Source organism: Hibiscus syriacus, unplaced genomic scaffold, assembly GCF_006381635.1.
Source record: "Hibiscus syriacus cultivar Baekdansim isolate YM2019G1 unplaced genomic scaffold, ASM638163v2 tig00110332_pilon, whole genome shotgun sequence".
NCBI lineage: Eukaryota > Viridiplantae > Streptophyta > Magnoliopsida > Malvales > Malvaceae > Hibiscus > Hibiscus syriacus.
This window is the reverse complement of record NW_024062688.1, coordinates 1368002-1440090: the sequence shown is the minus strand read 5'-3', so window position 1 is coordinate 1440090 and position 72089 is coordinate 1368002. Positions and strand designations below refer to the sequence as shown.

At 36.3% G+C, this 72089-nt stretch overlaps 1 protein-coding gene and 3 pseudogenes across 2 annotated transcripts; 1 reads left to right on the top strand and 3 right to left on the bottom strand.

Annotated features, from left to right (window-relative positions):
• Positions 1-24208: 24208 nt before the first annotated feature.
• LOC120119366 (phosphoglucan, water dikinase, chloroplastic-like) lies at positions 24209-38078 on the top strand. 2 transcript variants are annotated; one of them, XM_039139173.1, is made up of 19 exons: positions 24209-24444; positions 24894-25500; positions 26302-26388; positions 26464-26595; positions 28413-28538; positions 28610-28788; positions 29319-29403; positions 30500-30649; positions 30739-30791; positions 33580-33788; positions 33903-34021; positions 34351-34421; positions 34573-34690; positions 35404-35490; positions 35597-35683; positions 36089-36165; positions 36287-36452; positions 36553-36664; positions 37021-38078. In XM_039139173.1, exons 1-19 carry the CDS (start codon positions 24224-24226, stop codon positions 37923-37925), a joined length of 3591 nt encoding a protein of 1196 aa, XP_038995104.1. In that variant the 5' UTR covers positions 24209-24223; the 3' UTR covers positions 37926-38078. The 2 variants fall into 2 exon arrangements, with proteins under 2 accessions (XP_038995104.1, XP_038995103.1); XM_039139172.1 differs by having other exon boundaries at positions 37018-38078.
• A 592-nt stretch (positions 38079-38670) lies between these two features.
• On the bottom strand, positions 38671-44122 carry LOC120119215 (annotated as a pseudogene).
• Positions 44123-48158: 4036 nt separating this feature from the next.
• On the bottom strand, positions 48159-49503 carry LOC120119365 (annotated as a pseudogene).
• A 3087-nt stretch (positions 49504-52590) lies between these two features.
• LOC120119213 lies at positions 52591-67823 on the bottom strand (annotated as a pseudogene).
• Positions 67824-72089: the final 4266 nt, after the last annotated feature.

The window sequence follows — 72089 nt, the reverse complement described above, 5'->3', positions numbered from 1 at the left end:
GAGAAGTTTGTAATTAATCAAATCCCAAGAAGCTACAACATAGCGGCTGATCAGTTGGCAAAGATGGCAATAGGGGTGTACTATGTTTAGGGAGAGGTTTTGTTTGTAGTATTTCTAGGGTTACTGTTGTCTTGTTCCTATAGCAGTCCAGGAGTGTGAAGTGAGCACATAGGATTTAGGTTCAGTTATGGGAATGTTTGCACCGCGTTTTATGTTTTTGTTTGTATTCTCTTGTGCCATTGCTCGAATGCACTCTTTTTCCTCCACTTAGGGGTAAGGAGGTTTTTTAACAATACTTTAAGCAAACAGTGTGTTGTCCATTAATAAAATTATTCTCTCTTTTCTTTAAAAAAATGACAATGTTATCTATAGAACCAATCTCATATTGAAATGAAATTGCCATACCATATCCGACTTACTTTCATCCATAATCGACATTGACGTAATTCGTTGAAAGAAACATGGAAGGAGTCCAAAAAGGATATCTATCCTCTTCCGCAGTGCACCACGTCCATGCATGAACGATTCCATCCATGGCCAAATTATCATCCAATTTAGCCTCGAAAACCACATGCAAGTTCCTTGATTGCCACGTTCAAACAAGTGTGACACCAGTTGAAGTAATCAAGGTGTTTCAGAATTTGAGCTTCTCTTACAGCCCTTACTCTGTTTGATGTTCGATTATCCTGGTAAGTTGCATTCCCATATTATTCCATCCTTATTTCGTATATGCACATACACATGGACTTCCCGAAAAATTACACCTGATGTTCAATGTACATCCCTGCAATTGACATTAAACATGGCAGAGTGAGTATCAAATAGACGCTGTATCGGATTTTGGAGATCGAGTCTTAGCCATGAGGAAAGAAGTTGTAAAGTAAATCTCGAAGGTGATCTTGGAGATCCTAAGTTTGGGACTGAGAGATTTGAGGATGATGCATTTGACATTGCAGTTAAATGAGTAATTGAGGGAATTGAGAAAGTTAAGAAAGATGGTAATGAAGGATCCCAGTTTTGGATTTGCATTACGGAACTGTTGGAAGTTGGAATCGTCTGGAATAAAGAGACCCTCCATTGGAGCAATCTTATTAAAGGGAAAAAAATAATGACATAATTATCTGTTTAACGTTTGCACAAATAATCACTTAGATCTCTATTCTTCTTTTTTGGATCATTTATCCCTCAATGTTTTAATTTTGGATAAACATACAATGTTCGATAAATTTATTAATTGACTAACGGTAGCATATGCTAATGATATTAAATTTTCATATGTGATTAATTGATGACGTGACATGTGCAACATTACCTAAGATGAGGATGTGGCATATGTCATGTCACCTGAAGTAACGACTTGACATGTTTTACGTAACCCAAAATGATAATGTAATATGTGTACACCTAAAATGATGGCGTAATATCTGTCACGTTAGTAATTGAACACATGTGAAAATGTTACATCACATGCGTTGAAAGTTATCACTAACAGTTTTCATCCTACAGAGACATTTTGACAAAAAATGGAACGTTGAAGGGTAAAATGATAAAAATAAGCAGGGACAAATGATCATTTGTGCAAACGTAAGGGGTAATTCTGTCGTTATGCCAAAAAAAATTAAAGCTGATAAATACACATTATACAACAAAAAAATAATATATTACTGTAGTATTACTTCTCTGAAACCTTTGCTTTAGCTGCTGGAATAGAGAATCTCAACATATGCTACCAAGGCCTATTATTACTTCTCACGGAAATTTATTCTCTCAAACAATGTAAGATTTACTATTTATAGAACACTACCAAGGCCTTACATTAGTTCCATAACTCATATTGAAGATAGTATCGATATGGTAGGTTTCCATGAAGGGAGGAGTATCAGACTCATGGTAGGTTGTGACAGTGCTTCTATATCTGCCTCCCTTCACTGAAGCTGCTGAAGCAATGGATTCCAGCTCCGTCATCTCTGCAAGTGTTAATTTTATGGACAAGTTCGGATGTTCTGGTTGAAGTTTTCTATCTTGGTGGTTCCAGGAATGGGACAACATCGTTCCCTTGGTGATGAAATTGAGAAGTATTTGTTATAGAGGACTCCTATATTGCTCCAACTCTTTATATGCTTTAAAGCATCTGTGTCCAAAACTTTTACGGATTTGGAATGGAGATATGATATGAACCTCAAACGATCCTTCAACGCATGAAAAAACTTGGAAAAATGAGCATATCAATATTCAACACTCACTCCTAAAGTTCGAGTAACAAAAGAGTATGCTAGCAAGAGGATACTATTGCTGAACAACTTAAACATCAAGGGAATACTAGATATCAGATATGAAAACTCAAACTTTCTTATGCCTGCACCGATGTGGATTTTCCCTGATTTACATATTTCAATTAAGAAAATATACCGAAAAACATGAAACTAGATATGCCTGAAAGTACAATATGCAATGGTGAAATGAAAAACATCTAGAAAGAACAAACCTTTCTGTAGTCACGCTCGTCAAAGTTTCCACCATTTTAGGCCCAGATGGAAAGAACCTCTCCCCAAAGGACTGTAAGCAACAATCCCAATCCCAAGTTCCCTGAAAAAATTCAAGAATCGCATCAAACAGAACCCCAAATCAATAATTTTTTTAACAAAATCATTAGGTCTTGTTGATAAATAACCAGCAAGTAGGAACTATATCAGCCTCGACAGCAAGTTTCTTAAGTTCTCTAATCTGGGCATTAAAAAAGCAATCTAAATGTGGAAAAGTCAAAACATGACATGCATTTCGGTGGAAATTATAAAATATGTATATATATTAAGGTCACCGAAAGCATTCCAATTTGCAGCTGGAATTGTTGATTTTTCAACAATGGTAGAATCATATTTTAGCCATTGTAATTTAGGGTATTTACAAATTAGTCCTTAAGTTTCAACTATAAATACCCTAGCTCATTTAGCTTCAAAACAATCCCAAAGCATTATAGCTTTCTTCCAATACTAGAGAGAATTTAGAGAGTTTCTTGAGAGTTGTTTCTCCTTTTTATCAGAGAGAATTATCATTGTTTTCTCCTTGGTAGATCAAGAGAAGTTATAATTCTATTTCTCATAGTGAAATTCTTCTACCGTTGTCTGTGGTTTTTACCCTATATTATTTAGGGGTTTCTACTAAATTTTGTGTCTCTTTTATCTTCAATTTTTATTTTCTCAAATTATTAGTTGCGATTTGCTCTATCCGATAGTCTTCCGCAACAATTGGTATCCGAGCCAGATTAGAGTATGTAATATCTTCTTATTGTCTTTGTGGTTGCCACCAAAAGGTGGATCCTCCAATATAAGAAAGTAAGAAGTTATTACCATTCTTTGAAGGTTCCAGAGAATTATTCACGATAATGAAATAATAGGAGCTATCCGTAAAAGAAGCTATGGCAACAAATTTTATTAAAAAATTCAATGGGAGAAATTTCTCATTGTGGAAATTGAAGATGAAGCAATCATGAGGAAAGACGATTGTCTACCAGCTATCAGTGAAAGGCCGATGGATTTCACAGATAACAAAAATGGATCGAAATGGACGGAATGCTATGGCAAACTTTCATCTAGCATTAGCAGATGAAGTATTGTCAGCATCGAGGAGAAGAAGACATCTAATAGATATGGGATCATCTCACCAAATTGTACGATGCCACATCGCTTCACAATAAAATTTCCTTAAGAGAAAATTGTACACTCTCCGTATGTCAGAATCTACTTCAGTGACGGAGCACTTAAATACACTGAACACTTATTTTCTCAGCTTACATCCTCAAACTATAAAATAGGAGAACAAGAACATGCTGAACTTCTACTTCAAAGTCTGTCGAATTCGTATGATCAACTCATCATCAACTTGACAAACCGTAATGTCAGTAGTCTAGTCTTCGATGACGTTGCAGCTGCTGTTCTACAAGAAGAAAATCGGCGCAAGAACAAGGAAGACAGACAAGTAAATCTGCAACAAACAGAAGCATTGACAACGATGACAACGATGAGAGGGAGATCAACAGAACGTAGCCAAAGCAGCAGTCAAAACATGGTAGATCGAAGTCGAGGAGCAAGAAGAATTTAAAGTGCTACAACTATGGAAGAAGGGTCACTTGAAGAAGGATTGTTGGAGTCTAAATAAAAACTCCAACCCACAAGGCAATACCGCAAACACTTCAGATGATGGAGATGCTCTATGTTGTAAAGTGTCAACCACCGTGGAAGGCAGAAAAGATTTGCAGATATATGGCTCATTGATTCGGGAGCAACATATCACATGATCTAAGAAGAGAATGGTTCCATCATTATGAACCTGTCTCAGGAGGATCTGTGTATAATTGCAATGATCATGCCTTAGAGATCATTGGTGTGTGAACCATCAATTGAAGATGTATGATGGAACAATTAAAGCTGTTCGAGATGTGCGGCACGTGAAAGGCCTGAAGAAAAATTATTATCCTACGGATTGTTGGATAATAATGCAAGCAAGATTGAAACACGGAAATGAATCATGAAGGTGTTCGTGGAGCGCTTGTGGTACTGAAAGGCGAAAATAGCAGCAAACTTGTACATACTGAAGGGAGAGACTTTGCTAGAAGCAGAAGCCTCTGTTGCCTCATGTAGTTCAGATTCTGCAATGATATGCATCAGAAACTTGGACACATATCAGAACAAGGAATAAAAGTTCTTGTGGAGCAAAAGCTACTTCCAGGCTTAACAAAGGTAACACTTCCTTGTGTGAGTATTGCATAACAAGTAACCACACCGGTTGAAATTCAACACGTCAAATTCTAGAGGCAAAAGTGTTCTAGAATTGGTTCACTCTGACGTATGGCAAGCACAGTTACATGCTAGTAGAGCAAAATACTTTGTCTCATTTATTGATAACTACTCCAGAGATGTTGGTGTACCCTATTAAGAAGAAGTCAGATGTGTTTTCCATTTTCAAAATCTTCAAAGTGCGGGTGGAACTTGATTCTGGAAAGAAGATCAAGTGTTTCAGAACAGTAATGGAGGAGAATACACAAGCGAAGAATTTGATGACTTTTGCAGGAAAGAATGCATTAAAGATAGTTCACAGTGGCGAACACTCCTCAACAAAATGGAGTGCAGAGCGGATGAACAAAACCTTGTTAGAAGAACAAGAGCAATGTTGAGGGATGCAGGCCTAGAAAAATCATTCTGTGCAGAAGTAGTCAATACCGCTTGTTATTTGGTGAATCGAGCTCCATCAACTGCAATAGAGCTGAAGACACCAATGGAGATGTGGACTGGTAAACCAGCTGATTATTCAAACCTCCATGTATTTGGAAGTATTGTGTACGTGATGTACAGCTCCCAAGAAATTTCGAAGTTGGATCCAAAATCCAGGAAATGCAAATTCTTGGGGGTATGCTGATTGAAGACACTCAGTTTTGCCCTTTGTTATTAATATTATTATTATGAAATATTACAAACCATAGTGTATAATTATATTATTAACTTTATTCACATTTTTGACAGGCCTCAAAATCAAATATAATGGCCCAACAGTAGCCCAAACAAGTTGGCCCGTTCCCAGAACCCTAGCAGCTTCCCCATCCAGCGCCGCATCACCAAGATTCCAGGGCTATCACGTCGCTCCAAGACCCCCATCACCGCACGTCTCGCCTCCAACGACCGGGACTCTCGGCCACGCAAAGAAATAAGCAACAACAACCAACATCAGTGTTTTACTCTAATTTAAACTCTAAAAATAGCCATTTTTGGGCTATAAATATTATGTAAAACACACAAGTTTAGGGATTACGGCGAATACACACAGAAAGTCACCATAACAAGCACAAAGAAAGTCAGAACACTTGTACAACATTTCGAAACAAGAAATAAAAGCGAGGTATATTGTTGTTTACCTTTTCGTTCGCTTGATCCTTTGCATGTCAAACTTATCGTCCATCGTGTTGTTTTGAGTTGATAGTAAAAAAACCTTTTGGCCGATGAAAAGATGTCTTCGTTCGAGATCGTTTGTATAGATCTACGAAAACCCGAGGCCTTTTTTTTGAAAAACCAACTTGATTTTCAAAACGAGGAGAAGAAAAGCATTCGGAAAAGTAAAAAAATCTTTTGATTTTGTCGCCGATGAACGGCGGCCGTCGCCGTTCAACGGCGGCGGCGAGGCGGCGTAGGGCGGTCGGTTTCTGGATTCTTGAAGAATCCGGCCGTGTTCTTATTTTCTGAAGAACACTCTCAAGTGTTCTTCAGAGAGGGGAGGGGAGCTTTTGATTGTGAGGAGAGAAATGAAACAAAAAAAAAATGTTTGAGTCATATATTAAACCCGTTCCAGCTTATGCCCGACCCGATGAACCTCGGACCCGCGTGTTTTTGCAAGAAGCGAGAGATTTGCGTTTTGGTTCTCCAGTTTCAAAAACATTTAATTTGGTCCTCTGAATCGATTATTGAACCCGAAATCCTTGTAAATTGACCCTTGAGTTTATTTCGTTTCCAATTTAGTCCCTACTATTATTATATACTATATTTTCATTATTATTATATTTTATTCCTTTATTTATATATATATATATTTTATGTAAATATTTTTATTTTATTATATATATATATATACACATAATCATCGTTATTTTTATTATTTTAAGTATTATTGATAGCGTATATAAACATATATATATATTTTTTCTTTTATTATTATCTGTATATTTATTTCTATTCATTTGTTTTATTTAATAATATATTTGATATTTATATATATTTTCGTGTTTTTTAACATCATTATCGTTTTCATTTTATTCTACTTTATATTTTTTTTATTTTATTTTCATTATTCCTTTTTATTTTATATGTACCTATTTGATTATAGTTATTTATTTATTTTAGTTTTTTAGTTTTTTTATTATTACTATTATATATATCTTTTTATTTTTCCCATTGTTTATATCTTTATTATTATTACCGTCATATATATTATTTTCCTCATCTTATTTGTTTTCCATTTTACCTTAGGTGTTTTATTTGCATTCCTTACCTAATATATGTCTGGATCTTTTAAGGGTACAATTTAAGCAATCTAAGGTAAGTAATTTGGATCGTCATTTTACATTTTAATTTACAACTTTCTTAATTAAAGACAACTGGAAATTACGTAGTACCGAAAGGGCGGTTCAAGGGTGCTAATCCTTCCTTGACCGTAACCGACTCCCGAGCCCGACATATTTCTGGTAAGACGCAGATCAGGTAAGAAATAGGGTATCCGATCAACCCATTTATTTTTAAATAAATAATCGGTGGCGACTCCAATCCATTTCCTAACTCGAAGCCCAATTCCGGGGCCCAACCGAAAGACGGTTACGACAGCTTGGCGACTCCGCTGAGGACATGATAAGTGAGTCAGGCTAAGGTAATTTCCAGTTGTCTTGTTAACGAAAATGGTAAGTTTAAATTTTAAGGTAATATTTCGATCCTTTTTACTTACTTTTGATTATATTTTCGGGTAAATAGTTGGACTAATCGTTTTCTCATGATTTCAGACTTCAAAGTTTTTTTTTCATCTAAGGCTCTATACCCGAGCTCCGAACCCGTTTTAAGTGGGGGTGAAAGCGACGCCTTCGTGTGAATTTATTCACCGTATGGGCCTAGCAAGTAGCCTTCGGGATTCATATACCTTATGCCAGTTGTCTTGTTAACGAAAATGGAAGTTTAATTTTAGGTAATATTTCGATCCTTTTTTACTTCTTTTGATTATATTTTCGGGTAAATAGTTTGGACTAATCGTTTTCTCATGATTTCAACTTCAAAGTTTTTTTCATCTAAGGCTCTATACCCGAGCTCCGAACCCGTTTTAAGTGGGGTGAAAGCGACGCCTTCGTGTGAATTTATTCACCGTATGGCCTAGCAGTAGCCTTCGGGATTCATATACCTTATGCCTTCGTGGAATTTATTCTCCGTATGGGCATAAGGGAATGTGTCCTCTCGAGTTTAACTTAGTCCACAAGCCTGTGATGGGTTTCGGACTAAGGGTCTGGTCGGTCCAAGGGGGCGCCAGCAAGGAGAACTCGGTACCGTTTTTTAGAACCCAAACCGGGAGGCTTTGAATAAATAGCCTACCCCAAACCACATTCCAAACCTAGGACATTTCTTTCCTAACCTTTTTATTTTTTTTATGTTTTTTCATTTACCATTTATTTTTCTTTATTTTATCTATTTCTATTTACTAACCTTTTTTTTGCCTTTGTGTTTGTTTTTAGCATTTGCATCATATCAAAGCCATTGATCCCTAAAAAGGTGTTTATTAAAATCAAATAATCTGATTTATGGACAAAGGTATCGTAATACAAGAGATTGAAAACGCTGAGGCACGACTATGGTCCGAGAAGACTCAAAGTGAAAGGGAGACAATCTTCAGGAACTATGTGTCCGAGTTGGTTCGCTCACCCCTATCAGCCTAAAACAAACATGTACAAGAGCTTCAGATATCTGGGATAGTTGAAGAATGATCGGAGACAGATTTCAGCCAACGGTACGTGACTTGCACTCTTGCTTCATGTTAAAACTGATGAGCCCTTAATCAGAGCCATGGTCCAATTCTGGAACCCGGGATATAGTTGCTTCACTTTTAACCAAGAGGACATGGTGCCTACCATCGAAGAATACTACATGCTGCTTGTGAAGCATCAAGCTTGAGCGAGCCTACATTAAACACATTAAACCACCCTTCAAGAATGCACTGGCCAAAGTTGCAGGAGTAGATGAAATGGGTAATCGATCGGACTCAGCGTAGAGGCATGAGAAGGAATTGAATGGATCCACATAAAGCAACTAATGAAAAACCACCCTGATGATGGAAGACTATAGACCTTTTTGCACTGGTTCTGTACGTTTTTATCTTTCCGAAGCTTTGGGGTGCATTGACGCTGCCGTGGTGGAACTATTTGAGCAACTTCTAACGTTAACCCAGCACCAGCCATCTTGGCCGAGACCTTTCGATCGCTCAACCATTACCGAAGAACTGGCGGAGGAAGATTTACCGGGTGTATTCAGCTCCTTCAGGTCTGGATTCACAGCTACTTCTGGAAGACTAACGTGGTTGCCTACCGCCGTTTCACACACACCTATTCACCCTCTAGGTGAATTCATCACCTTGAAATGGCATGAAGCGCTTCGAAAGAAAATGGATGAAGGTCTTTAACGCATCTTCAGGACCGGGATATTGTCTGAGAGCCCCTGGCTATTTCTCAGTGACGTTCTTTTCCGATGTGTGACTCCGACACTGTGACCTTACTTGGACTTTGGGGAGCATCGGGTATGCTCCGTTATTAGCACTTAGATAGTATGGAGCACGTCAGTTTGTCCCAGCAACATGCGGGTTGCTAGGTCAGAGTTTGAGTATCACGGCGACAGCTATAAGAATGATCAAGAAGCAGCCGATTCGTGGAGGAAAGTATTCCGGATGGATTTAGCTGCCGAAGCATGCTCACTCCGGATTATGTGGAGTGGCGAAGATTGAGAAAGAATGACCAACCCTGTGCCAACTGTGAGGACACCATACCTTTGAAGAACATCTCAGGCATGTCCCTTCTGAGCTTGATAGCCAAGACCGAGTTTGAAGCTGTGAATAACGAGCTGAAGCAAAGGATAAAGGAACTTGAAGCTGAACGTTATCAGTGGAAGCTTGATGCTGACTCTCAGAAGATCGGGCAAAAAATTGGAAAAAGAACAAAAAAGAGTCCGTTTTGAGCTCGAAGACTTGAGAAAAGGGTATCAAGATAAGGTCAAGGATAATTCCAAGTTGAAGGTAACCTCTGAATACTGGAAAGACGAAGCTCATAGCCTGAAAGGAAGTTTGAGAGGCCTGATGAGAAGCTTGGAAGGAACAGATGAAGACTGCCCAAAGACGCTTGGCAGTCAATATCAGAACCCGCTTGAGAGTTCGGTAGCTGACTTAGAAAAACAACATGAGAAAGATGGCAAGACAATAGCTGAGTTAGGAGCTATTGTAGATGGGTTCAAGAGGGAAGCAAACGACTTCAATATGCCTTTCGACGGAGGATTACAATGGCGTTTCCGTTGGGAGCAAGCACAGCGAAGGGTGAGGGCCCGAGACGCAACCATCCGAGATTTCCGATCAAGTGCAAAAAGCAGCCCGTCATCTTCACGGCCTAGCAAGGGAAGCTGTGTGGTTCGACAAGGCATCCTACCAGTGAAAGAAGGCAGAAGACTTGTCAACTACTGAAGCTGTTCGGGGTCTAGAGGACTTAGTCCGAATGTACCTTTAATCGTTTTTTTTTTGTCTCTTAAAAGATAAGACATTTTTGTCTGAACAAGGGTTATTTATAATGAACACTTTTTCTGGATCAATGCCTCCAATGCATACATCATGCATTGCATTTCTTGCATTTTATATTTCATGTCTGTTATTTTATATTCTTTTCATGTTTTTTACATTCGTATTAACTAACAAACATGTCTCAGACACCGAGCTTACCACCCGCAGCATCAGATACACATCACCCGCACAATACTCGAGCAAAAGAGACAAATGGAAGCCAGAATAGAGAAGATCGAAGAACATGGCAACTTCAAAAGGAACTAGAAGATAGAAGCGAAAGTTGCACCTGCGAAGATGCAAACTTCTACAATCGTCCCTGATGATCATCCGGTGATATCATGTCCCAGACTTTGATGAGAAGATAAAGCTAAAAAGATGGAAGAAAAGATAAAATATTAGAAGATCAAATAAAGATGGTCCAGGGAGACCATGATTATTATGGAGTGGACGCAATGGAGCTGAGCCTAGTTTAGACTTGGTGCTTCCACCAAGTTAAAGTTTCTGAGTTTGAGAAGTTCGACGGGAACAGTTGCCCTTCAGCCCATAGTCGAAAGATGACAGGATATGGCGGAATGACCAACTCCTGATCCATTGTTTCAGAGAGCCTGTCCGGTTCAGCTATTCGATGGTACAACCAGCGTAGCCGAAACTCATATCAAGACGTGGAAAGACTTAGCCAAGTCTTTCTTGGAGCATATAAGCATATCAACGATATGAGACCATACCGGGTCATGCTACAAGCCTAGAGAAGAAACACAATGAGAGTTTGACAGTAGCAAGAGATGGAGGGATTTATCTGTGCAAGTTCATCCACCCTTGGATGAAAAGGAAACAAGAAAGCTATTTGTACAGACCTGAAGGCACCTTACTTCGGGCATTTGGTAGCAATCACGTCGGGAAGTTCTCAGATTTAGTCATGGCCGGTGAAATGATCGAGTTGGCATTAACAAAGGAAAGATTGAGGAGGAGACTCCAGTAAAAAACCTCCCATGAAGAACAAAGAGCGGAGATCAACAATGTAAACACCTACAGTGTCGCAAAGGGGTTACGATCTCAAGCTCAAATTCCACAGCAGCTGTACCATCCGGTACTTTAGACAGACCAGAGAGAACCAAGAAAGAAAGGGAAAGGGAACAGTTTGACCCCATTCCCATGACGTATAAAGAATTATACCAACAGCTCTTCGACACTCATGCAGTGTCGCCTTATCCTATGAATCCAATAAATCCTCCTTACCCGAAATGGTATGAGAGAGCGCGCTCACTGTGAATACCATGGCGGTGCAGGGGCATTCGATTGAAAGTTGTCTCGCATTCAAGAGACTTGTGCAACAATGAGAAACAAGAATTGGATCACTTTCAATTCCGGAGCACCAAACGTCGCCCAGAATCCCTTGCCCAATCATCAAGACAGGAATTAATGCCATTACTACTGAAGGGGGAAGAGAATTAAATCAAGGGTTTCAGAAATTAAATCTCCTTTGGCTTGGGTATGGAGCCAAATGGTAAAGGCAGGATTTCTTGCACCATATTCAGATACGATAGAAAACGAAGATGGTAACCATTGTTGTTACCAAACAAAGAAGGGCATAAAGTGCAAGATTGCCCAGAGTTCAGATTGTTAGTCCAGCATGATGGATCGAAAGGAGCTGGAGTTTTACGAAGAAATCAAGATTCTTTGGAAGCAGACGTTTGTGCCACCGAGAATCATCAGATAGAAAATTTGGTAGGGGTAGTCCTTTATAATTACCCCTAAGGCAAGCATGACATGACAAACCAGCCAAGGTGGTAAACCGCGGCCTTTTCAATATAAGGACAATCGGCAAGTGCCATGGAAGTACGAATGTCAGGTGAGTACTTCCGGAGGAGGTAATAGTAAAGTGGGGCAAAGACCACTGGAGCCATTCAAAGAAGATGTGCTAGTCGTCAATGAACTAAAGGGGAAGAAGCTAAAGTTCCTCAGATCTTGAAGCACAGCGAGTACAACATTGTAGAACAGCTCCACAACTTACCTACACTACTTCAATGCTAGCACTATTTTTAACTCGGAAGCACACCGAAAGCGTTGTGAATGTCCTTAACCAAACGTTCGTGCACAAGACATACCAGCAAGATGGATCGGTGAATATTTAACTGAATCTTATCTCGTTTTCAGATGATGAGATCCATCCGGAGGAAGAGGCCGAACAAAGGCGTTACATATTACTACCTACTGTAAGGGCACGCTTTACCAAGTGTCTAATGGATAATGGCTCGGCCTTGAACGTGATGCCTTTGGTTACACTAAAGAGGCTACCAATAGATACCTCATATGAGACTTGTCAGATGTGGTCCGAGCCTTTGATGGGACCAAAGAGAGGTAATCGGAAAGATCGAGGTACCATTGACCATCGGACCAGCCACATATGATGTTGAGTTCCTTGTGATGGATATCAGCCGTCCTATAGCTGTCTTTTGGGAAGGCCGTGGATTCATCAAGCAGGTGCAGTACCTCCACGTTGCACCAGAAAGTTAAATTTGTCATTGACGGGGCCTTAGTAATCATCAACGCTGAGGAAGATATCGTGGCAAGCGTGACCACGGAGGCTCCATATATCGAAGTAAAGGAGCGTAGAATGTTTGTTCGCTCCTTGGAGTTTGTGAATGCCACATTCGTGGCGGAAGGAAAGAGAATCCAAGACCTCGACTCTCCAAATGCACAAGGATGGAGATCAAGCAAACCCTGGGCCAAGGCGCCAGAACGGGAAGGTTTTGGGAAATATTTGCAAGGGATGATCAATCCTGTCCTTCCAATCTCAAATTAGACCAATTTGGGTTTTCAGCCCAGTTATCATGAAAAGAGAAAGGAGATCCAAAAGAACCGGGAGAGAAGGTTGGCCAATTGACTGGAAACGACTCCAATGGAAGCCTATGACGTTCCCGCCGCTTTTCAGAACATTCAAGTCAGGTGGTTATGTGTTTGAGACCACCACATCCGAGTTAGAAACAGCTCTAGAAGATCTGAACGTTAATGTCGTGACCACAGAAGATGTTGACAACGGAGATAGATCCGGGATCCCTGCCACATGGGTTCGTGCCTAGCAGTTGGTCGTGGAAGAACTACCTGTGGTTTACAAGAATCTTCAGAGTAATATTCGAACTATCCCTATTTGCCTATACCCGGGGCAATAGGTGATCTGTTGTAAGGGTGAATAAATATTGTTTAAGTTTAATAAAAGATGCATTTTTCTTTTCCATGGCAAACAAACTTTTTTTATTTGAATTCATTCTCTATCTCCTTCATTCCAGTACTTCATTTCCAGTTACTCTCAAAATTAGTTCTTGACCGTTCCGTGTGGGATATTATCCTCTCACACATGCACATTTTCCTCCTTTCAGGTTCCCAGTAACGATAATGGGGCACTGATGATCCTGATCCGGAGTGGATTTTGAACCAACCATTGTCTTGGGGAATTTGATGAATGCGATAATGAAAAGGAGTAAACTTGCCTACCGAATTGTGAGAATGATAGAAAAAGAAGAAAAGCAATACTGCCACATGAGGAGGTGATCGAAATCTTAAATTTGGGCACTGAGGAGATCGAAAGGAGGTTAAAATCGGCACAACTTTTGACTGAAGCAAGAAAAACCTGATAGCCTTACTTCAGGAGTACGAAGATGTTTGCTTGGTCGTATCAAGATATGCCGGGACTAGACACAGATATGGTAGTTCACAAACTGCCAATCAAACCAGAATTCAAACCGTGCAGCAAAACTGAGAAGAATGCGACCAGAAATGCTCCTTAAGATCAAGGAAGAAGTCAAGAAGCAATTTGATGCCGGTTTTCTCCAAGTGGCCAAATACCCTGAGTGGGTGGCCAACATAGTGCCTGTGCCGAAAAAAGACGGGAAAGTACGCATGTGTGTCGATTACCGGGACCTTAATAAGGCCAGTCCCAAGGACAACTTTCCTCTGCCACATAGACACTCTGGTGGACAATACGGGGAACGCCTACTTTTCATTCATGGATGGATTTTCGGGGTACAATCAGATCAGATGCATCCGAAGACATGGAGAAGACCACTTTCGTCACAATGTGGGGAACTTTCTGTTAAAGTGATGCCTTTCGGATTAAAGAATGCTGGGGCAACTATCAGAGAGCTATGGTGACCCTGTTCCCGACATGATGCACAAAGAAATCGTGGTTTATGTCGACGACATGATTGTCAAGGCACAGACCGAGAGTGAACATGTCAAGAATCTGAGGAAGCTCTTCCAGATTGAGAAAGTTCCAACTAAGACTAAACCCTAGCAAGTGTACCTTCGGGTAACATCTGGAAAACTACTAGGCTTTATAGTCAGCAAGAGAGGCATACAGGTCGATCTGATAAGGTTAAGGCTATCCAGAATCTACCCCCCACGAACCCAAAAGAAGTCCGAGGTTTTCTGGGCAGACTAAACTACATAGCTCGGTTTCTCTCAGTTAACCGACAATGTGACCCCAGTTCGTCTCTCCGAAAAAATAGCCCTGGAGCATGGGATAAAAACTGTCAGATTGCATTTGAGAAGGTAAAGAGTACTTGTCTCACACTCCTGTCCTGATGTCCCTATCCCAGGAAAACCTCTGTTTTTGTATCTCTATATTCGAGACTCCATGGGTGTGTTCTGGGTCAACACGATGAGGGAAGAAGGAAAGAGCCATCTACTACTTAAGCAAGAAGTTCACCGATTGCGAGGTCCGATATCCTCCTATTGAGAAGGTTGTTGTGCCCTAATATGGCTACAAAAGACTTCGACAATACATGTTGTATCACACCACTTGGCTGTTCCAAGTTAGACCCACTAAAATAATATTGTACCTGCTCTATCCGGAAGGTTAGCCCGATGGCAGATGCTTTTGTCTGAATTTGACATCGAATACATGAGCCAAAAGCGATAAAAGGCAGCGCCATATCCGATTTTTGGCAAGCAGAACTGATGAGAGCTATGAGCCGCTGGACTTTGATTTCCCAGACGAGGACTTGATGGCCATATCTTTAGAGGAAGCAAGCATTCAACGGACGATTCCTGGAGAATGCACTCGATGGGGCATCAAATGCAATAGGACATGGCATCGGGCAATTCTAGTCTCCCCAGAAGGGAGTCACTACCCATTTACCAGCAGACTAACTTTGATTGTACCAATAACATGCAGAATATGAAGCCTGTGTCTTGGGAATTCGGGCTGCACTGGGGAAAAATATAAAGACTTTACGGGTGTATGGAGATCAGCCTTAGTAATCTATCAACTCCGAGGAGGTGGGAAACAAGGATATAAAGCTGTTAGAGTACCGAAAACTAGTGTTGGATCTACTCGAAGAGTTCGACGAAGTCACCTTCCACTACTGCCTAGAGAAGAAAATCAAATGGCGCTCTAGCTACCTGGCAGCCACATTCAAGGCTGGCGGGGAGTCTGAAATGATGCCAATTAACATGCAGTCATATGAGTACCCAGCTCATTGTTACCAAATTGAAGAAGTGAAAGACACTAAGCCTTGGTACTACGACATTCTGCAGTATATCAAGCATCGGAGTTATCCAGAAAAAACCACTGAAATGAGAAGAGACCCTTAGAAGGTTGGCAGCTGGATATGTCCTTGACAGAGAGGTTTTATACAAGAAAGCCATAACCAAGTTCTGTTAAGGTGCGTCGATGCTGAAGAGGCAAAATGATAGTGGAGAAGTATGATGGGGTTTGTGGAGCACATACAAATGGGCATATGATGTCAGACAAATAATGAGATGCGGATATTTTTGGTCCACACTGGAAAGTGATTGCATCAGCTATGCTAGGAGATGTCATAAATGTCATTTATGGAGACAAGATAAATGTTCCACCCCATCCGCTTCATGTAATGACGTCAATGGCCTTTCTCCGTGTGGGGCATGGACGTTATCGGGCAAATCCATCCGAAGGCTTCGAATGGTCACCGTTTCATTCTCGTAGCAATTGACTATTTCACGAAATGGTAGAGGCTGCGTCATACGCCAGTGTCACTCAATCCACTATTTGCAAGTTTCTGAAGAAAGAAATTATATGTCGGTATGGTCTACCCGAAAGGATATCACCGATAACGCAACAAACTTGAACAACAAGATGATGAGTGCTGCTTGCGAACAGTTCAACATAAAACATCAATTCCACTGCTTACAGACCAAAGATGAACGGAGCAATAGAAGCAGCAAACAAAAATATAAGAAAATGGAGAAAACAACTGAAACCTACAAAGACTGGCATGAGAAGTTGCCTTTTGCTTTGTTCGCTTATCGAACTCGGTACGAACATCGACTGGGGCAACTCCATTTTCATAGCCTGGAATAGAAGCAGTGCTACCCATTGAAGTCGAGATTCCGTCTCTCAGGGTCTTGTGAAGTCAAACTGGATGATGCAGAGTGGGCACAATCCAGATATGATCAGCTTAATCTGATAGATGAAAAAGACTGAAAGCCATTCATCATGGTCAAATCTATCAGAAACGAATGATCCGAGCACACGACAAAAAGGTGCGCCGAGAATATTCCGTGAAGGGGATCTAGTGCTAAAAAGAATTTGGCCAGTCCAGAAAGATTTCGAGGAAATGGACGCCAAATTGGAAGGACCTTATGTCGTGAAAAGGCTTCTCCGGAGGAGCCTTATCCTGGCTGAAATGGACGGACCTGAGCTGCCACATCCCATTAACTCGGACGCAGTCAGAAATACTTCGCTTAGGATGAAAACCCGAGAGGGCGTCCTAAGTTGAAAAAAAAAAAAAAAGAACGTTTAGGTGAAACCCGAAAGGGCGCCCTAATTGAAAAAAAAAGAAGAGAAAATAAGGTGGGTTCAAGATGAAAACCGCAAAGGGCGTCTTGCAACTAAGGATGGGTCCAAGTTGAAAACCGAAAGGGCGATTTGGATCAACGGTGGAAACATCCCGCACATGAATCTTCTACGAACTCAACAAATCGGAGAAATGTTGCACCTCCCAAACGTTGTCGCATTTTCAAAGATCCTTTGGCAAAGGCTGCATTCAAAGTCACCAAACGGCTTTTCAACTCAGAAGTGCCCACGTTATCGAGATCTAAGAATTCATTTACACATCATTGTGTATTCGTCTTCTAGAATGTTTGCCATGTATTATCTGTTCTTCTCCTCCCTTATGAATAAATACAATATTTCCTCTAATTCCTTCTGAGCATCTTAAATTAGATTTAAACCTAATGATTTATTTATTTTTATGAAAGATAATCGCATATTACTGTACAAAGATTCATTGGAAAGTACAGGTACTCAAAAGCCGATCAAGGCTCATGAACATACTTGAGATAGTTGAGGAGTATCTCCCAAATCAAGAAAAAACAGAATGTGCACACCAGATTTAAACATTTGAAGAATTCAAGATCAGAGATCGGAACTTCAAGCCTTCAAAGTCAAGAGTCAATAACGACAGGCCACCCGAGATCGAGATTTCCCTCTAGAGCTCAGAATAACATATGTTGCATATGCATTTTTGCATATCTTTGCAGGTTTTACTCAGAGCCAATTTCAACTTCACAGCGAAGGATATTGGACTCCAGACAACGTAAGTTCAACTTCATGACGAAGGGACCGCTGGTTGTCAATAAACAACTTCTCAATTTCAGAGCCAATCTCAACTTCACACGAAGGATATGGACTCCAGACAACGTAAGTTCAACTTCAGGACGAAGGGACGCTGGTTGTCAACAAACAATTTCTCAATTTCAGAGCCAATTTCAACTTCACAACGAAGGATATTGGACTCCAGACAACGCAAGTTCAACTTCACGACGAAGGGACCGCTGGTTGTCAATAAACAACTTCTCAATTTCAGAGCCAATTTCAACTTCACAACGAAGGATATTGGACTCCAGACAACGCAAGTTCAACTTCACGACGAAGGGACCGCTGGTTGTCACCAACATTTCTCCATTTCAGAGCCAATTTCAACTTCCCAACGAAGGATATGGACTCCAGACAACGTAAGTTCAACTTCACGACGAAGGACCGTTGGTTGTCAACAAGCAATTTCCCAGTTCCAGAACCAGTCCAACGTCACAGCGGAGGATATTGGACTCGGAACAATACTTGGATTTCAACTTCACGACAGGATTTCCAATTCTCAGGCTCAAATTCACGACGAAGAGCCATATACAATACCAACTTCACAATAGATTGATCCAACTTCGTGACGAATAGGTCTGTAGCACAACCATACCGGAGCTTCGAGTTCGATTTCAACTTCACGACGAAAGGATTTCGTACTCAGGAGCTCTAGTTAACTCGACTCCACAACGAGGGAGTCATTTTTCAATCCAGATTGACAAACCAGTCCTAATATCAGATTTCAATTCCACGATCGAAGACATTCGATATGACCGAAATTCTTTTAATCTTGCTCTATTTTCGTTACGATAATGAGCAAGAGGGGCAGCTGAACACACTCAGTTTGCCCTTTGTTATAATATTATTATGAAATATTACAAACCATAGTGTATAATTATATTATTAACTTTATTCACATTTTTGACAGGCCTCAAAATCAATAATGGCCCAACAGTACCCAACAAGTTGGCCCGTTCCCGAACCTAGCAGCTTCCCCATCCAGCGCCGCATCACCAAGATTCTAGGGCTATCACGTCGCCAAGACCCCATCACGCACGTCTCGCCTCCAACGACCGGGACTCTCGGCCACGCAAAGAAATAAGCAACAACAACCAAATCAGTTTTACTCTAATTTAAACTCTAAAAATAGCCATTTTGGGCTAAAATTATGTAAAACACACAAGTTAGGGATTACGGTGAATACACAGAAAGTCACCATAACAAGCACAAAGAAAGTCAGAACACTTGTACAACATTTCGAAACAAGAAATAAAAGCGAGGTATATTGTGTTTACCTTTTCGTTCGCTTGATCCTTGCATGTCAAACTTATCGTCCATCGTGTTGTTTTGAGTTGATAGTAAAAAACCTTTTGGCCGATGAGAAGATGTCTTCGTTCGAGATCGTTGTATAGATCTACGAAAACCCGAGGCCTTTTTTTGAAAAACCAACTTGATTTCAAACGAGGAGAAGAAAAGCATTCGGAAAAGTAAAAAAATCTTTTGATTTTGCCGCCGATGAACGGCGGCCGTCGCCGTTCAACGGCGGCGGCGAGGCGGCGTAGGGCGGTCGGTTTCTGGATTCTTGAAGAATCCGGCCGTGTTCTTATTTTCTGAAGAACACTTGAGAGTGTTCTTCAGAGAGGGGAGGAGAGCTTTGATTGTGAGGAGAGAAATGAAACAAAAAAAAGATGTTTGAGTCATATATAAACCCGTTCCAGCTTATGCCCGACCGATGAACCTCGGACCCGCGTGTTTTTGCAAGAAGCGAGAGATTTGCGTTTGGTTCTCCAGTTTCAAAAACATTTAATTTGGTCCTCTGAATCGATTATTGAACCCGAAATCCTTGTAATTGACCCTTGAGTTATTTCGTTTCCAATTTAGTCCCTACTATTATTATATATATTTTCATTATTATTATTTTATCCTTTATTATATATATATATATTTATGTAAATATTTTATTTTATATACATATATATATACACATAATCATCGTTATTTTATTATTTTAAGTATATGATAGCGTATATAAACATATATATTTTTTTCTTTTATTATTATCTGTATATTTATTTTATTCATTTGTTTTATTTAATATATATTTATATATATTTCGTGTTTTTTAACATCATTATCGTTTTCATTTTATTCTAATTTATATTTTTTTATTTATTTTCATTATTCCTTTTTATTTTTATGTACCTATTTGATTATAGTTATTATTTATTTTAGTTTTTTAGTTTTTATTATTACTATTATATATATCTTTTTATTTTTCCATTGTTATATTTATTATTATTACCGTCATATATTATTTTTCCTCATCTTATTTGTTTTTCATTTTACCTTAGGTGTTTTATTTGCATTCCTTACCTAATATATGTCTTGATCTTTTAAGGGTACAATTTAAGCAATCTAAGGTAAGTAATTTGGATCGTCATTTTACATTTTAATTTACAACTTTCTTAATTAAAGACAACTGGAAATTACGTAGTACTGAAAGGGCGGTTCAAGGGTGCTAATCCTTCCTTGACCGTAACCGACTCCCGAGCCCGACATATTTCTGGTAAGACGCAGATCAGGTAAGAAATAGGGTATCCGATCAACCCATTTATTTTTAAATAAATAATCGGTGGCGACTCCAATCCATTTCCTAACTCGAAGCCCAATTCCGGGGCCCAACCGAAAGACGGTTACGACACTGATGGAGTAAAGAGGTATCGCTTATGGGATCCCACTGCCCGCAAAGTGATCATTAGCAGGGAAGACGATGATAGCGCTGAAAAGTCAGAGACTACTCAGATACATGTGGAAAATGAGGTTGAACAAGGAGATTCTTCTGAAGCAGAACCAACACATGATGAACAAAACCAGAGAGTTCTGAAGCTCCAACAACTCGTCAATCAGATCGTGTGAGAAGACGTCCCAATTGGCACTCAGATTATGTTATAGAAGGAAATATTGCATATTGCCTTTTAACAGATGACGGTGAGCCATCAACATACCAGGAGGCAATAAACAGCTCAGATGCTTCACTGTGGATGATGGCGGTGCAAGAAGAAATCGAATCCCTTCCTAAAATAATACATGGGATATTGTGCACTACCACTAGGAAGAAGCCAATTGGTAACAAATGGGTCTTCAAATCAAACGAAATGGTGACGATCAAGTTGAGAGGTATCGTGCAAGACTAGTGGTAAAGGGATATGCTCAAAAAATAAGGTATTGATTTCAATGAAATCTTTTCTCCTGTGGTTCGACTAACAACAGTTCGAGTAGCTGGAATTGTTGATTTTTCAACAATGGTAGAATCATATTTTAACCATTGTAATTTAGGGTATTTACAAATTAGTCCTTAAGTTTCAACTATAAATACCCTATCATTTAGCTTCAAAACCATCCCAAAATATTCTAGCTTTCTTCCAATACTAGAGAGAATTTAGGGATTCTAGTTTTCTCCTTTTTATAGAGAGAATTATCATTGTTTTCTCTTTTATCGAGAGAATTATCATTCTTTTCTCTTCTTCTACCGTTGTCCGTGGTTTTTACCCTATATTATTTAGGGGTTTCCACGTAAATTTTGTGTCTCTTTTATCTTCAAATTTTATTTTCTCAATTATTGTTGCGATTTTGCTCTATCCGATACCGTCTTCCGCAACACTAATCCATAATATCAATCATAACAAAGGAGACGAAGAAAAGTTAAACAAAAACAAACCGTGACTTCAATAGGGACCCTAGTATCCACCCGATGCTGATAATAAAGATCAATACAATCAACACCAACACGTTTCAAGCTACCTTCACAAGCTGCCCTCACATAAGCAGGGTCACCCCGGATTTCCCTTTTCTCTTCAGTATAATCTATACCGAACTCAGTTGCCAGGTCGATCTTGTTTCTAACACCATCTTTGAGTGCCTTTCCGACAAGGATTTCATTGGTACGGGGACCATAAACATTGGAGTATCAAGAAAGGTAACCCCAGAGTTTAGTGCGTGGTGGATGAGAGATTCATGTCGGTTCTGGCTTTGGTGGACCGTAGAAAGCAGACATCCCCATGCATCCAAGGCCCATACCGACACTTGGAGGCCTTGAGAACCCAACTTGATCCTCCCAACTTGCATTTTTGCTTGAGCTGTGAAGCTGATACAGAGTTTGGTGGAGATGTGTGGGTGTTGGGAAGTCGTCGGATGGGCCTTCAAGATTAAAAATAACTATAATTAAATCCTTAGATTTATTTTGGCTTAATTAGAAAATAAGTGCTAACGTAACATCCATTCATCCATCCAACATTATAAATTATCATTTTAAGTATCTCGATTATGATTATTGTAAATAAAATTTTATTAAGTCACATATTACGCTCTGACAATTTAAAAAACATTTTTAAATAATAATAATAATAATAATAATATATTTAAAAAAATCTTATCTTCTCTTAAATTACAAAAAAAACTCAAGTCCCTAAAAATTTTAAGTTCTTAATCTTAACTCACCGATGTTGTCCTTACCGATCACGATTACTGCCGTCAACGTTGTACTTACCATCTTCCTAGTTCACCATCTAGGGTCATCCTACGTCGTTGTGATACCACCTACCATAGTCCCTGAATAAAGATTTAAAATTTCCCAGTGTGCATCGAAACCCTTGGTGGTTATTACGCCCAGAATTCATCCTTCAATGCTCTAATTCTATCAAAAGTCAATTACTTCTTACCATTGTGATTATGCCCTAATTATCCTCCAATTCTCTAATTCCATCAAAAGACATTGCTTCTACCATTGTTGGTTATTACGTCCAGAGCTTTCCAAGACTTATAAGTAACAAGGGATTATAATATAGTAAGTTAGGGATCTAAAAATTAGGATTTATAAGTCTAGAGATTTAGGGTTTTAGGCGATCGGGATAATGACGAGAGTAATGATCGACAGAAGAGATTTGTCAATACGTGGGTAGGCAGTGACGATTGGGATAGTTGGCGATGGCCGACTAATGAGGTTGATACTTTGATTAAGGATTTTAGGATATTTTTGAGGTTTTAGGGAAAATTTGAGAATATTTTGAAAAGTAATAATATTTTTAATTTTTTAAAAAATTAAAAATTTCAAAATTATATGAGTGTGATACATGTGACTTAATAGAATATTTTAGCAGTTGTTACGACTAAGACATCTAAAGTGGAAATGTTTGTAACGTTAGACACTTTGATGAATCGAAAAAAGTTTAAACACATATTTGAGAAGAGCGGTATATAATTTTTGTACTCTCTAATTGAGTCGTTTCTTTTTTTTAAAAAAAAAGCTTAATGTAGAAATAAGTGATCAAGTTATACAATAAATTAATTTTAAGTGCTTAATTTTATTTTTACTTAAGATAAGTATCTAATGTTTTTAATATGTAATTGTCTTCACCATAACGATTTAAAAATCAAAATTTTTAAAATCATAAAAAATTCCAAAACCTTTAGATTCTCAATTTTAAAATCATAGGTCATAGTGATCATTCGCATATCATCATTTACCCATTAACTAACCCTTATTTTTGCCATCACCCTAAATAATTAAATCCTAAACTCTAAGTTCTTAAAAAATTCAATGCATGAAATGGGGAGGTATTTTGCCTCACGCGACTACCATAAACGAAAAGGTTTTGCTGTGTTGATGAAAGTGCTTGTGCGAATGAATATTGTGGGATTACTTTACTGGGATTTGCAATAGGGCATGAACGACGGGGTTAATAAATTTAATTACTTTGCTGAGATTTGCAACATAAAATATGGTGGGGAAATTACTGTAATTTGGATTCGTAAGAACAATAGTTGTAGTGGAAAGGATATTAGTAACGAGTTCCGTTAAAGGGGTGAATGTTCATCAACAGTGGTGGTAATCATCGACGATAACAGTAATGTATTTTAAATTAGGGATTTAAAGATTTTTGTGAAACATAAGAAAATTTATAAATTTTATTTTTAAAATATTAAAATAAATTAAAAATTATATTATTGATAGTTGTTTTTTTATTATAGATTTTAACGATCGTTAGTGTATGCACTTAAAAGTGTAATAAAAGAAACGTGAATCCCGAAATCCAAATAAGTATGAAATATCTTTCTTCACTATTTTTAATTCGAGAAATACATTACAATAATCAATCTACTCATCTGGGTTGAGCATTCCACGTGGCGCTTACTTCAATTCATCTCCCCACAAATCCCAATCATGGATCAGTGAATTGTTGATAAAGAAAATCAGTAAGTCTAAGACATCTGCCTATGCAAACATCTCAAAGGAAGAAAACCAACGAAAACGATGAATTCTGTTCTCTACGTTCACTCTACTTCCAATTCCCAGCTCGGAAGCAGCTCAGATCCATCCCCAACACCGCTATTTTCATCCCCGCCGTTTATTTTCCGTTACCTTTTCCGCGGGGAATCAACCGCCACCGTAAACTCTCTCATCGTCTCGTTTTCGCCGTTTCCTCTACTTCCACTAGGTACCCTTTTCTCCTTTTTCCTTCATATTTCACAATTTCCATTGTCAAGGCTAAATAAATGTCTGGGGATGATTTTTTTTATGATAAAAAAAAATCTGATCAGGCGCTCGTTCATTTCTTCTTTTTCATCTGCTTTGATTTGAAATGCTCTGAAAATGAAATTAAATGCAGTGGCTATTTATGTTTTAGTATTTATGTGATGTCTCTGTGTGTGTGGAGTTTAAAAGCTCGATGAGCTTGTATGTATGCTTGTCCTGGCTTTATTTAATTATAAATAACATTTTCTGATGAGAAATGTCTGAAAGTAAAATGGCTATTTCATCTTTACTTTTATTAGGATTGCGAAAAGCTAATGGCATCGCGTTCTTTTCTTGATTGATTGTATGAAATGCTATCTAATTCCCTTAAGAAAGGAGATTACCAAAATGAGTTTTATTTTTCCGGATCAGAGAAGAAGAAACGAAGAAGAAGTTGAAAGTGAAATCAAAGTCTGGACGTGGCAAAGTAGGGATTAACGTTTGTTTAGATCACCAAGTTAAATTTGGAGAGCATGTAGTGATTTTGGGGTCCACAAAAGAATTGGGATACTGGAAGAAGCAGGTGCCTATGAACTGGTCTGAGGGTGGATGGATATGCGATTTGGAGTTGGAAGGGGGTCAGTCTGTTGAGTTCAAATTTGTGGTTGTTGGTAAGGACAAGAAGGTTGTGTGGGAAGATGGAAATAACCGTTTTCTAAAACTGCCTCAGGGAGGGAGTTTTGGGATGGTATGTCACTGGAATTCGACAGAGGAGACACTGGAACTATTGCCTTTAACTTCAGAAGATTATGGAGTCGAGATGGTGGATAATGATGGTCTTAGTGAATCTACTACTGATGCCTTGGAAGTCGAAACAAGTCCTTTTGTTGGACAATGGCAAGGGAGGGATGCTTCCTTCATGCGATCAAATGAACATCACAACAGAGAATTGGAGAGAAGATGGGATACAACTGGTCTAGAAGGGTTGGCTTTGAAATTGGTTGAAGGTGATAAAAATGCAAGGAATTGGTGGAGAAAGGTACTAATAGTTATTATATTGATTGCGAAATTCATATCTATAGAGAACTTTCTAGAAATGTCGTAATCAATATATATATATATATACACTTGAATTTGAAATTTACTTCACATATGGTATAATTTTATGATTTTTTTAGCATTATGGGTGTAGCTTGATAGTATTAATACATTCAGTTGAATAATAATTTCATCGATCCTTTATATTACTGAAACCCTTTTTCATGAGCTCTGGGTATGAAGTTCCATGCAATCTATCTACCTGTTCACATGCTTTCCGTTAATAGTACATGCAGTTGTATTCGTACATCAGTGGTTGATGATATCATGCCTCAAGCTAGGCCAGTGGAAGTTGTGCTGGTGTGATTATATTTTGGCAATACAGAACTGCAAAACCATGAATTATGATTTTCTTTAGATGAACAGATAACAAAATGATAGTTTTAAATGTATTTAAATACAATTTCAAATTGAAGAAGTAAGAAATCACTTATAGAATTCTTTCCTATTTCTATGCACAAGTTTTTTATATTATCCTTTTTACTTTGGGGCATTGGTGTGGTGGCAGTTGGATGCATGGGTGCTTGCACATAGGCAGTTGGAAAGATGATAATGAAATATGTGTCTTGTCTTCCATGGCCTGTCTTCTGAAAAAAGAAGCTTATTTATGCAGATCTTGTCCATGTACTATTTTAGATCATGACTTAGCTTGTAAACTTCTATCTTTGTAGGCGGTATTCATGGTTTTGATTTATATTTTCTTCTTTGGCCATTGATAGTTCTCTTTTTTCTTTTGTTAAAGCTTGAAGTGGTTCGTGAGCTATTAGTTGGAAGTTTGCAGAATGGGGAACGGTTGGAGGCTCTAATATGCTCTGCTATTTATCTGAAGGTCTTTTACATATATTTTGTTACAGCTTGTTTTGTTGTTCATCTTCCATGCTGCTCTTAAATCTTTTTTATGCAGTGGATAAACATGGGGCAGATTCCTTGTTTTGAAGATGGGGGTCATCACCGACCAAACAGACACGCTGAGATTTCCAGGCTTATATTTCGAGAATTAGAACGAATCTCTAGTAGGAAAGATTCTTCACCTCAGGTGCTCAATTGCTGCAGATGGCTGTATTGATTCATGCTTATCAAAATTTATTTTTTATTCAATTGCTTATGTGCAGAATGGGATTGCTTGATGGCATCTATCCTACTCTAGTTCTTCTCAACAGCATTAGTAAAAAAAGACGTAGCTTTTTCTAGAGCTTGGGGTCAATTACATGGATTCTGTTTCACCCAATTTAAACTATATTCCGAACGAGATTAGTGCAAGAGCACATTCTAGCATAGTTTATACATTTCTTTTCATGTCATAGAATTGATATCATGATTTCCCATTGCTTATATTTCCCTAATTCTCTTGCTTGATAAATTTATATTAACTTGTAGTTTATAGCTTATCCATCCTTTTTGCATGGTCTAAAGACTTTTGTTTGTAATCATATTCGAGAGTCTAGATAATAAAATTGGCATTTAGCATAGGATGGTAGAAATTGATGTGTTTTATTTGTACTTTATGCTTATTATATAGTGAATGATCATAAGACTTTAGCAAATGAGAGTTAAGTCCATTATGTGTGGTAGTTGAATGCATAGCTATGGCCAAGTCTATGTGTGCTAACATTTTGGGTGTATCAACTCTTCAATGAAGTAGGAAGTAAGGTTTCTATACCTGCAAAGCTATGTCATGATAATCAAGTTGCGCTTCATCTTGCTTCTAATCCAATCTTTCATGAAAAACGAAACACATAGAGGTTGATTGTCATTTCGTTCGCGAAAAGATCCAACAAAGTTTGATTATTACTGGCTATGTGAAAATTGGTGAATTTGTTAGAGTGGTTGCCTCTTTTTCTATTAGGACCATCGCCCTGTTTTGATCAATGCAGTTATGGTGCACTCTTTTTCCTCCATTTAATGTAGGGAGGTTTTTTAACGAGGCCCATGATTGCGTTCTGTTGTTATGTAACTGCTAAGTTCATAAAAATCATCCTTTCAAAAAAAAGTTTGATATGATTAATATCTTAGGAGTGTTACATTACCTATAACAGGAGCTTGATACTTGTATATATACCCATACTGTGGATAAATAAAATACACAACACTAGAAAGAATTCTGTTTCTGATATTCTACACATCCAAATTCCACAGATGATCCATACAAATGATTCCTTGTTCACTTTATTGGTAAACGATATGTTCTGTTCACAAAGAACTTAAGGTACATTAGATGCTGACACCTGTGTCAGTGGACAACTAGTAGCTTTAAAAACATTATGTCTAAGTTAATGTCATCTAACGAATAAAGAATGTATGCATTGCTTTTATAATTGTAGTCCTTCAAATTTTTTCTCATCACCAATAACGTGGTCTTAAATTTTATTGGACTAAAGAGCTGGTGTAATTGAAGCCTACATTATTTTGAAAGTTCAAATCATTGGCATCTTATGTTGATTCTCAATCAAAATGGGATTTTGGGAGGGGTGCGTGGATGTGTACCTTGTAGGGTTTTAAATTAATGATTGCTCTTAGTTTCTTAAATAAGTGAGTTTGCACATCTTTGTGAGAGTATCTATACATCTGTTCCACGATTAGCATAATTTTCAACTTAGTCCTCTCTTGATTTTTGTATGTTTCTTAAAGCTTTTTATCTTTAGGAAATTAGGAAATATAAGTATGCTAGATGCTGCAAGCACCAAATATTGAGGAAAAGGACAAACAAGACTAATCTCATGCACTTTAAAGGCCAATATTTGATTCTTCTATCTTATCAAAAAAAAAAATATTTGATTCTTCTATGATTTATGCATATTACTCTATAATGTTATCCTTAATTTTCTCGGTTACCTTTTTCTTCCCAAATTGTAGGAACTGCTTGTTATTCGCAAGATCCATCCTTGTTTGCCATCTTTTAAAGCAGAATTTACATCATCTGTCCCACTTACTCGGATTAGAGATATTGCTCATCGGAATGATATTCCTCATGATCTCAAGGTCAGGTTTCAGAAACACCTGGAATTTCTTCTTTTCAAATTATTTACTAATATTTAATTTACATATTCCAGCAAGAAATTAAGCATACAATACAGAACAAGCTTCATCGAAATGCTGGCCCGGAAGACTTAGTTGCGACAGAAGCAATGCTTGCAAGAATCACCAAGGATCCTGGACATTATAGTGAAGCATTTGTGGGACAATTCAAGATATTCCATCAGGAACTCAAAGATTTTTTCAATGCTGGAAGGTTCAATTTGAAAGATTAGTTTTTCTTGCTTTTACTTTTCCTTCGTGGGTTAGAGGTGAATGGAAAATTCTCATTGAAGATAGTATCAAGCAACATTACAGTAGCATAATGTTCTCTATGATACACACTAATACAATAAATTGAATTTTGCTCTCTTAGTATAGTTTTTAAAAATTCTAATGATCCACACGAACCAAGTTACCTCAATGGTTAAAGGAATGGTTATTTTTCCTTGAGGTCCTAGGTTCGAGCACCGGAGACTACAAGGTATTTGAGCGGTCATTGTCAAATGGTTGAGAGTCTTTAGAACATATATAAAAAGACTTTGATTACTTCTATAATTTCTGAATTTAGCTCCCACTCTATTATTTATTATGCAAATTTCCTACTTGTTTTCATAAGTTATACATAAATGTAGCCTGGCCTTTTGAACTTTTTGTATGATGTGTGCAAACTGATTTCACTTTCCACTTCGTAGAGTGGTCAAATTCTTTCTTTGATGCACCTATCTAAGATTTTTGTTATTGCAGCCTCACTGAACAACTTGAGTCAATAAGAGAATCATTAGATGAACGAGGCAATTTAGCTCTTGTAATGTTTCTGGAGTGCAAAAAGGTATATTTGTGATTGTTTGCTCATGTTTTTCTTTTATTGCTATGATTTTGTAGTTAAGAGTTTTTATGTAGTGGTAACTGGAATTTGACATAAAGTTCATCCGTGAATAAAAAACATGCATTCAGTTTCTGGCTTCCTTCATGCCAAGAAACACCTGCATTACAGTTGCCTGCTTCATCCATGTCAAGAAAACTGTTTTATCTTTAGTTTGGTTATTTCAGAGGCACATTATTGTGCCATATATGAGTAAATTATTTCTTGATTCATGAAAATCTTCATGCTTAAGTGAATAATGTGCAAGATTTTATGTTCTTGTAAGTTTTAGCATCATCAAAAAATGCTAAGGCATTTTGGTTATGCTCCTCTGATAAAGAGGTCTCGGTGGGTGGTAGAACGATCTATGATGGTAGCCTTAATGTCTATTCTGGAAGTTCGGTTTTCTTAGCTGTTGGTTTAAACATTCTAAATGCATGAGTTGGGAGAAAAATATATTATTGTGATGATGTCCAATCAAAGCTCATTAAAAGAATCTTCTTTCATATGATGGCATCCTTTGTTGCGGCCTTGTTGAAAATTTCTAGCAAAGTTTACAAGCAAGTATAATTAGGAAGAGATCTGGCATACTTTTTCTGTAAATATTGCAAAAACTTAAAGAAAACGTATTTCCAGTGTATCTTATAATTAATTATACTGGGAATTCCAGAAAAAGAAAATTTGATTCATATTCATGAAGATTCAGTAATGTTTTATTGTTCTTACCTTTTGCTTTAAACTGCCCTTTATCTGGACTTGAGGTTCTTTAAAGAAACCCTTGAAGGGGAAGGATGGAAACAAAGAAAACATGTGAGGAAATTATCACAAGAGACTTCCTTCTATGATTTTTCTCCAGAATAATTCTAAATAGAACATGACAGCAGATTCTGATCCATGCAGTCAGTTCCATTTAGCTGGAAAAAGCTTGCCATACAACTGAAAATTTTGAAGTTAGTAGAAAAGTTCATAGTATAAAAAAGCTTTCTTCTAATTATTTATTTTTATACAATGAATTTTTGTTCCATTCCCGTGATTTCTCTAATTGGCATTTATATATTTCCAGAGTTTGGATGCTGCAGAAGGATCAAGTAGCGTTTTAGATTTAATCAAGACAGTGTGGTCTTTGAGTTCTCTAAGAGGACTAATTGTGAAGGGTCTTGAAAGTGGTCTAAGGAATGATGCTCCTGATGCTGCAATAGCAATGCGTCAAAAGGTCAGTCCTTTTTTTTTTCATAAATTTTTTAACAAGCTTCTAATAAACAGAAATTTGGCTTGAGATTCTCTCTTCTGTGCAACTATCAGTGGCGACTATGTGAGATTGGCCTTGAGGACTATTCCTTTGTCCTCTTAAGCAGGTACATATCTAAACTTTGGGCTGCTTTTGATACTTATTGTGCTTGAACTTGGAAAGGCAGACAGCTCTTTAGGAATATCCAGATATTTATCGAATTAGTCATGTGATAATTAGTTTAAATGAACCATCATCGCTTACTGGAAAATTGTATTTACAAGGCCATAAATCAATCAAAATACGGATCTTATTCATGCAGAGAACAAAGTGGTCTGGAAAAATCAACATTAATTTCCAAGAAGATTTTTTGTATGGGCATTGTTTGATATGGCTTTAGGGTGTCATTCTGAGTCCTGTATCTTTTTTCTTCTTTCTTATCTGTTAATTTACAACATTATTTTCTATTCTCTCCGGTAGAACTAACCCTAGCCCTAATCCTACCATTCAGCCATCAACAGTAAAGCCTAAAACACTTAATTTGTTGTTCAAATGTACCTTCAAGAACCAAAACAGCGACTGGATAGCATTTAAATTATTCATTTCTTCATACAATTCTGAGCCATAGCTTTGCTTGCTAATTATAAACCCTAATTTTTTCTTTTAGCACCCTCTTTGTTTTACCCTCCAATTGCCAAAATCCCAACCAATCTATCATTCTACTTACCCAATTCTTGTCAATTTGAGGTAGTGCCTCTTGATGACCTTTGTCACTTATCTACATTATTTTCCTTGAAGAATTTGTAGTAGACATCCACATTTGATATCAAGAATTCATATTAGTTGGATGGAGGGATGTCATATTAATGTATTCTGACAATCTTAGGGGAAATAAACTGAAGCTAGAAGAAACTATTTCATGTTTTTTATAGGATTGGTTGGGGTAGTTAAACCTAGTTTCTAGCCTCAGACCTGAAAGCTATTCTGTTGCTTATTTTCTAGGACATAATAGATATTGTCTGCTTCATATTCATTCAATAAAATCTGTAATACCATGCATGCAAAAAGCTAGACATATGCTCAACCTCACAACCAAACCTGTAAACAGTGGCTTCTTTATAAAAGGTAATTAGGGTACAATATGTTATTCAAGATTAATGAGGAATGAGAATCGTTGTACTTTCTGGTTTCCCATGCATCTATTTAGACTTGTGAGCAGTATGTGTGAATATTCTAAGAAGAAAGGAAGGGACATTCAAAAAGAAAGAAAGAGAGATTTCAAATGAAAATAGAGGGGACATTCTCTTTTGTATTACTTCAAAAATAAAAGGCTTAAGAGTCACCTTTGCCCCTGTAGTAGACTCAATTTATCATTTTCGTCTCTATCGTATTTTTGCATCAATTTAGCTCTCAATGTTGTCTAATTGCATCATTCTATACCCTACCCTTAACTTAAAACCCTAAATCATAAACTTTTAGGGTTTATGGTTTATGGTTTAGAGGTTATGGGGTTATGGTTTAGGGTTCAAGATTTATAATTTAGGGTTTTAAGTTAGGGGTAGGTATAGAATGATGCAATTGAGCAACTCTGAGGGCTAAATTGATGCGAAAATACGATAGGGGAAAAATGATAAATTGGGTCTGCTACAGGCCTTTTGCCCAAAATAAAAGAATCGAACTGCTTTTATAGGCTAAGAGTTACAAATGTAGAATTTAACTAGATATCTTTTTTAACCTTTATCTCTTAAGAAAACTTATCTTATTTTTTAAACAGATAAACCTAATCCTAAATAAATTAGAACTCGGAATTTAGGATGAACAAATACTTCTTTTCTACCAGTTTAATTCATGACTGCTTTCCACCCTCCCCTCAAGCTGAGTGTATACGTTGTACAAACCCAGCTTGGACTTGAGTTCATCAAAGCTCGTTCTTGGAAGGCTTTGGTAAGAATATTCGCATGTTTCTGTTGAGTGGTCCTCCTATTCAAGCTGAATTGAAGGCCATTCAAACTGGTTTAGATTTGTTTGTGGAATTAGAATGGTGTGGGAAAGGTCAATTAGTCATAGAGACGGATTCAGAAGTTGTAGTCAAATGGATTAAGACTCCTGAAGCATGTCCTAATGTGTTCTTATAGCTGGTCGAGGAAATTGTTAGTGTTGTAATGGAATATAGGGTTATTATAAGATCAGTTAAAAGGGTTGTAAATTAGGAGGCTGACGGTTTGGCTAAATCGGGTATAGGGTAATTGTTTAGTAAGTTTTTGGTTGGGTTGTGTGTTTGTAGGGTGGGTTGCGATTAAGAAGTTGGGTGGTGTTTTGTAATATGTCTGTTGATGTATGAGGTGTAATTTATTTATGGAATAAAATTAATAGGCACTCTTTTCCTCCTTCCAATGTCCGCCGAGGTACTTATGTACAACGACGGGTATGAAGGGGGTTTTTAACGAGGCCTAGTTTCTTATCAAAAAAAAAAAAAAGTAGGAATATCGTTTAGTTTCACAGTTTCATTGTTGACTTTTTCTGAAATAAAGTGTCAGTCAATCTTCAAATGTTTTGGCTGATCACGATGTAGAGGATTTTTAGCAATGCTTATGGATGATTGATTATCACTTTGTATCTTGAAGTCATCCTTTAAATAAAAGAATCAGCCTGCTTTTATAGGCTAAGAATTAAAAAAAGTAGAATTCAACTAGATATATTTTTCTTAACCAGATATCCTAGGAAAACTCATCTTATCTTTTAACCAGATAAACCTAATCCTAAGTAAATTAGAACGCAGAATTTAGGATTAACAAAAGCTTCTTTTCTACTCGTTTAAATCATGACAGCTTTTCACAATATGTTTTAGCTTTAGTTTTATGCTCTTTTTCTTTCCATTTTTCTCTTTCATGCATTACTGACTGGCATTGAACTAGGTTACTCAACATGCTTGAAGCTAAGGGAGGAGCCAATTGGTTTGCAGATAATATAGAAGAAAAGAATATAAGCTCTTGGAATGATCCACTTGGTGTCTTAATTGTTGGTGTTAATCAGCTTAGTTTATCCCGTTGGAAACCAGAAGAATGTGCTGCTATTGAAAATGAGCTTACCGCCTGGCAAGAGAAAGGTCTCTTTGAGAAGGAAGGTAGCTCTCTTGTCCTTTTTTCTCTTGAATCTGGAAACGTTTTGCTAGGTTAGTAGAATAGCTCTACATACATTGGATTATTTATTTTCTTGGCGCCTTTTGTTTATTATAAAGGAAGCGAAGATGGAAAAAGAATCTGGGCATTAAGACTCAAAGCTACACTTGACAGAACAAGGAGGCTTACGGAGGAATATTCTGAAGTCCTCCTGCAATTATTCCCTCAAAAAGTTCAGGTAAAGAAATATTATTGTGAAAAGCAAAGTTTTGTACTATATGATGAAACTTTTATGTAGATACCTGAGATTGATATAAGCTTAGCAAAAATGTTTTCTATGGAACCAAATGTTTAAATTATTTTAGTGGTTAATGAACTGTTTATACCATAACCTTTAGTGGTTATATCTGATAAACTCTGGATGGATATGCAATTTTCAATGTATAGATCAATTTCTTCCCGAATGTTCCAACCTCCACTGGTGCAGCTTCATATTATCTGTAATTAATTTAAGGTTTATAGATGAAGTAACTGGAATCCTGATATATTTTTTTTCAAATCTTGAAGATGCTTGGGAAAGCTCTTGGAATTCCAGAGAACAGTGTAAGGACATACGCTGAAGCTGAGATTCGGGCCGGGTATGGTGACATTTATCTTTCTGATGGATCCATGAATGCTATAATCTTTATGTTTGTGATTTTTCTATTTAAATTGTATGAAAGAATTCATGTTACTCGTGCATAATTTACTGTTTTCTGTTTTCCTAACTGGAAAACTTCGTTTTTGTAGGGTGATCTTTCAGGTTTCAAAACTTTGTTCGCTTCTTTTGAAAGCTGTTAGAACAGCACTTGGTTTTGAAGGGTGGGATGTCCTTGTTCCAGGAGTGGTGTCTGGAACATTGGTTCAGGTACCTCAATCACTTTAATGTGACTTCATCTCAGCACAACAATATCATTTACAGTTTTTCTCTCTCATTCCGTTCCTTCTGAATCCATAAGCACACCATCATGTCAACAAGGCAGCACACTACATTAGGAAGAAAGTCCTAGTTATTCTTTTTGTTGAAAATTAGTTTGGGTAATGGTACATGCAGATCATTGTCCTAATTGCAACTATCCCTGTTATAGACGCACTAAAATGTTTTAACTTCTATCTGAAAATTCTTAGTTGGATTTAAAACTTTTCTATCTAATCTCGAAACTAGAGAAGTATTATGTGGTAATGACTAGACTTGGTATGATTATTTAGTTCATGGATTTAGAACTTAAAAGTATATAAATAATTCAAAATTCCATGATTTTGAAAATTCTTTTTTGATGAGTGTTACCCAAATGGAATATTTTACTTTATCCCACTAGATTTTGTCAAAAGTCTCCCCCAGAAAATTCAAAAGAACAACTGGCACAGCCTGCACGCGACCAAAAATATAAGGATCAAATGCATGTTACTAACATGTCTTGCACCAAACTCAAGTTGTAGGAATATGATGTTTTCATCATCTGATAATGTGATATGAAATGTAGTTTTTCCAATAAATAAATGTGAAATTGTGCCCTTTTAATTACTTGTATACCTCGCAAATTTCTGAGTTTGTATGATGTAAAATTAGTGTTGCTTCAGGTTGAGAACATTGTACCGGGATCACTGCCTTCATCTTTAGAAGGACCTGTTATCCTTGTGGTTAATAAAGCTGATGGAGATGAGGAGGTTTGTGATGGTTTTTAATTAGCTATTTGGTTTAAGTGTTGAATGTAATTTTCCATTTTCTCGTATCCTAGCAAAATGGTCATGTAATCTAATTTTTGTGCTGCAGGTGACAGCAGCTGGATCTAATATCGCAGGAGTTGTACTTTTGCAGGAGCTGCCTCACTTATCTCATCTTGGTGTTAGGGCCCGACAAGCAAGTTCTTTCCTCTTATGATATTAATTTTATGGGTAAAGTACACAAAAGATCATTAGACTATGTTGAAATGATCATTTTGGTCACTATGATATTTCAGAAATTACAAAATGGTCATTAAGCTTCTCAAACGGTTGCAAAATGGTCATTTAACTTTATCAAAATACTACAAAATGGTTATTAATTTATTGAACTGTTACAAAATGATCCTTAAACTTATCGAAATTTATCACTATTTTATAACATGAAGTGACCAATTTGTAACTTCCAAAATTCAGTGACCAAAAAGATCATTTTGGTATATTTAAGTGACCATTTGTGTACTACCCTAATTTTATTATAGATTTTGTAATAGGATTATTTATTAGTCGGTGACATACTGCTAAAAGTAAAGTTTTTGTACAGGAGAAGGTTGTTTTCGTTACATGTGAAGATGAAGAAAAAATTTCCTATATACAAAAGCTCCAAGGAAAATGTGTGAGGTTGTTTCCGAATTTTTTTTATCATCAATCAAATATTGAGAGTTAGCTCTGTATACTATTCAATCTGATACTTGAATGGTTTTTTTGGCTTTGTGATTTTTTTTTTTTGGAACTCCTGAAGACTGGATGCATCTTCAAGTGGCGTGAACATAAATCTGTGTCCATTAGATGACCATGATGCTGGTTTTGTTTCCAAAAATCTTTCAACTAATGGTTCATCTGCTGTTAAAGTGCGTGAACCTCATTATTCATCTGCATTGCCCGTTAAAGCCCCTTACTCCAATCAGGCAAGTTTTGCTCTCTTATCTTAAATTACAGGAAGCCAGCAATCTCACTGTTATTTGTTATGCTATTTGACAAACTGATTTATTTTTCTTTTTCATACAGGGTAATTCTTCTGCAGGAATTATACTGCTTGCTGATGCAAATGCACAAACTTCAGGGGCAAAGGCAGCAGCCTGTGGTCGCTTAGCTTCCTTGGCAGCAGTTTCTGATAAGGGTAACATTTTTGTTCTTGGCACCTAACTTTGGATTCTTTGATCATAAGAAGTATTATATATGAATAATGTTAAACAAAATACTTGATGGGAGAGCTTTTCCATCCTTGTGGTCCAACCCTGCTCAATAGGATTAGTGTCTGCTTAGACTGTTAAACGGATAGGCGAGGAACACTCATGGTTCATACGGAAAAACAAAATATTTTTCTTATGGCAAATAATTGAGGCTAATGAAGTCCTATACAAAATCAAAGATATATTTTGTTTAATATTCCACCTTTTTTTTTAATAAATTCTTTGGTTATTAGTTTTATGGAGCATAATCTTCTGTGTCATAAATTGTACATTTAAATGGCAGTCTACAGTGACCTAGGGGTGCCTGCTTCATTTCGTGTTCCTGCTGGAGTAGTTATACCATTTGGCTCCATGGAATGGGCTTTAGAACAAAATAAATCCATGGAAGCATTCTTGTCTCTTCGAGAAAAGATTGAAACAGCAGGTTTGGAAGGTGGTGAGCTCGACAAATTATGCCACCAACTCCAGCAGCTGGTCTCTTCCCTACAGCCCCCACAAGACATAATTGATAACATACTTCGAGAGTTTCCAGGCAATGCACGCCTAATTGTTCGGTCAAGTGCAAATGTTGAGGATTTGGCAGGGATGTCAGCTGCTGGACTTTATGAATCAATCCCAAATGTCAGTCCTTCAAATCCAACTGTTTTTGCCAGTGCTGTTAGCCAAGTATGGGCCTCACTCTATACTCGAAGAGCGGTACTAAGTCGCCGAGCTGCTAGTGTGTCCCAGAAAGATGCAACAATGGCAATCCTGGTTCAAGAAATGCTTTCGCCTGATTATTCATTTGTGCTTCATACGCTCAGCCCAACGGATTGTGACCATAACCATGTTGAGGCTGAGATTGCACCAGGGCTTGGTGAAACCCTTGCATCTGGAACTAGGGGCACACCCTGGCGTGTATCTTCCGGGAAGTTTGATGGGACCGTGAAAACACTGGCATTTGCAAATTTCAGCGAGGAGATGGTGGTATCAGGTGCAGGTCCTGCTGATGGGGAAGTAATCCATTTGACAGTAGACTACAGTAAAAAACCGTTGACTGTTGATCCGATATTCCGTCAACAGCTTAGCCAGCGTCTGTGCACAGTTGGATTTTTCCTGGAGCGGAAGTTTGGGTGCCCACAGGATGTGGAAGGATGTGTTCTTGGGAAAGATATTTATATAGTCCAGACGCGGCCCCAACCCCTGTAACCCATCAAGTATGCAATCTTTCATCCACAGGAAACTAAGCATTTCTTACAGTTTTTTCAAGTTTTGTATGCCCTACATATCCAGTATAGATGCAATTTAAGCTACCTATATTTGCATAACTGGTATAAATTGTGGGATTAACAGCTTTGGATTTGTGACTCCTGTTTAAAATAAAATTTGGGAGCGTTATATTTTGTAGAAATAAAACTAGAAGATCCCATTCTCATCTTTTGTATTGCGGATAAATGTTTTGTTCAAGGATAAGTGCATGTATGTCCCCTACTTGAAGACGTGTATAAATGTTTTGTTCGAGAATAAGTGCATGTATGTCCCCTACTTGAAGACGTGTATAAATGTTTTGTTCAATAATAATTGCATAGATTCGTTTTGTTGGAATTTGAATATAATCAAACCAGCCATATCATCTCGGACAGTCTTCACTAAAGCTTCCGGTGGATTACTGAAGTTGCCAAGAAATGGAAATGACATTTATCATTTTGAGACCCAACTGTCATCGCTAGGCATTGATCCAATCTTTGGGATAAATATTGGGCCCAAATATTTTTTTAAATACAAAAACATAACTCTCTGATGTCTTTTTGTTCATAATAAAGAATTAAAAAGAAAAGAAAAAAATCAATGGCAACACTCATTTCCTACTTGGGCTGCAGCTTAGGTGGTCCCAATGCTCGAATTTGGGTATATATATTTTATCTACGGTACTTTCTACATATACAGAGAGAGATTAAACCAAAAATCATTCAACCTATATATATATACATCAATCTCACTCTATATGCACAATAGAGGTTGAAAGTCATGGATAATCCAACAACGCAAACTTTACTTGCAAGCTAATCTTACCACCCTCATTCACTAGCTTGGCTGCAGTTACCAACCAATGTCCCGGTGCATCATGTGGACCGCGCACTACCTCCGATATGTCAACATATCGTAGCAGTTTATGGAGCGAATTGGTATGGGTGGACCATCAGATATACACCTGAATTAAGTGCAGTTGGAGCCTGCTTTTGTTGTCCGGTGACCGTCTGTTGAGTAAAAGAAAAAGCCGTGCTAAGATTTGTGAGGAAATTGGCCTTACGAGAATTTTCCGGTGCAGCTGCCCACTCAGTCTTCCTTATAGTGCAGTTGGGTATATGATTGTACATCAGACGGAGATGCAAAACTGTCTTCGGCCACTTTCCTTTGCAAAGGAGCTGTGCACCGGTTATTATAAAAACACCACTTGGAACTTCTTGCAACCAGTTAGGATCATGAGTGACAACAGATGTGCAAATATTCGAATATCTCTTCCACCTGACCGGCTCCAAAAATTGATCACTGGACTTATAGTTGTCTGAGCCTCGCCATCGGCATGTCCTGTCAGTCGTGGATGTCATCATATTGGAAGACTTGAGAGATGTGCACATGTAATGCTAATCGGTTGCATTTCTTTCCATCCAAGTACAAACGGAGGCCAACTACAGCTTTTAGATCACTTGAAACCTGCAATTGTATGAAATATTTGAACTTTTTTTATCGTAAAAACAGAGAACTAGACTGAAATATGGCTGTAAGGAATTTAAAACTTGACAGAACCTTGGAGTGATCAAGCAATTTAAACCTATATTTACACATTTAGCACATCTTCATAGCTACCCATACATGCCTACATATACATATCTACGTGAACTAGAAAGGTAAAACTCCATACAGATACGTATACAAACCAGACAAATTCACCAAGCTCCATGTTTAAAAGATCTTTCTTCATATTTTAACTTAGGGATACTGATGCGTTTTGTACCATATATGCAAGTCATACTTGCCAATGCCATACTCCTACCGGTTTCAACTGCTGGAGTAATATTAAACTTTTAGTATCGCTGACTGTAATTATATTCTGCATTGCTGACAGTAATGAGTTAGTGCATTTTCCCCCTTGACTTGAGGAATAATATATTTTGGATCCTACGAGGCTTATGTTTTAATGGAAATGGAAAGCAAAATAATGCTGGTGACAAGACCATGTGATGAGGAAAATAAATAAAACTGATAAGCAGGCTATTAGAAAATGCTTCAACTACCTGCGTACAGCTGACGTGTATCTTAGGGCCCAAGAAAGCGAACTGCAGGGAAGGGAAAGTAGATTTTTTCCTCTGATGCCTAAGAGGCAGCTCGCAGAACATAGGAGCCCATTGTCGTGGAACTTGAAACTCCAAGAAATAACATAAATCCTCTGGAGCAGGCTTGTCTTCACACAGATTCAGCAACTTAAAGAAAATTATTACCACATAAAGCTAGAAATATAAAAAAGTATATCAAAATTAAATTATCTGTAAAATGATAGTTAAAAGAGAAAATAACCTCAGTGACCAAAAATACCTTATAATATACGATTTTAACCAACTTTTTTTGGATTTGCCAAAATGACCAACAAAATCGCAATGCGATCGCTAATTCGCAACGCATCTCAGGTATCGCAAATCAGTTTCCAGATTCGCAACGCGAACTTCGACTATCACATTGCGATTTACATATTCGCATTGCGATAGTCCAAGTTCGCTGCGATAGTCTCCAAGTGCGTTGCGATAGTCTCCAAGTTCGTTGCGATAGTCTCCAAAATAAATGGAATTTAGAAAACTAAAATTGGTGTTTACAAAAGAACTCTTAAGTTTCAATGGCATGTTAATACTTTGTTTGCCGTCTCTTGTTTACTTTGTAATAACAAAGGGATTTTCCCATCTGAAAACATAACATCTCCAAAATCCTCCAAATACCCTCTAAGCTCTGACGGCGGAATTGTAGAGGAATAGTTCTGTCGAACACATAGCAAATCTTGACCTCCAATAGCCATGCCGACTATTATGTGTGTCCCATGTTTGTATGAACCTGCCTAATATAATTTGTAGATATGTACTGCACGAAACCAATAATGACCTTGAAGATGCCAAGCAACCAAAATTATTCAAGTTCTTCCAAGCATCTAAATTTTGCAAATTTGGATACAGTATTACATGACAGAAACCTTGATCGATAGGAAATTTACTCATTTGTATATTTATATGTGTAATATATATGGATTCTCCAACCACCTTAATTTACCATTGAAAAGTGATACGCTAACCAAAATTTTGGTGATAAACCTCTTAAGCATTCCTGTTTTAGTTTAAACTTCATATATGTTGTCATGATGAAGAAAGAACACTAATTATGATAAATCATGTAGGACAGCTAGGGGTGGTTGCATACTGTCTAATGGATAGGTTTCTGAGGACTCCTATCACAGATACAACCTTACAAGAGATGGGAAACTATTATTGAATGGAGCAAGTCAAGGATTTAAAAAGCTATTTTCGGGTTGTACTAGTACTATGAACATAACTCATCAACTGTTAATTAACATTAAGGTTGGAAGTTAATGGCTACTTTGATCTGAGGTTGGATAGAGTATAGTACACAGAATTCAAACTGAAAGGTTATGGTACATGATAGAATGAACCCATGTTAAATCTCATGATCAATCAAAAGAATTGTGCTACTGTGGGAGCAAATCAGCGAGGGAGTAACATTTTCTAGACCAAAAATATTTCACAAGAAAGCTGAAAAGAACTATAATATATCTCTTTCATCATCTCATATTTTAAATAGTTATTTATGCTATACTTTTTCAAGCATCCAGCCATATGGTCAACCTAATCAGTTCATAACCACGTTTAATTCTACAGAACTGGTAATATAATTCCTTTAATACAGACAGTTGGCAATATTCATTCTTCATATTTCTAAAAATCGTGCAAACAGCATCCACATAATCCATACGATTTCTTATTGATATATAATGATCAAAATGCCAAGAAATTGCAAAGACAGTTCATCGGAAAGATACCTAGACAATGCTGCCGGATCTCAGTGAGATGGAATGGATTTCTTAATGCTATCATGTAGGATAAGTGGAGATGCTGTAAGGTGTAAATGGTATAACGAAATAAAGTAACCATCAAAAGCAAGACTTTTGGTGTCTGCAGCATCATGAAGCCAGTCTCCACTCAAATCAAAAATAGTGTTAAGATAGCCTGAAGGAATTTTTCCTTGTATTGAAGACTTCTGATTAAGTAACTCAGACATCTGCATGAGAAGTAAGATTTGGGAGCAAAGATAAGGTACAACATTGATACAGTATCCAATAATTTTTTTAAAACCTCTATAAATTATCTTAGATAGTTTTCACATTAAATCTTGCCTTTAGTTCGTTTTCACTTTCTTCATCATTAAGATTCGGGTAGAAATCCCTTCGAGATATTTTGACAGTTGGAGTTTGAAGTATATTAGATATCTGACTAATATCAGCTTTTATTATGAACTAGTAGAGTTCCTAGATCATGGAGCATATGTCAGGAACTCATGAATATAGTTCTTTATTTCTGGAATCGAGGTTCACTTCAAGTTTAACTTTTCAATATCTATTCATTGATTATCATAAATTTCAAACTCTGAAGCTTTTCCACTGCAGCAGTCCATAAATGGTAAATAATCAAAGGACAACCATCTCCATGCTTATTTATAAGAATTTCAATCACTGAAATTTCTCTGTTTTATCTACCAGAATTCATTAATTTCAGCACATCAACACTCGTGAACTCCATTTACAGGAAGGTGAATTCACATAAACATTATCTCATCTCATTGCATTCAAATTCAAATGCACACATCATAATAAACGTCAAAGATAAAATTATTCTTCATTTATATAAACAGGATTAACTTGCTCCAACGAAAAATGCTCTTTAAAACGGAAAAGAAAAAAAAGTGGAAACATTTTATCTCAACTCTACTGAAATCCAAAATCAAGATTATGGCTAAAATTATGAACCAACACAAAAATAAGAATAAAACGTGTAAGAAAATTGTTCCTTATTATCAATCGTCACCACTAATAGAGAATTAACTAGAGATTAACTCTCGATTGAGCTCTAGACTTTCAAAAAGTTTAGTCAACCGAAAACATGCTCATATCCCCTAAGCTTGACGCTTATTTTAATAGCAGAATCTAGAGAAAAAAAGCACAGGGTAAAACCATTATAAGACATGAAAGGCAATCCTAGAATTCCACCCTTCAATATCACTATTTCTTTCCTATTGATGTCAAACATCCCAGAAAAAGAAGAGGAACTCCAAATGGTGAAAGTTTCATGAATTTAATTAGCCCCTTCCCACCTTCGTCACATACATGGTTGTAAAAGAATTGTCAAAGAAAAAATCTAATTATCCATACAAATACAACCCAAATTTTCTTTCCAGCTTGTGTATGCTTATATCTTAAATACAAATCCAATCATGCATGTAACTAGCTTTGTTTTCCAATAAACTTTTAAGTTTAAAAAAAGGTGCACTTAGTCAATAGAGTTGAAAATACAAGTCTATCCACTTGTGACAAAAAGGTAACTTTTTATCCCCACCACTTCCAAGGCTGATTCACCAGAAACTAATGCTTATAAAACACAAGGCATGGCTCTATTTTCAAAAATATATAACTTCAAATACATAGTCAAAATTTGTCTACTTATTCAATCCCGCTAATCTCGGCAACTATAGAGTTCGTACAGTTTAAGTTGGTCATTTCAGACTGTTACTATGACCGATCGAAGTTTGAGATAAAATATTAAGAATTACCCAATATAGCATCTCAATTATGATTTTAACACATGAAAACCCCGAAATATTCGATCATATAGAAGGGGGAAAGAAAGAGAAGAAAAGAGACCTTATTGAAATCAAGAACATCTGTTTTGAATCGGATACGATCGCCTTTATCAAGACGAATATCTTGAGGAACATCTTTGAGAGTAAAAGCACCTGGCAATACAATGTCTCTTTTATTGGTCATCAAGCACCACCAACCTCGTTCCTTTAGCATAATTCAACCTGAAATCCCGCTAATATCAAATCCTTTTCCCAAAGCTTCCATAGCTCTTACTTCAATTGGCTTCTCAGTTTCCTCCATAACCATCCTTTTTTTCTTCTTCTTTTTCTCCTCTATTCTCCAAGCTCAAAGCTTTAAACAGCAGCAATTACTTGGGAATTGGAGCTCTGGGTTTTTTTATTCAAAAAAAGAAAAGAGAGCATTTGTACAAAATTTGACAGTCAGCTTTAGCATTGTACGCCACTTAAGACTTCCATAAATAAAGACAAACACATGCTATGCTAGGCAGGAAGAAAAGAAGCCTCTTTTCTACTTTTTTTCATGATTTTTTTATGGAGTTGAAGATGGAACAATTGAAAATTGATATGAATATTATTATGATAATTTAAAAACTTCGAGAGAGGGGAAGAGATTGTACGAGTTTTCATATTTTTTTATTTCAAAACTATACTTAATGTTAGCTTTTAGTTTCATTTTCATCCCTCAAAGTTAAAAAAAATAATAGGATTGACATGATACTCTTTAAAAAAATTCAATTCAATGATGACATTATATTATTATAGAGACATATCAATATAATCGTTAAGTTTTTAATGATAAATGATTAAAATAAAATTAAAATATAATGTTAAATAGTTTTTGAAATAAAAATACTTAAATGGCGGAAACAAGAATAAATATGATAGTTAAGATACTAAATGTGTCGTTTACCCAATATATTTTATTTAATCCTTAATTTCTTTTAGGGATTATTAAACAAACTGTTGATATTTTTTTATATTTTTTTAATTTTGACTCATTATTATTTAAGATTTATTTTTTATAAGAATATAAAAAGTATATTTTAAATCAAATAATTTTTAAATATATATTTTATAAAAATCAATTATTTAAAATATTTAAAATTATTATAGTTAAAATTTAAAAAATTAACTTTTTAAAAGTTAATAATTAGCATTTAATGAGAGAATGAAAATTAAGTAATAAAAAAGATTAAATTAAAAATGGGTGGGGGTGAGTTCAAAAGGTGAGGCCACGTGTTGTTGCCACATACTTACCTAAACTTTCTAAAGTCAACATTTACATTACCTACCTTCTTACCTACCGCTTATATTTTATAAATAAAATATATAAATAATTTGTTGGTTATAAAAACAATCATTAAATTATAGAAAGTTATAACACAATTATAATTTTGAAAGAATTGAAATGACATTGCATTTTTAATAAAATAAATAAAAATATTTTTTATCATCAAATTATTAATTTTGTGTAATTTTAATTAATATTTTTAATATAATAATTTATTTTAATTCCAATTTCAAAATAAATAGTCTTCAATATTTTAACATTCTACTAATTTTTTTTTATTTCTTCTTCTTTCCAGTATCTTCCATTTCTTGTTTGTTTGCCAAGAAAATATGGGTTGCTATAAAAAAATATTTAATTTTTCTATTTTATTTTAGCTTCTAATTCCTCCAACTTCAGTCCAAAGGAGGACAAATCGGCAAACCCTTCTAAATTTTTATTTCGAAGTTGAATTTTTTGAAAAATATTCAACATCACCATTAATGAACTGCAAAAAAATAATTACCTGTAATTATCATGCATTATATAATATTTTATAAATTTTTTAAAGAAGAACGTAACATATGACATACATATAGAATAAATCATCAATACATAAACACACATGAATATAAAAATATAATTAGAAATTACATAAATCATCGTGTAAAGTGTAATAATAAATTAGAAAAACAACCTTGCCAAAAAAAAACTTGTAAATACATTCTATATCATGATCAAAGTACCTCACGAAATAAGTATACAACAACTAATTCGCAAGAACTGGGAATAAGACAATAAAACATACATGTGATGTGAAGCAGACAACATTTGGGAAAACCAATCATTATCATCGATCTACAAAGAAACTATAATTTCATGTCATTAATTTAAAAGAAATTGGCACCAAATAGTGAAGTGATGGTACTAAAGTTGCAAGCCAATAATAAAACAACTGAAAACAGAAAAAGGTGGTCATTGTGATGAAACAAAGTGTGTCAAAGGCATATCATTATGTTTGGAGGTTCTGCAGTGCGACAGATGAATTTAAAATAGTTTTAAATTTAAAATGTTATCTTATTTAATCTAAAAAAAAATTATTTAAATTTGTAATATTTTTTATTACAATCGAAAAGTTACACTACGGAGAGTTTAGGGCTCAAAATAAAAAATATTACGAAGAATGTTCAACTGAAAATGTTGTAGAAAAGATAATATTTTCAATTATAATTGATTTCTACCGTCTTTTAATCTTATATTAACGAGTTGTATTTTAAAATTACCATCATTCAAGTCACTATGAATTAAACCATCTTCTACCACACCAACAAGGCCAATGATTGTTTCAAAAGTTTCTATGGATTTTGCAACTTGTGGTGAACACTGCATTACAAAAAGAAAATAGAAAGAGAGAACAAACTAATTCCAATAGACGGTAAATGTAATTTAAAGGAAAATTTCAACTTCGAACGAGAAATTTAGAAGGGGCGGCAACTAACCTTTGAAGACTTGGAAACCAAATTAAAATTGAAAAATCAAATATTTTTTTTCATAGCAACTCGGATTTTCTTACCAATCCATTTTTTTCTGTTTACAACCAAAAGATAAGAGATGGAAGAAGATGGTGGAAGAGAAAAGAAATAACAAAAAATAATTAAATAAATTTTATTATTTTTCATAGTCAGAAAGATTATCTGCATATTATACTCTTTTTAATTTGTGTTCACATGCATGATATTTTATTACTTTTATAAGAAGATTGTAGTTTTAATTCATTTCACGACTTTAGTTTAATTCCTGACACCTGCTCGTTCATAAGGTCCGGTCCGCATTCACAACATTCTCCACCAGCATTGTATTTAGTTTATGAATCCTCACTTCAATTCCTGATGTATGTGACGATAATCATGTCCAGTGGCCAATGCATATTCGGCACATTCGAATAAGAGTATGTTTTGGATACTCCAAAGGTACTAAACTCATATCATATATATCACACTCAGATCTAAGCTCAACCTCTTTGTGTAAACTCTACTCTTTCACTGCCATTGCTCCAACCTGAAAAAGATGATGAACCAAAGATATACAACTCCAGTGGATTCTGACCTGCTTTACAAGCTCTGTACATGGAAGGCGCACCCTTGTACTGCAAGATAACAGGTTCACGTTGAATAGCCAGTCATATTACACCCAAGGACAAGGAATCCGATATTTCATTCTCATACCATTTTTCAGGAACAAATTTATGGCTTATGAGATAGTTTTTCTTCAGTGAACTAGCTCGGTGCAGTGAACAAGTGTAGTAGCAGCATTGATTTGCGATGTGCATGACAAACACCCAAATGAACATATCCTAGTAAATTCAGGCAAGAGACATTACTGAAATCATAAAAGTATAATGCAATGAATAGAATATATCATATAGCTCTCTACCACCTGTTCAATCCAATGAAAATTCGGTTTGATTGAAAACAATAAATTCTATTTGATATCTCTATTATCATATTCTGTCCTTGTAACAGAAACGTCACAACAACTAAACAATAGACAGCCGGTTCAAACTATCTGGTCCATCATCACAACGGTTCAGCCAATATTTGGTATTTATAATGAAAAATATTTTTAAAACATATATTTCGAATTCAATAATCAAGAAGAATAAGACAAAGAACCATGAACTAAAGCAATTCTTAGAACACAGCTTTTTGTTATTAAGGACACTCAAGACTTCTAATTTTCCTTTCAAGGATACTCTAAATCTTATACATAAAAATGTCTACTCTCAATTATCACCTAATACATCTTTTCCAGGAAACTTGCCAATTTAAGACACCAACATCGCAAGAAAGCTCTCAAATGCTAACACCCATCATGAAGTAAAGACTTCTCTATCAATGTTGGGGTGTTTGGTCAGGCGTTACTTAATATGTCACAAGAATCATCAGTGAAGGGATAGTCAATTCAAATTTCATGCAAAACACTTATAATGCCTTTCATGCATATCTAACTATAAAGTATATATAGCACTACAGCAGAAATAATTCTTCTCCACTTTTTCAATCTTATTATGCATTGATCATGTGGTTTTTTCTCCCCAGATGTAAAATCAAATGTTTGTGAACATAAAACAAAAACACCCACATTACCGTTATAGCTTATAAATGTTACTATCCAAAAGAAATAAAATAGTAATCATTGCCCTCAAATTAAAAATATTTCAAAAAGCTCATCTTTCTATTACCAAGTAATGCAGCAAATACAGTAAAGAAGTTACCAAGTTCATTCTACAGTTGAAGTGTAAATGCAATTGCTTGTGAGCAGCATCAATTGATACTTTGGCAACTAAAACACCACAGTACAGCTAAGCAAATTAGGGTCTTGAACTTTTACGTGAGGGTAAAAACTCTCAATGAGCAAAAACAGTGTCATTGCGTCTAGGAGGTCTATCAGGAATCGTTCCTGGTTAAACTTAGAAGCTTCATGCTTTGCAAGCTCAGGAGGGATAGGGCTGCCACTTTGAATAAGCATCTGCTTAAGATCGAAGAAGACATCAGTATCATGGAGAGTCAAAAATGTTGTGGCCACACCAGTCTTCCCTGCACGTCCTGTTCTTCCAATACGATGTGTGTACATTTCAATATTACTCGGCATATCATAGTTTTTGACATGAGCCACATCAGGAATATCAAACCCACGCCCTGCAACATCTGTAGCTACAAGAACATTGAACCTCTTGGCCCTAAAACCTTCAAGAATAATCTCTCTCTGCTCCTGCGACCTTCCACCATGCAAAGTTGTTACCTTATAACCAGCCTTATACAGATTCTTAGAAATAGTGTCAGCATTCTTTTTAGTATTGACAAACACAATTGTTGTCTTATCCCCAATATCGTAGAGCAACTTCTGCAATCTTGGAAATTTCTCTGATTCCTTCATCATTATCACATGTTGAGAAATTAAATCGGTAGCCTTTCCAGCAGTACCGATAGTGACGACAACAGGATTCCTTAATATTTCCCACCTAGCCGCTCCACAGCTGTTGGCACTGTAGCATTAAACATATAAGTAGTATAATCCTTTTTTCATCAAGACCTCATCTTCATTCTCCGGTTTCAATTACTAGATGGCATAGCATCCAATACACCCACTACTTGGGGCTCAAAACCCATATCTATCATTCTATCAGCCTCATCAAGAACAACATGATTACACTGGTTCAAGACAGCATACTGCCTCTCTAAACAATCCACAAACGACCAGGTGTGGCAATAACAACCTCACACCCTGTCTAATCCTAAATCCTTGTTCCTCTATAGATTGACCACCAACATTGAAACGACTTTAATACCCAAATAATGGGCAAACTTCATAGTTTCATCCTCAATTTGCTGAGCAAGGTCACGAGTTGGGGCCATGACAACAGCATACGGCCCCTCAGCTTCATTTCCTCACTCATAGGAGGTATCTAGATATATAAGAAAGCATGGGCAAAACAAAAGCAGCAGTCTTACTGACCCGTCTCAGCGATCCCAATCACATCCTTTGCCGCAACCCTAGAGCAATCGCAGCCATATGTATTGGGAACGTTTCTTATACCCAACTCTCTCCACAGCTTTCAACAATCGGAAGTCAAATTACTCTCATTCCACTCCTTGGGCGTGGAATCTTCGACCCTTTATAAGAAATAAAATCTTCCCTAAAAATCCTCCAGTCTCGTTCAGTCATTTCTTCAGCTTCTTTTCAGACCAAGCTTGTCGACTCTGATATCGAATGTATCATACGCATTAGCCGCAGCTTCTTTTAACTTCTGAGCCGCAGCTTCCTCGTTTCTCTTCAACACCATCTTTTTCATAATCTTCTCTCATCTCCTTCACATCTTGGCTGCGAGCTTCTTCTGTTCCTCCTATCCATTCCGGCCCTAAACCCACGCCCGAACAAAGTCTGTGCCTCATGAGGGTTCTGGTACAAGGAATTAATGTCTCTCGAAATATCTTCCGTTCTCCCATCGAAAGAATACCTAAATTTCTCGCTGGGTTTAATGACCCTCTTTTTAGGCTTTCGACCGAGGTACTGCTCCTTAATCGCATCCAATCCTTTTCCTTTCCCTCCCGGCTAACTTGTCCAACCGCCCCCGCTCTCGAGCCTTGGCTTCCTCCTCCCGCTCGCGCTCCTTCACGCTCACGGTTCCTCCGCTCGGACTCGCGATCTTCCAGGCGGCGCTTCTGCAGGGCACGCTGTTCTTCGAGGCGCTCGCGTTGGGCTTGGTTAAAACCACGGGTTTGGGGGATTGGTACTGTTCATGATCTTCTCCAAAGAAACGGAAGGATAAAAGGGGATTTCGCTTGGTTAATTGCAGGAGGGGAATATGATATTCAAACAACCCGAGTTTTTCTTTTTACTTATATTTCATCATCTTCTTCTGCAAGTATTTTCATCTATCTGTACAATTCAAAAGTCAGTTAAATTTAGGACAAATTTTGTACGCAGTCCTTAATAACTGAGGAATTCATTATTATAGGCTTCATATAACCTTTTGTTATATACAATAATGTTAAAAATGTCCCCCAAAAAAAGTATATACTCTCTTAAAAACATTTATCAAACTATTTTTAAGGTTAATTTTCATCAAATTTATATATGACTCATATCTGCTGCCAAAAAGCCATCGAATTAACCTTAAATTATTTTGATATAATAAACAAGGGTAAAATGATTTTAGATTTAATTGAATTTGTTCAAATGATTCAAAAATAATACAAACTCCACAAAAACAAATGCTTTCGAACTATAACATGAACATGGACAACTTAATGCTACTCAGCTAACTAGATCTTTAACCATCAAAATGATCCAAGTCATGTGTTAAGAATGACAGAAGGGCAGCCGCTTCCATACAGGAGAACCTTACCTTTTACAGGAGCCTGTTTTGCAATTTCACGTGGCACCGGAATGCATTCGATCAAACAATGACGACACTGTTGTGCCAATCCCATCACAGTTTCCAAGAAAACCATCTCCTTATTTTGCTTGGCCAACATCATAATTAAGCTCATCCCACATTATTGTCAATGTTTTGTGGCTGACTCATGCTGTCGAGGGAAAAAAGAGTTTGAATTGTTGATTAGGATACATCAATCAGTAAAGGCCAAGAGATATTATTGTTTTAATTCAATTTATACAAAAGAAATCAATGTGCCATGCTTCACATATCAAAGTTAATACTAACTAGGTTAGATGCCATGAAATGCACATGGAAAGACCCTATTATTAATATTAAAATTCCTTTAAAGCCACTAACTGTACTTAGAAAAATCACATTTTGTTATTAGTCTGATGTAGTTAACCATTTAAGCACTAAAGCAAAGAGACGACAACACCATAGATAGAGAGTACCTGCATTGGTAAGATGCATCAGTGACTAAGGGTGTTCAAACGGATAATTTGGTTAACCGACCAAATTGAATTACTCAAATTTTAACCGAAATTTTTTCACTTTAACTATAATTGAATCGGTTTTTTTTTAAAAAAATAATAATTGAACCAAACTAAGTTCGAATTGGTCGGTCAACCGAATAACTGAAATTTATAATAATATATATTAAATATTTTTTATTTATTCGATTAATTCGGTTAAAACCGAAATTTAAATACCCTAAAGCTAAATAATAAATATAATATATTAAATATTTAACAATTTTGGTTAATTCGGTTAATTAACTAATTTCGAACCGAATTAACCGAAACCAAAGTTTGAAAAAAAAACATTAACTGTTAATCAATCAAACCCAAATTAACTGACCAATTAACCCACCGCAATTTTGATTTGATCGGTTAATTTGATTTTAACCGAACAATGAACACCCCTATCTATATAGACTCATCAAATGATTATATTTTTACACAAATCAATAAGTTTTGCCTAAAATAAATAATTCGTATCACTTTGTTATTAGCATAAATAAACTTCCAATATTGTCATAAAAGTGTGGCCAGCTAAGCTAGAACAAAACTATATGACATTAATATTATAAATAGTTGTCTAATTCCAATATAGAGAAAAATGTTTAAATTTCAATTAAAATTGACAAATTTCTTCTAAAAATTTTACCCAAATTTATCAATTTAATTAAAACAGTTTGATATAACAGCTTAATTGCCCCTCTGAACAAAACAGTTCCATATAACAGTAATATTTATATTTTTAATGATATATGTATGTATATATATATATTTAAATATCTACTATGGTATACATATATAAATTATCTAATATGATTTTATTTAATTTTACAGAATATCTAAACTATTATTTGTATATTTTAGTGCATGTACATTTATATTGATCAATTGAACATTAACAATACTAACACAAATATCATAATAATTCACTAAATATAGTTTAAGTCATTAAACATTTAACAATATATAGATACCATATGAAATATTTTAGAAATAAGAACCATATTAAACATTTAGAAATATAAGTACCATATTGAACATCTTATTAAAGCGCAAATATTAGACATTTTGTCAAAGAACATATATTACATTTGAAATTTGAAAAGTATATATACCATATTTTGTTAAGGTGGGAGTATGATATTATAGCTGGATAAAATCACTAATTTAAAGAAAGGAAAATGTTAAGCAGGAAAAAGAATAATGAGAAGTATAGCAAAGCATCAATTCTAATAAAACTGGAGATGCTTGATGTAACGAAAGCAGCAGTAAGAACACTCTTTACAAAATGTTTTCCTTATACATTAAATTATAGACCCACTCCAAATCTAAGACCCCATCAAATTTTCCTCAAATCAATTATTATATCAGACAAGCAACATTAAAATTTGTGGACAAACTCCATTGTTTTACCTCTTTCAGAGCCCATTTGAAGGTCGGAATACGGTATAACCATTGATGCCACAAGCAAAATTGAATACTCCAGGTTGTAGTATGGGTAACTTTCACCATCTCCGTTCCTCATGCCAACTAACGACGGATCAGTAGATGCCATTTGCCACCGGTTTGGGACCAATCCATCAATTTGTTGTCCATTGGCATAAGGTAGGTGGCTAGCTTGTGGAATAAATTCCCTTGGTGTATCAAAATGGTTGCCTGAGGAACTACTGTAACTCGTCGGTACCTGTCATCATGGTAACTAAGTCCTCGGTCAAATCTGCATGAGCCACTTGAGGATCCCATCTCATCTGACATGCCCAAATCGGATGCAAAAGAAAAGTGCTGATTTAATAAATATGACCGTTGCCTAGAGCAGGGAAGCCAGCTCCTGCCCTACCAACATTGTGTTCCTCATCAAGCAACTCATTGATGATGTCAAGATGTGGAAACTCATCTGCCAACACACCTAGGGTTGGATGCCCAGATGTACAGGCTGGAAACTCCATCAGGAAGTGTTCCCGGGATCCATTATGCACAGAATTGTACAAGTCAAGATTTTCAATCTCACCAAGCAAAGGATTAGAGTGCATGCTTCTATTGCTACCCCCATGAAAACCCTCCATCCAGTGGGGAGCATTCCGAAAGGTTTCCCTATTTACCATGCCAAATGGAATGCCTGATTGGATAGAATTTGCCTCCATCCTCTCATAACTCTGGGGCATATACATTGGTGTAGAAACAAATGTAGGCGGTTGCGTGTATACTGGTAATGGGTTGACTGCTGAGCTAGGGGAGTTGGAACGAGTAAAACCAGCTGAACTAGAAGCAACATTATGGTTGCCCATTATGGCATTTCTGTAAGATTGAGGAACATAACTAGCAGCTGGAGATGGGTCAGGACCTAAATGGCCAACGGCACTAACTGTTCGAGCAAGTAAAGGAGCTGTTTGAACCATAGAAACAACAGGAGCAATTGGCCTAGAACCAGGAATTAGAGGAGCACTGGAGGGCCTAGACATCACAGGTACTAGTGGGGTAGTATGTTTTTCAATTGGTTTTGGAGCTGCAGCCTTCTGAGTCTCTGATTTCAATACACCTGTTATCTGGACTGATATAGTTGATGATGCAGGTTGATCACTCTGTTGCAAGCAGTTTGATAAAGCCTTCCTCCTATCCGGCATAGAATCTACACTACCAGCACTCCTGTAGTCTGACCTAAACTGAGCGGAGGATGGCAAAATTCTGGATGGGCTTCTCGGAGAGGATGGTACAGCAGCCGTGTTCTCTTCAGGTCTTTCTAAATCAACTAAGCATAGGGTGTCGGGCTTCTTTTGCGGCAAAACTTCCTATACAGTACATTGAGAAGATAAATGTCAATCATAAAATACGACTTTCGAAGTGGAAGAAAGAGTTAAGAACTTAATGAGATGGAACATAAATATGCACTACCTTCCTAACAGTATCCTGCTCGGACCACTTTGTCAGATCTGAAAAGGAAACAGCAGGCTCGGACTCGGATTCACCGGCCTTGCTACTTCCAGAAACATCATTTTGATGTCCAGCATCTAATGCAGGACAAGAAGGCCGATTATCAGATGCTGTAGTCCAGCTACTGCCATCACCTACTGTTTTATTTCGCTGGTTCCTTCCTCTACAAATTTGAAGAGTCAGATTAAATAAATACCGAGTCTTATCATCGATAGGAACTGAAAGAAGTCTAAGCAATACCTTACCTGCTCAGTGATTTTTTATTGTGGTTTGAAAATGAGTTCCCTTTATAGGGACCATTCATGACCACTGATGGTACTGAGTCTGTTGAACACGTCGATGAACTATCATCCATTAAAGATGGGCTCCTCCTATCAGCTACTCCATTCTGTACACACGACTGTCCACTAATTCTACGGGTACAGGCTTCTGCAGGAGGATGAATTTCTGATGTATCTGTATCCCAATTAACAGGACTGGCATCTCTGTCTTCTGAGTCAGGCTGAAGAACTTCTGTGGCAGCATCAACTGAATCAGAAACATCACCCAGAACATCAACCTTTTCAGGCACTTGCTGCTCCTCCCCCATCACGGAGGCTTCTTTTTCATCATTGGGGTGGTCCTCTTGGTGCTTCTCCTGTGCAGCCACAATAGCCTTCTCTTTCCCCTTATCTTTGCTTTTCCGGTTATTCCGTTTTTGCTTAGCCTGCAGTATATAAGCATGGGATATGCATCGTATTCAGAAAAAGAACTTTACAAATTTAGTCTCCACCATCTTTAACTTTTTCTTTTTTTTATATATAAAAAGGGAGGCCTTGTTAAAAACCCCTTCATAACTGTCAAGCTACAAGAGTGGCTCAACGGACATTGGAAGGAGGAAAAGAGTACCTCAAAATTTTATTGCATAGATACCAAGTACAAGAGAGTACAATACCACAAAACACAACCTGACTACCACCTCAACAATGACCAAACCCAACTCAGAAAACTATATCCTAAAAACAACCAAACGCAAGCATAACACAATTGACAAATATAACAAAAATTTCCCCAAAATACAACAAACTCAATGCAACAAATATATCCCAACCAATTAGCCTATCCCTAGCTTAGCAAATTCATCCGCTTCCCACCTAACTGCTCTCAACACATGCCTAACAATAACACCTTTATCAACCATAATCGAGGCGATATTAACTATGGACGAGAACAACAGGGTGGTGGTAGCAGGATTCTCGATCCAATCCACAGCCACAACAGGATTCTAAAATAAGCCTTCGATTTGCTGACATCCCCGACTCCAAGAAAAGCATCAGCCTTCTCTTAATTGTCATCAATTCTGCCAGAATTGGAGGGCCAGAACCAACTCTCTCTAAGAAAGATCCCAACACCACACCTTTCTCGTCTCTGAGCAGCCCACCAATGCCACCTTTCAGCCACATTCTCTCCATAGCACCATCCACGTTCACTTTAACAAAACAGGGTGGAGGTGGAGACCAACTCACAAATCTGAAGGGATCCTTTTAGAACTCGAAACACGATCAGCTAATGAAGGATCCCCCACTAGGCTATCAAAAGAAATCAGCACTTAGGAATTTTGAAGTAAACCATGCTGCCACTCTATACCTCATGAGAAAAGATAACAGGCAAAATCCAGCTTCCCTTTATTAAAAACGATCTCATTCCTCATCTTCCAAACTGACCACAAAACGGTTCCTGGGATGAACCCCAAATGATTGATCGAGACACAAGGTCAAACCAAACGAAAATCAACGCAGCAGGCACTCAGGAATAGCAAAAGAAACATTCCAAAGCCGCAAAAAATCACCCATAAACCCCCATGACACTTACACGAAACAAACAAATGAAAAACAATTTCCTGAACCAACCCGCAAAACGGAAAAGATGGATCTTCAATCCTTGCACTCCACGTTTAATAAATCCACTTTGACTACTACCTTCTTGTGAACCACCTGCCAGACAAAAGATTCGACCTAGGAGGAGCCACACCAGAACACATGTCTTAATCACAAAAAACTGTAATCCGAATTGTCAAGAAAGATTCTAAGGCAAGATTTAACTGAAAAACGACCATCTCCTTCTCCTGACCACACAAGGTTGTAATCAATCAAAGGCGAGGGATTAAAATTATACTATAAGTTCATTCCATTGCATCATCTCCAATCGGCAAGATTTCTTCTCATAGGAATGTCCCAAAAACAGCCTGAAGAGTTTGATTTCCTGAATCAACAATCTTCCCTCCTTGTTATTCGAAAGAGTGAACAACCTTGGAAAATGCTCTTCAATGGAACTCCATCAAGCCAAGCCTCATGCCAAAACAAAATTGAATCCCCATTGCCCACCTTCATTTGAAGATTACTCCACAAACAAACTCCAAAGATCATCCGAGCAGCAATTTTTAACAACCCTCTTCCATATCCAAGATGCTTTGTAAGAGGCCGAATTTCCCAACCCCATTGAATTCGGATCAATTTGTTATTGCAGCAAATAATCCTTTTCCACCAAGAGTTTTTCTCATTAGCAAATTTTAATTCCCATTTCCCAATAACGCTATGTTCATAAACTCTAAATTTGGAACCCCAAGCCCTCCCAAAGCCTTAGGCTTGCAAACGGTATACCAATTTAACCAATGAAGTATGCTTTTAACAACCGAATCCCCCAAAGAACTTTCGCCATAATTGAATTAAGCCTCTTCAATACACAACTGGCATTCTGGAAATTGACATAAAATATATCTGAAGGGAGAAAAAAACAGATTTTATCAACACAACTCTACCAGCAATAGACAATGAAGTTGCCTCCACCTAGCCAATTTCTTGTAAAACTTTGAATAATCAGGTCCCATAATGATGCCGAATTTTTTTTCGCCCAAGAGGTAACCCAAGTAATCTGTTGGGAAGAAACCCACTGTACACCTATTATAGCAGCCCACTCACTAAAGACCCCTTCATTCACATTGATTTTGTACAGCTTGCTTGGATAATTAATTTGCAAGCCAGACATCATCTCAAAGATCAGAAGCACCCTACTCACATTCTTCAACTCCCGATCGAAGCGTTACAAAAAATCAATAGATCGTCTGCAAATTGAAAGTGAGAGAGCTCAAAAGTACCCTGACTTCCAATCACAAAACCTCTAAACAAACATAAACTCACATCCTTTAAAACATCAAGCTCAATAATTCGCCGACCAAATTAAAAAGAAGAGAAGAAAGAGAACCTTGACCCCTCGCAATCCGAAACACATCCGAAGGAGAACCATCACTAAAACCTAAATTGAAGCCGAAGACAAGCACATTTTCATCCAAGATCTCCACCTCTGCCCAAACCCCATACAATCCATGATTTTCAGTAATATACCAATCAATTAGTCATACGCTCTCTTAAAGTCAACCTAGAACATTATTCTTTCAAGACCTTTCCTTCTCCAACAAACAAACAATCCCCTCGTTCGCAATAAACAAACAATCCATAATATGCCTCCCCAGAATAAAGGCAAATTGGGAAGGGCCAACAACCGCATCCAAACATCGCTGTACTCTCCTAGATAACACCTTCGACAAAATCTTATAAAACTCTCGACTAGGCTAATACATATATGGACACAACACATTCACAAAAAAATCAAATTGCTTCCAAAGTACACTAGGGAATGATTCAAGTAATCACCAGATAAAATAAATTTTGAATATGCAAAACAATACTTTATTTATTAAGGTTTGCTCAGGTGGTCCAAGGAGAGTATATTCAGGATATCTGCTAAGATTTTATCATGCCATAAACAACTAGGATTATACCTGTTTTTCTTTGACTTTTTCTTTTTCAGATTGTGCTCGTTTAGCCTTCTGCTCGCTTTCAGCCAGCCAAGCAGCTTCTTCACGAATGAGTTCTTCTTGCCTTTTCAAAGCAACAGCTTCTTGATAGGCAACTTCAATCTTGTTGCTGTATGTAAGCAAAAATTAGGGTATCTATGGGTACAAATAAGTATCACTATCATCCATTACTATCCTACAGTGATTGCTGAAAAGAAGTTCGAAACAATGAAAATTAAGAATCCAGCCTATCCATTAAGCTGGCAAAAAGATAGAAACGAGTACAAATCAATGACCACCAAAATTTGTGATCATAAACATCCATCAGAAAATAAGACGATGCCCTATTTCTAGAAAAATTACTTTAGAAAATTATTTTAGCTGGTAGGAATACACTTCTGCTCTATACCATCCTGGATATTGTTTTCATTAGATGATAGGAGAAACATGAAAATATTAGATGCATACAAAGAGTAGGTGTGCTTAATGAGTTGAGCAGCTAGCAAGTTGCTCGAACTTGAATCGGTCAATGCTTGACTCAGGTTGACTCGAGCTCGATCGAGACCTTAACAAGTTAAATCGAGCAAGGTCCAACTTGACTCAATAAGTTCTCGAGCAGTTCGTTAATTTTTTTTATAATTTTTTAGTAGTTACCTCAAAAAATTATTCTATTAAGAAAAAAAGATCAATTAATAATTACTAATTTACTAATAGATAACAAGAAATATGCTAAATTACTAATTAATAATTACTACTAACTTATTAATTTTCTAATAAACAACAAGATACTAAAATATTAATTATTAATTTATTATATTTTACATATAATTAAAAAAACAAGGTAAAAGTTCCAATGAACTTAACGAGGATGGAGCAACGAGCAACGAGGTCGAGCAATGAGTAACAAGTCGAGCAACGAGCAACCTTGGTTTTTAAGGGTGCAAGGCGCACCAAGGCACAAAAGGTCCCTGGAGCCTAGGAGCAAGGCGCAAGTGCACGACTTTCTATGCGAGGCGCATGTTCTACTATATGATATAGATCAAGTGTAAAAATATTTTGTACTCAAAATAGCATGATAAAAATATATAGTTCTTTAAAGATCAAAATATTCAATATCAATGCACTATCAAGTATCAACTGACAACACACAAACTAACATAAAAAACAAAGTTCAAATAGAAGAAATAAAAAGCAGCATTTCAAAATCTCCTAGTTCACATGGTTCTCCACACCCTCAATAATTAAATGGCTACTATGTTTTAGTTGTATTGCTTGGGTTGCATTGAAAACACATTTCTTAAATATATCAGGTATTGTTTTTAAGGTTGATTTCAAAAGAGCTTATGATTCGATGAATTGGAATTTTTTGTTGAAAATAATGGAATATATGGGTTTCGGACAAAGGTGGTGTTCTTGGATAAAATCCTGTATATCTTTGGCATCTATCTCTATTCTAGTGAATAGGTTCCTTCGGAGAAGTTTTCGATTGCTAGAGGTCTTCGTCAAGAATGTTCATTCTCCGCTGCTATTCAATTGGTGGAGAGGTGTTGAGTTTGTTTTGGCTAAGGCAGTGAATGTGGGCTTTTTAGGGGTTTCGAGATTGGCGACTCGGATAATTCCTTTATGATGTCACATTTACGGTTTGCTGACGACTTTATCATTTTCTGAATGCAGAGAGTGGGGAATTAAAGAATGTGTTAGGGTTCTCTCCTTGTTTGAGTTGATGTCTGGGATGCAATTAACCTGTCCAAAAGCAGAATTTTAGTATTAATGTGGATGCTACTATTTGAACGAGTGGGCTGGTTGTGTCAGTGGGTTCTCTTCCGTCAGATTATTTAGGGCTACCCCTTGGAGCGAGGAAGAGTTCAATGGCACTCTAGGAACCGGTTATTCAGAGGTTCTACAAGAAGTTGCGGTTGGAAAGCAACTTCCTTTCTCTTGCGGGGAGGGGGGTATGATTAAATCGGTTTTATGCTCACTGCCTATTTATTTTTTGTCTATTTTCAGGTTGCCAACTTGTGTTTTATTAAGGCTAAATTCGATTATGACATTTTTTATGGGGAGGTTCGAATGATAGAGAAAGATCCATTGGGCCAATGGTCGTCTGTTTGTAAGCCTAAGGATCTAGGCAGTTTAGGGATTATTGATCTTAATTTGTTTGTTGAATAGAGCACTCTTGGGCAAATGGTCGTGGAGATTGCAAGCGAATCTAATCGTGGTGGAAAAGGGTGATTTGTTGCAAGAACAGTGGATCCGAAGGCTATTCAGTCGAGAGATCGGATTTTTTAAAGCTTCTTGGATTTGGAAAGGGGTAGTTAAAAGTTGCTTGGCTAAGGATGATTTTGGGGATTGTCTTAGAAATCATTTTGTTTAAAGTGGGTAAAGGGGATGCTATACTCTTTTGGCATGTGTTTGGGTAGGGAGTGTGCCTTTAAAAGATCGATTTCAAGGATGTATGTTCTTTCGATTAACAAATAGGGAAGAATTTATGATTTCAGAAACAAAGTCAGTCAGGATGGTTTTGGGACATCCTGCGGACTGGGAGTTGGAGCTTTGGCTCGAATTAAATTCTATTCTCAGCAATTTTTGTTAATGCTTCTTGGAAGATACTTCTGTTTGGACAGGAAATGGAGAAGGCGCTTATTCTGTTAGATCTTGTTTAAAATTATAAATGAGAGAATATGGATCTAGCTTAGTCAAACCTTGTTTGGCTTGGGGTGGCGGCCCCTCCTCATGTGGAAGTCTGTCTAGCAGGTTTTTCGTATGAATGTAGGAGTTGAAGTTAATTGCTGAAACGTGGAGTCCCTGGGATTGTGGACAATCTATGCCCCTGTGCGGTTCGGCTCTGGAAACGTTTTCTCATTGCTCGTCTTGCTCAGTAGTTTGGAAATTATGGTCCATTTTTTTAAAGATGGGATGTTCCTTTTGCTGTTCCAGAAAGTCTGGTTGCTCTAGTTTCAGTTTGGATGTTGTTGGTGCCTCGCTAAAAATTTGGTTGTTTCTTACAGGGGCGATTTTATGGTCGATCTAGAAGTATAGAAATGAGATTATTTTTTAAGGAAGCTAAACAACACATGTTGTTTTTCTTAACATTGTACAGATGGTTTCTTGGTTCTCGGCTAAATTTCTAATGTCCCAATTCCTTTTAACTATCTTGGGTAATCCTGCTCTAGCTTATTCATGGGTGTGTTTTAATAAACCCCTCGCTAGCTCGTTGTCTTGGTGCCCTCCTCCTAAGGGTTTCTTCAAGATAATGTTGATGGGGTTGTGGATAATTTGGACTAAAGGGGAATAGGTAGTACTAAGGGATGAAATGATATGGTGTGGGACCTTTCAGAAAGTGTTGGTTCGGGCCCTCCAATTTTGGCAGAACTGTTGGCTATCAAAGCCGATTTATTATTCTTCATGAATTCGAATTGGAGCTCAAAGGGAATACTTATTTTGGAGAGTGATTGCAACAAAGCCTTAGATTGGATCAAGATTTCGGGTTCTTGTTCTGCTTTATTTATTTCACTAGTGAAGGAAATTGGGTCTTTGGTAGTAGATAGGAATGTTATTGTAAGACATGCAATAGAGTTGTGAATTGTGAGGCGGATGAATTAGCTAAGAAAGAATTGGATGAGCTTGTGTTTTTTTGTTTTTCTAGGAGGTTTATTTTGCTGTAAGGTGGTGTTGTTGTAATGGTCATTTTGTATTGTTTTTTCTTGGTTGGTAATAAAATTTTGAGACACTCTTTTCCGTCTTCCAATGTCCGTCGAGATACCTTAGTGTTTTGACGGTTATGAAGGGATTTTAACGAGGCCTCCCTTTCTTTAAAAAAAAGCAGATCATATTAATTCAAGAAGCAATTTTAGTATGTTCTCCCAATCTAAACTAATATTGTGAATGCATTTAGATCATCTAGAGGTGAAACTTGTATGTTAATCTTTCTATTTTAAATGGGTGATCACATGTTTGATATATATGCTTCTGATTTTATTAGTGTTCCATTCTTGTAAGATCTTTATTTACTTGCAGGCACATACAAAAGTCTAGGAGAATGTCTAGATCACCTCCTCCTCGGTAACGAATAAATAAAAGAATATGATTTGGAGAGTGCGGACAAAGTGGAAGAACAAGTAGAGGGTGTTGAGCAGGCTAGAGTTGCAAGAATATGCAAAGCGCGAAGCGCTGCGCCCAGAGCTAAAGCCCATAGGCGTGCACCTTGGACCGTCTCCTGTAAAACGCCTCGCCCCGACCCAGCGAGCAACGAGTCAAACAAGTTTTTTTAACGAGCATGAGTCGAGCAAAATTTTATCGAGTTTAATGAGTAACGAGTCAAGCAACAAATTTTTTAATGAGCATGAGTCATGCACGCTCCACCGCGATCGACTCACTCGATAAGCACACCTACAAATGAGTCATATTTACATGCATTCATTCGGTGGCTGATACTAGTTTCAAGGGTACTACCACTATTCCACGGTTAGCGCTTCCTTCTAACCCTCCCAGTCTGCTTAGTTCGTGGGAGGTATTGAGGCCTAATTCTGTGATTTGGCAGTTTATCCCAGGGTAGTTTTTGGTCTATTTGGAAGATTAGAAACGAGATCATCTTTGATAAGGTAAAGTTAGACATAATTCTTTGTTTTTTACTGTGCGTTTCAGATTAGCAAAGTGGTTCCTGGCTATTTCCCCTAATCACATTGCAAGTGGATTCTCTTATTGGAGATCCTACCCTGGCGGACAATCTTACTGCTCATAAGACTGGGATTAACACTGTGTTGAGCTGGATTCCTCCTCCAGTAGACTTTCAAGATGAATGTGGATGGGGCTGTTAGTAGTGTGCGGAGGTTGGCGGTATTGGGGGTATCTAAGGGACTGGAATCGGTTACGCTTGCGTCTTTTTCAGAGAAAGTCGGTCCAGTACTCCTATTCTAGCAGAATTAAAGGCAATTAAAAGAGGCATTGATTTCTTTCTTTCTTCAAGTTGGGCGTCGAAGGGAGGCTTATCATTGAAAGTGATTCGAAGACAGCAGTGGAATGGATTAATGATGGCATTTCTTCTCCTGTTTTTCTGGCTAATTTTGTTAAGGACATCGTGTTTCTGTTTCTGCTAGACAGGTTGTTGTTAGATGGATTCCTAGGTGCTGTAATTGTGAGGCAGATAAATTAGCTAAGGAGGGAATTGGTTGACTGTTGTTGCTGTTTTAGCTGCTGCGTTTTGTTTAGTGGGGATCTGGCCTAGAAGTCTTTAAGTTTTATGTGTTGTTTGTAGAAGTAGTGTTTATCTTATGTTACTGTTTTATTTTAATAAAATTTCTAAGGCTCTCTTCTCCTCCCTCTGCTGATTAAGGAGTTTACTTCTAAACTCCCTTAATCAAGTAGGGATTTGGTGAAGGCCTTTCATTCCTATCAAAAAAAAAAGAAAATTAAAAACCTATTATTAGTAAACAAAAATAAAAACATGGTACCTGAAAATATGAGAAGAACAATATTTCCACTGTCCTGCGGCCCAACTCCGTAAGATGCCTCTCATCACGCTCAATTGAATCCTTGTTGAAATCCTCCCCAGAATTTCCATCCTGCACAAAAATGAAAGACTTGCTGAGACAGGAAAAAAGTTTTGCTTTTGGTTGCTGTAAAATACCAGAATAAATATGTTATGTGAAAGGCTGGAATTATCTTTAACAGAGAGGTAAACGTGAATACCATTAGCTTCTAAGGAAACAAAAGTATCTCTTCTGGCACTAGAGAGAATTCATCTATTTGGACAAGTAAAAAGAATTCTGCTGCTTATGTTTCATCAATGGATAAAAATCAAACAGAACTTAACAAATTTCTCTATGCTTCCTTAAACAAGTCACGTTTTTACTTACTAAGACCTATCATCAACATTAGAAACATACCTTTGTTCGGTTTTGAGGGCCTTTATCATTTCGGAGGTAGTGGTTCCAAAGCTGCCCTTTCTAGTAGTAGTAGCACATCATCCACTAACAAAAACATATCTTTTCCACATGAACAATTGGTGCTGGCATTTCTTCAGCATCCAATAATTTTGACTTTGCTTTCTTGCCCTTACTCTGGCCCTCTAGTGCTTTCAACCCACTAAAGTGAATCCATCACCAAGTAGATGTCACTTCCTTCTCTAAAAAAAAGTGCTTCACAACTACTTTCAAAATCACATCTGTTTTCTCCCTGGACATCCGGCGCCTAGCATTTTGGTCAATCCCCCACCAGAAAGCACAGAAGCTGCAACAATGCAAAGAACTAGAGAAGAAAGAAAGGAAAAAGGATAATTTTGATGCATGATGTCAAGGAATAAGGAATTTGATGCAGTAAGAAAAATGATCGAAACTTAAGGAGAACATCACAATGGTAATAGGAACAAGAGAAACCAATTGATAAGAAATCCTCTAAAAGGAAAGATTAAAACATAACACATTTAGTGTTCTAGATGAATAACAAGTCATTAAAAGACGTGTATAAATTCATTACCTTGACCAGCTGGCTTTGTCCTCTATCAATTTTCCTAGCTTTTGTTGTCTCTCATCCAAAAAACGGCGACAAATTTGCTCTACATTTGTCAAATACACTCTAACAAGTTCTCTCCTATACTGACATCAAGGCAACGAAAAGGCCGATTTGCTTTCTCCCTACAAATCCAAACAATATATTAATTTGCTCAACATGGAAATAACTAAATCAAGTGTCCACAAATACTAGGGCAAAGCAACTTGATTTTAGTATACCAAGTCCATAATTAAAAACATGGTAACCACTAAATGCAAGCCTTCTTACAGTATATGACCTCATTAACAAGCCACCTTTATAATCAAATACAAAGGCAGAATGAACATTTATATATGCTGCTACTAACCATGTTTGCTCTAACTCTTTATTTTTCTTGAAGTACCCATATCTGACATATAGTGAACATGGGTAGAGATATGACCCTCTAAATACAAGTAGAACATGCCAGATATAAACCATGTCCAACGCTCACCCAAGTCCGGCAACATAGACTTATATTGAATGAAGCACCAGAGAAAGATGTTCTTATCAATAAATTTACCTGATGACTTGAACTTGAGCTTTTATGATAAGGGTGTCAGATTCTATAAATCCATCATAAACTTTTGAAAGCTCCAAACTTTTTCCATCCCCAGTCATGCTCTTTTCTTCCAGAACGATGTAAAGTATCTGCAATCCACAAATGTCACTAATAATTCATGATCTCTGTTACCAAAACTAAACTAAATTTGAGCCAGCCAACCTGAATATTTTGATTTCTTAGGATCTTATTCACGACACTATTGTAACTGTGCAAATGACTCCATCCTGTCTCAAATTGAGTGAGGAATAATATAAGTTTAATAGCATAAGAAAAGATTAATGAAAATAATCCAATGTAAATTTACCAATAATCTAACCTGGAAGAAGTTTTGTCATGATCAGCAACACAGAGAAACAATGAGAGATGGTTGCAAACATCACCTTGTGGATAATTAAGATGTACCTGTCAACCATGGAAATGCTGAAATCGAAACTAGTGAATTTTCCCAGCTGAAGAAGCATATGTTTCTTCAAGGCCAAGATTAGAAAGTTTAAAAGATTAATCTGTGTGTGTACAAGAACATATGAACCACAGGATTTCATAATAGAAGAATGGGAATTCCAGAATGACATTATGAATGTGACAAAGAAATAGAAAACAACAGCCAGTAATATTTTAACCCCATACCACTTGTAGCCACCACTTCAAACGCATTACTAAGTTCTCTTTTGTTAATCTGTGAAAATTTCTCTATCTTCCACTATACTTTCCATATAGTTCAGAAGGTTTTGATCCTATAAAGTAAGTGAGTTTTTAGTTTAAGAAGTTTAAATAATATAAAAATGGGAAGAATAACAATAACATAGACCAAAAGTTTCATACATAAAATGAAAATATATGGAAAGTACAAAGTGAGATTTCTTGATAAGTATTCCCTAACCCAACTTGATTTGTAATTCGATACACAGAAATAGTTCAGAGCAAGTATAATCTAATAGCAAGCTAACCTATTAAGCTATTTTTAAAAATAAATAAACTCATTGAATAATTGAAAGAAAGGAAAAATAACAAAACTACATGCCAAACAGTTCATACTTAAATTGGAATATATATAATCCTGGTTGACAAACATCTATAACAATTCCCCAGCTGAGATTTTGTGCTTTTAGCAAATAGTTCAGAAAACGCATCATCTACTAGATATCCGAATTAAAAAATCTTGTGTCCAAAAAAACAAATTCCTTGACAATGGTTCTATAGGTGAAAACAGTATGGCTCGAGAAACATCTTATCAATCTACTTTTCAAGAGGTGCATAATATGTCGTGAGAACCATGGTTATGTAGTTAGCCTTCTATAATGAACCGTTGATAAATGAATTAGAGCTTGAAAAGCGAAAATTCACATTATGATTATAAGGAATTCATGAACATTAGAGAAAAGCTAAATTGAATTCCAAAATTTACACAAAATTCACAATGGACTACCTGAAACTAAATTCAAGCCAAATTTTTAATCATGTCATTCCGTGTTTTTGTTCGCTGGATTTTTAATTTATAAAGCATTCAACCTAACACTTCAATAGACTTCATGACGATTGAGAATAAACAGACAGCATACAATACATGTGGAAAATAATAAGAGATTCAACTGAAAATGAAAGGGATCCAAAAGCTTACCACCACCACCACCCACCACCATCGTCATCATCAAAGTCCCAGTAAGGGGGTGAAGTTGAAGGTGTTCCATTTTCTAGCTGCTCGGAAGACCGCCACTCTGCCAACGCTTCCCCTGCTTGACATCGCTGCCCACTTGAAATCCCCTCCACAGACCTTCCCACTCCAGACTCCTCACTTTCAACCACAGCCATTGCCCCCTATAAAAATCCTTCCTACACTCCTTGAGTTCCACTTGCTACATAATTGGAAACCAATCAAACTATTAACTCTTAACCCTCACTTTGAAATGTAAATAATCAGAAACATCATTATCTATATTGGCATATACCCATTCCCAAAACTAAAACTACAATAACATCAAATTTCAGCGGGCCGTTTATCATTAAAATTTCCGCAAAACCAACTGACACAAACACAATCTATTAGGTCCAAATGTTATTGATGCCAAAGTTTTTTCATATTCATATAAACATATACATATGAATTTAGAGAATTTATCATTATTTTTAATTAGACAAATTTAACGACTACAATCAGCCAATTTAAAATAAAATCAATACCCTAATTTTAAAAATCTAAATAAATCAATAATCAAGCTCGAAATTGAACCAAGTAAATCCCACAAATCAATCCATTAAACCCAAATTAAACAAGATCAAGTTAAGGCCCAACTACATGACCTCAAGCACAATTAAACCCTCCGAACAAAATAAGATCGCCGGACTCAAACCCCTTCCCCAATACCCCAATCAAACCAAGCCTTAAAAATCAAATACCCAATACAAAAAAGGGAAATAAAAATTCGTACAAACATCCTATAGATTGAATAGCGAAAACGAACCCGGAGCCAAGAAAGCTTATCTTTTTGCTAATTCAAATAGGGGCTATGGCAGCTCCCTTGAGATTCTAGAGAGGATAAGACAGACAAAAGAAAAAAAGGGTAGCAGCAAGAGCAAAGAAAGAGAAGAGAACCCAGGAGAAATATTTTTGTTTATATTTATTATAGTAAATTCTTTATTTTATTTTTTTATAATTTACTATTTCTTTCTTTTTTTCTAAATGTGTGTGAGGACTCAGAAAGAGAGAGATCATAATATATATATTATATATTAGTTGTAGCTACAATTTAAATATTTATATCTTAATATATCTATTTTTATAACTTTAATATTTTTATGATATAGTATTCTCTTGTCTTTCTTTTTATTCGTTAAAATTAATTAAAGTAATTTCAAATAAGATATAAAAGAAACAAAAGTATTTAGCTTTTACCCATTTAGCAATAACAAAAGTTAAGTTCGCTTAATTAGAAATAAACATTTACTTTTAATAATGATGAGATATATTCTTATAATAGAGGTTTTAAAAAAAATAACAACTTTTTTATATTTCTATGAATTTAGAATAAAGTCAAACATTATATATTTAAAAGAGAAAATAATTTTAGTGGCCGAAAATACCTTATAATATACAATTTTAACTAATTTTTTTGGATTTACGAAAATGACCAACAAATTCGCAACGCGAACTCCAAATTCGCAACACAGGTTCCAAAATCGCAACGCGAGTTTTCAAATTGGCAACGCGAATAGGTAAATCGCAACGATAATATGTAAATCGCAACGCGAATATGTAAATCGCAACACAGAAGTCAAATTCGCAAAGCGCGTTTATTTTCGCAACGTGAATTTTATTTTCGAATTCAAAATACAATATTAATTTCGCAACACAAATGTAAACAATATAATCGCAAATCATAACCTAAAACCCTAAATCATAACCAAAAACCCTAAATCACAACTCAATCTCATCTCCATCTCTCACTCTCTACGACGACATTCGTCCCCATCTCCGGCGAAATCCGTCCACATATCCGGCGACCCCCCTCTATCTCCATCTCTTAGAGCTGTCCTCACAACCATTCACGACCACAAATGGAAAATCAAATACCGAGGGTTAGTTTTTTTAATTATTTTTATTTTGAAAATTTTATTATTATTAGAATTTTCATATTTAAATTGATGATAAATTTACTGGTAATTTTAATAATAGATTAATCATTTCACTTAGATTGCTTAGTAAATTCATTCGGTTGCTGCCAATACTACTAAATTGTTTAGTCTTTAACCATGTGAAGTTAGGATTTGCCTTTGTTTTGTCTTTTGGTTGAAGTAATACAATTCATTCAAGTTTCAATTTGCAGAATAATAGTTTTTTGAAACTTAAATTCGTAACACGAAAATAAAAATCACAACGCGAAAATGAAAATCGCGTGTTGCGATTTACAAATTCGCGTTGCGATTTACCTATTCGCGTTGCGATTTACCTATTCGCGTTGCGATTTACCCATTCGCGTTACGAATTTGGAAAATTGCGTTGTGATTTTGAAACCTGTGTTGCGAAATTGGAGTTTGCGTTACGAATTTATTAGTAATTTTCGTAAATCCAAAAAAATTGATTAAAATCATATATTATAAGACATTTTCGATCACTAAAATTATTTTCTCTATTTAAAATCATAAAAAGGTTTTGTAATAATTTAAAAAGGTATTTGTAATAAATTTAAGTTTTGAGTTTGATGTTAGTAACTTTTAAAACTTTCATATTTTAAAATTTATTATTTTTCGTTTTCTATTTTAAATTCCCTCTCGATCTTTTACCTTTGCGCTAGCTCCCATTTTCATCTCTGTTAATTGACAGTGACACTAGTTTTATTACTTGGCAGTCGTTAATATTTCATTTTTTTACTTTTAAATTTTTAATAAATTCATTTTTGTAACACATTTTTTTCCTTTTTATGACATTTTTATATGTCTTTCAGTACATTTTTATTATTTTTTTTATCGGTCATTTTTTTTGTTTAATTTTTTTAAGATTGAATTTAGCTTTGTATCGATTGATCAAAATGATATTAATTTATTATCATGTTTATTTTCATTGCTTTGGATCATTGGATTGGAATTAGATAGGCAATTTGCATTTGGAGACAGTTGTCTCGCGAAGCTCGACTCTGATTTATAATTGTTAGTGGTCTTTCAATAGTTTCATCCCCTATTGTAGTTCGTTTTCTAATGCACTTAGATATATTCATATCGATCTTTTTTAAAGTTTTTTGGATAGATTTTTTTATTTATTTCCTTGTATGATTTCAAGTGATTAATTTCTTGTGTAATAATGATTATATGAAAATAATATTATGTGTTTAGTTTATTATGATTCTATGTCTTTATTATAATTTTGAATGTTTTCATTTTTTCAAAAAATTAGTGAATTTTATTTGCATAAAAAACTCTTGTATTTACTATAGTATGACCTTTGATATTTATATTCTTGCAACATATCTCCGTTTTTTGACACACTTTTTCTCTATATTTTGACACGTTGTTTCTTAGTTTTTAGTTGTTTTCTTTGTTTTCAAAGCTTTCAATGACGTACTTGGCTGATGAACTAGCTAACTTGGAGTTAGAGACGGGGGAGAAAGAGGTCTTCGATGCAGGGAAGGAGTGGAGAACTCAGAAGTCTCGTATGAGTTATGACTTATTTTGTGAACTATTTTGACTTCTAATATAGTGAACTTTCAATCTATGAGCGACTTTGGCCATGTTTGGCACCCGATGGAGATATAGCCATATCAAATATGGGTGATAACAGATTCTTATTCTGTCTATCCGTGGAGATGTGTTGATAGGATCGAGATGGGAGGACCATGAAACTTAAATTCTCATCTCTTGATTTTACGACTCCAAGAAGGAGAAGATCCAAAGGTGGTGCCTTCAACTCACATAGATACTGGTTTTGGTCCATGGCACCAGTAGGTTTATGACGGAGAAGATGTGAGGGGGTCTACGAAATTTCTTCGAATGTTCTGGATATGAAGAATTGAAGTTGCATAGGTATTTTATTGTGGTATATGAGTATGTGGTTCAAATTTAAATAAACGAACTTAAAATAAATGATGAATTGAAGAAATTAAAGAAATATGAAAAAATATGGACTAAATTAAAATAAAAAATTTGTTATCAAAAATATGAATTGAAAGAACATATGTATTTTACGATGGTTTAGGAGTATGTGGTTCAAATTTGGTTAAAAATAAACTTAAATGGAGGGGGAATTGAAGGAATAATGAAATTATAGACTAAATCGTAAAATTATCAAAATACTTAGTCAAATTTTCAATTTTTTGAGTAACTCAAAATTTTAAAATTACAACTTGACTCGAACTTAAAATTTAAATTGATAATTCGAATTGACTCAAATAATCCAAAACTAAAAAAAATTAATTTTTTTGAGTAAAATCGAATTTTACTCACCCAACAAAGAGTACTTTATCGAAGGTCCCCTTGTGGCTAAGGAGTCTCTAAACTTTAATTACGGAACAAGGCCCATTGAGATAAGTTCTACCCCTACTAAAGGGGAGAGCTTTATGCCGTACTTTACTCAAAAGAAGAATTTAAAGTTGATTCAAACTAGTTGACCTATTAATCAAAAGGTGATTAGCCTCACCCTCGTGCATGTAATATATATATATATATATTACTTTTTCAGGGTTAGATTAAATTTATTATTTTTAATTAAATAATTTTTTATTATTAATTTAAAACTCATTTTAAATTAAATAATAATTTAAAGGCTTAAAGGTCACATTTGCCTCTGTAGTAGATCAAATTTATCATTTTCGTCCCTATCGTATTTTCGCATCAATTTAGCTCTCAAAGTTGTTTAATTGCATCATTTTATATCATATCCCTAACTTAAAGTCCTAAATTATAAATCTTAAGTTAAGGTTTAGAGAGTATAAGGTTATAGTTAGGTTTGATATTTAATTTGAGGTTTTAAGTTAGGGTAAGGTATATAATGATGCAATTAAGCAATTCGAGGGCTAAATTGATGTGAAAATACGTTGATGAGAAAATACGAATGGGGCAAAAGTTACCCTTTTACCTAATTTAAACCATATCCCTTATCTAATAAGAAATTTAATTTCAACAAAAACTTAATAAACATGTTATTTAATATTATTTCCGAATCAAATAAAAGAAATAATGATAATTAAAACATTATGTAAAAAAAATACTAATTTAACTTTTTAAATTCGAACAATAAATAACTCTTTTAAAATATAATTTAAAATAATCTCATTATCTTAAATTATTATAGAGAGTAATAACCACAATCATTCTTATTCATTCTTACTGTGCGATCTTATAGGTTCATTAACTTTGGCAATAGATAAAATCACA

Bases quoted from the DNA above. Each gene is read 5' to 3' on its own strand.
- LOC120119366 (XM_039139172.1), top strand. From the start codon at position 24,224: ATGCAAACATCTCAAAGGAAGAAAACCAACGAAAACGATGAATTCTGT. The intron at 34,022-34,350 runs GTAAAGAAATAT...CAAATCTTGAAG, and splicing joins TATTCCCTCAAAAAGTTCAG to ATGCTTGGGAAAGCTCTTGG. The intron at 36,665-37,017 runs GTAACATTTTTG...ACATTTAAATGG, and splicing joins GGCAGCAGTTTCTGATAAGG to CAGTCTACAGTGACCTAGGG.